The following is a 72089-nucleotide window of genomic DNA, read 5'->3' on the forward strand; positions in this document are numbered from 1 at the left end:
CTTTGTTAATTTTTTTTCATACATTTTGTGTTTCTTTACATAGCAACTGAAATAAAAATTCCCTGCATCTTTTTAAGGGAGTACTTGGTTGTCGAACAAACAAGAGAGTTATAATTCACTCCTGAGCTATGTTTTCATGGATACACAAATTCCACGAGAATATGTGTAGCGTATTTTCTGGGTCAGACATTCGTGGTACTATATGCATTTACCCCATCAAACAATCTTTTATCCTCACTCAGTAGGCCTGATTCTGAGGTCTGTCTCTGGTTTTATTCAGAAAAGTATTCTATTAAGTTAATTTGGTGTTTTGCCTGTAAATATTTTCTTACAACCTCAGGTTGTCACTATCCATTCTTTGAATATTTAGGACAGAAAAAATAATTAGGATTAAAAATGTACCAAAAAAAAACAGAGAAAGAGACAAAGAGAGGGAGAAAGAAGGAAAGAAAAGGGAGAAGGAGAAAGGAAGAAGAAAGAGGGGAAGGAAGGAAGGAAGGAAGGAAGGAAGGAAGGAAGGAAGGAAGGAAGGAAGGAAGGAAGGAAGGAAGGAATTTATTTTCTAAGAAATGAGTTTCGGGAAAACATGGATTGTAATTCATTCCAACTACAATGAAAGTGTTGGTGAAAGGAGGCAAATTGGCTTTGGACCAGTATCTGATCATCTTTATAAGGTTGTACTCTCAGAGCCTGAGACCATGGCTGATTTCGTGTTTTTACAGTAAACCCTGCAGTTCTTTCACAAGTGTGCTTGGCTTTGAATGCAATAGCTAATATTTGACTGCAATATCCATGGCAATACCTTACCTGGCTTACACATGACTCTGAGCTGATAGTAGGTCAAGTCTTGCATGCCTCATACAAGTCAGATTGTGAGTCAAGTGAGAGTGAAAATAATGTATCATAAAAAAAAAACCTTTATAATTTTCCAAAAGAGATAAGAATTTTAGCTTCCTGAGGTACTTCTTTGGATGCATCTGGGGCCTGACTTTCCAATTATTGTTTGCAAGGGTGAAAACCTTGAGCTGATCCTTCACTCTGGGCATTGGAATTAAGGGACTGTAGTCATCCATCTAACCTTTCTTGACAAAGTAAAACATTTGACAAAGGTTGAAAAAGAGTGAAGCAGCTTTACTTTGAAGAGCAAGAATGCCAATGATATCAACACATATCCACTTTAAGCCCCAATGTCTTTGGGCATTAGTGCTACTGAAACTAAGAACATTTAGCAATTCTGATTAACCGTGGCTCAACAAAAACATTGGCAACATTCACAGTCAGCTGCTGCTTTTGAAAACATGACCACTGCTGCATGATGTTGGTGTTCACAAGTGCTGCATGGCTGGTAAGCAGCACCTACCATCATGACTAGCAGCAGAAATGACAGTGATTCATCTTTTTCTGAACAGAGTCCCCACTCTGTGTGTTGTCTTCCATTACCTACAACCAAGAGACCTGAAGTGGAAACTGTCAGGCAATGCAGATATTATGAAGATGACTTTAGCAACCTACCTTCTTTTGTGCTCATGCTAGATGTTAGAAAGAGACCATTTTAGCAATCTGTGAAAGGGCTAAATTTGACATTTGATTCACCCTATTCTAGGATTTTAAACTGTGATGTAAATTAGTCAGAAACCGGTCTTTCTTCCATTTTCTCTTTTCCAAATGTAATACAGTTAAATGACAGAGATTAATTACTAAAGTAATTACTGTTGGAAAGCAAAAGGACAGTTGTATGAGACAGTCTCTCTCGTGATGACCAAGTCTTTCTTGACAATTATGCTTAATTCCAACAATGATTATTCTGTGTGGCAAAATCTATCAGCACAAGGGCACACAAGCGTTGATGCATTCTCACTCACTAGGAAATATGAGAATGAGGTAATTATATTTGACTGAGGCTCAGACATTTTCATTCCCAGGGGCATCTCTAGGACCTTTTTTTGGAGGGACACATATAATCTCTTCCCTTCTTGTACTGAGTACCCCATTTATTCCATTTCTGCTGCTCCTTTAGTCAGAATTGAATAAAATGAGTCCTTTTTTATGTAGGCTACAAATCCTCTCTGTCTTGTGCTTATGCACATGCTGCACACACATACACAGACTCAAACACGTGAAAATTCCTGTCTCCGTGTCTCAGTGTTTATGGAATATGAGACTCGACTGCATTGTTTCTAGCCAAAACAAGACTATGTTTTCGAATCACTAAAGATCTTGCTCTATTCACTAAATAGAGCAAACAATTCAAACAATTATTTAGAAAGAAGGCTAAGAAACTAGGAATTAATTGCTGATTGATGTAACTTTTTCACAGTACTCAAGTACGCAAACTCACTGTAAATGAACTGCAACCACTTCTAAGGGCAAGGTGTTGTATGACATTCATATAGTTGATGATATCTCTTTCAAATAGCTAGGCTAAAATTTGCCAAATGGTCTCTTCCCTATAAAAAACGCACAGCCACATTCTCATTAGTCAGTGCTGAGATCCTTTACCCACAGTACTGGATGCCACCAATATGTCACCAGAGGCAGAGGATGTTATAGTCTTAAAATGAACAGTTCATTCTAAGTACTGATAGAAGGAAAATTAATGTACCCTACCATGCTTTCCTTTATTTCTCCAAGTTTCTGTCCTAACCAGAGACATCTGCACTTTAATAATCTTTGAAGTGTATTGGGAAAAGCTTTTCTACATAAGAGTGTGTGTATCTAATTGTGTGTGTGTATGTGTGTGTGTGAGTGTGTGTGAGAGAGAGGGAGGGAAAGAAGAGGCTTCAGGCTCTAGTGCTTCCTTCCAGGTGTCTTCGTCTGCATGATTTCATCTGTGAACCATAATCAACTTCCTTAATGAAATACGTAATTAACATATTATAATTGTGGTAAAGATGATTTTGACAGAAATCATTTTCCATATCTAATACTATGCTAATTTAATCTGTTCCTCACTCCCCGACATGACCTTTAGTGATTAAGTTTCATGGCAGAATTGGTTTTTTTTTTTTTGTGATGGATTGATTTATCCATAGCAGTTGATACCGCCTTTCCCTCCTTGGATGTCATTTTTCTCTGTGCCTCTGCTACGAAAGGAGAACAAAGTGATAAGTGGACGTATGGGGAAAAGAAGTGAGGATCCGCTATGGGGTTTTGTTCTGCATGGGGTTGTGAAAGCTGATTATGGGAAGATTCAATGCAGGAGGTGATTCGTTTGGCTGCTGACACAAGAAACTTCTCCCTGTGGTAAAAATGTCCCTAACATATCTCAGCAGAGAAAAAAAAAAATAGCTCGGAAAGCAAGAGGGAACCAAGAAAGATACATTAGGCCATGTTTGTATAGAACTAGAATGTTTATAGTCATTTAAATGTTAACTCTCTTTCCACCTCCAGGTACTTTGAGGATTAATCTCCAGGAACCATTTTAAAATGAAAGGAATGTCAGTGGCACTGTTGAGAAGACTTTGGTAGCACATTGCGGCCTCATGTCAAGGAGGCAATTTCCTAGCCAGCTCCTGAGGGCTGACACTGAGTGGATGCTGGAGGAGAGAGCAAGTTTATCAGGCCAAGGTAGAAAGCTGATTCTAGACAGAATATTAGACTCCCAGTTTGCTTCCCTACTGAGATGATTTACTTACGATGACAAGAGGGAGAAAATAAAGAGGACCTCAGTTCGTCATGGGCACCCTCCAATTCTTTTTTCTGTAGAAGGGAAATGAGAGCTTTCCAGTGAAATGCCTCAATCCTTGTGAAAAATCTGGGATTCATTTGTTCTGAGATATGGAGGCTATTTATTTTTTATGGGAAGGAGGCAGGCTGTGGATAATAATACAGAAGGTAAAGCTGGAATACATATTTTCATGCCACCGCAGCATTGTTCCGAAGAATACATATGCTGGTGTTTGGGCTAGTCTGCTTTGTAACTATCACAGGTGATCTGCCTTATGAAAGTATACTACAACTGAATGGATCCTATTACCAAAAAGTCTGTTGATCTAAAATTATTATTTTTCTTCTGGGTGCTAATATCACCTTCATCAATTAGCAAAAGGCTGTCACATTAAACTCCCTTCCACTTCCATTTAGTTGTGTCTCAGCCAACCTTTTTTTTTTTTCTTTATTATTAAAGTTATCTAACTGAATTTTCTCCATGATCCTGGAACCCCTGTGGTAATGAATCATAGAATCATAGGATCATAGAATCATAGAATAGTTTGGGTTGGAAGGGACCTTAAAGACTATCTAGTTCAATATCACTTCTAATGAAGTGCACAAAGCTGAGCAAACTGCTTTAAGTAAGGTTTGCACTAGGGCACACAGAGGAACTTTTGCCTCCATGCATCAGAGGCATGATGCCCCCCATGGAGGCTAGCTAAAATCACACTCATACTATTTCACTGCTGCATGACACCATAAAATATTGTCCATCATCACCCACGTAAATACATTTTGGCACTGTAACCTCTGACACTCCAAATTTCTTGTTCTTGGATATTTGTTTTACTTTTTAGGTTATCTCCTGTAGTCCACCTTGAATTACTTGGACATGATTTTCAAATTTATCTCATTTGCCTAATCCTGAAGATTTGTGGTTTGATTTTTCTTTTGTTTTTTTTTTTTGTTTTTTTGGGTTTTTTTGTAATCCAATCGTAATTTCCAGCAGTTGTCCAGCTACATTACAAATTATAGCATGGTCTGTGCATGATCGATATTCTGCAACCTAATTAGATCTATTCAATTATATAGAATGAAAAAGAATTCAAACAGTTGCTGAATATGATAATGTTTTTCTTAATATAGTATTATTAGAGTAACAGATTCCTAGTGAAGTCTGAGAAAAGATCCTATAAACTACATTTTCTTGTATAAATATATGCATGTATTTTTTAGTAAATCTTGAAATATTTAGCATTCAGAAGAACAATGAAGAGTGTACAAGGGAGAATGAGAAAGGGAATCAAAGACTTCTGTATCTGGAAAGATAGACAAGGACTCTCCAATCCATACAAGAGAAAAGGCAGAAAGATCTTATACAGGTCTCTAAAATCATGGGTGGGACATGAAAGGTGCACAGAAAAGCACAAGTCATTCTGGTTGCTGGCTATGTTTAGATAATTCCCCAATGTGAGTAGGGAAAAAAAATGAAAAAGAAAAAGAAATATCAGGACTATTAGATATGAAGACATAGCTTCTGGTTAAAATGGACTAATTTCAGAAAAGTGTTATGGTAAAATAGAGGAAGCATTATTACATCTTCCTTTTGGTTTTATATCTTTTACCTATGAATGGAAGGTTTTCCTGGCTTTCAATATCATGATTTTATTCCAGATCTTGTACTTGAACGATAGCAAAACAAGGTTTGAAAACATGGCCCTCATAGCATACTGACTAAAAAGCGGTAAAGCAGAAGTTACCCAACTCCTGTATAATCTGAGAGTTGAGGGAATGTCATAATTATTAATTCTTTTGTCTACAGAGTTATCAATGCATATTTTTTAAATGAAGAATAACATGTAGATCAACAACTTCCACTGCTTGCTTATGCTTCATCTGAATTGTGGTCCTTACAATTCTCCTGTGTCCTGGGTCTGGGGTTTGCAAGGGGAAGGTTTAGCCCTTCACTACAGCAGCATCTAGTCTCTGCTTACCTTGCAGAGTGCTAGTACAGCCACAGCTTGACAGTGTGACAGAGTAAGCGTGAACTACATTTAGCAGATCTGTGTAGAAGAGCTTGGATCTCATCTACCCATGCAATATTCCCTATTGCAATTAGTGCATTTAAGTCTCTCTCTTTCATGCGCATAGAAGTCACATATACACTTGGGTGAGGGAACACACTATTTCCATTAACCTAGACCAAAAGCATATTAAACTAAATACCTTAACATAAATATTTCCCCAACAGTTTGCAGAAAAAACATGGTGCTGATAAATGACATGTGATCATCATTTGCATTTTACAGTTCAGTATCAACACATCAAAGAAGCTGAGAATTGTAGGTTTGGGCCCAGTCTTCAACAGGTACCCATTAACTTTTGGTTTCATTCTGGTTTACACAAGTAAATGACCAGTCCCAGGCTGACAGGACAAAAGAAAATTCCCCAAATCTAATTTTGTACACTGCATTGAAGAGTATAAAATAAAAAGAAAAATCTATTTGAAAAGACTGGTGATATGATTCAATGCTGTGAAGCTAAAAGACCCTTTGTTTTCTATCTTTGCAAGTAAAATTGTGACTTTTTAATTAACTTAGTGCCATTTCTTTGGGTTTATTTCAATATAAATTTGTAAGGCTGGTAAAATTCATCTCTGATGAAGATGAAGGTTTGCACGCAAAATTGCAATAGAAGTTCAGTGTATTTTCTGTCCTCAACTAGCTACAGTTTTAGTTGGATTATCTACCTTCTACTTTTCTTTGTTCATACCCTGGGCTTTACTACATGAAACCATTTTCTTTAATTCTAAAGTAACATTTTTAGCAGGAAGGAAAATGTCATTTTGCTGGAGACTACAATACAGTTAACGTAGCTCACAGTAGATAAAAACCTGAATGGCAAGTAAAATAGAGTCTACAGTTGTCTTGTGAATATACATATCTTGTGTCATTTCCAGCTCTGGTTTCTCTGGGAATGTCACTGTGTGTGTTTTGCCCCTTTGTGTACTAACACTTCTTCCCACAGTGCAAATTTCAACATTCATATATTGCCTTGAATGTCTTTGGACCATTTGGCAGGTCCCCAAATGTTCATGTGGGTTGAGAAAGTCTTAGACACTTCAGTCAGGATTCTTTATAGACTTGTGCTGCAAGGCATTTTGTACATTTGGCTTCCCATGGTGTCCATCCAATTACACAGCCCTAGCCAAGAAAATTAAATCTAAAATCAGTAATATGGAACTGTGTTATATATATGAGCACTGTTTCGTGATTTTTCTGCCTTTGAATAGGCACTCTGGTGAGTCACTAATGTTACATGGTGTCTCTAAGTGGCCTTTATGAAACAACGAAGCAGGTTCTGAGGGACTGATGGGTGCTATACAACGGATTTGTAAAGGAAATACAAAAGTGGGAGTTATGGATCAGATTTTAAAAGGTCAGGAATCTAACATCTTTAGAAATCTAGCCCTACGTACCTGTGTTTCTTCTACATTTGTTGAGAGGAGGAGGAAGGGAGTGAGGCAATATTTAAAGATGTCAGCACAGGGAAGTTGCCAAGTTGGTCTGGGTTTGTAATAGGCTGCTTCATACCTCTCTCATCTTAGGGATTTTTTAATAATTTTTTTAAAAAAGATACATTATACTGCTTTGTTTCTTTCTCTCCTCAACTGATGTAACATAACTCACTATAGCAAAACATGACCTTAAGCAGTGACATATTAAACAAACGTAGCAACATTTTATTGTCCTCCACTTCCTCTTCCCTCAAAATAACACAGCTAAGAGGCTGGTGGAAGCTGCTAATCTGAGACTAAATAGGTACCTCCTTAATGAAGTAATGCAAAACAGAGGTTTTAATATGATTTTACACCATTCACTAAAATTGATTTATCAGTTAGAAAGGAGGATTGACTACAATTCTTTTCAGATCTTACCAGGAGATAAAACACAGTTTGTGTCATAATACTCTCTTCTCAAGGTCTTCAGCCTATGCAGAGGCATGAATTCTATAGCCATTATGTGTGCTTGACTGTAGGGTAACATTTAAATATCAGTTCCATATGACTAGAGATGTGTCAATAATTCTAAAGATAGAGATGTGTCAACAAGCAGTTGGCTGAGTCAGCTAACTGCAATATTTGCTGACTCTTACAGCCGCATACAGTCACTGAGCCACTTCCATTCAGCACTTCAATTTTGTTGGTGTACTGATAAATTGACAACACATATGGTACTGCATCTAATTTGGAGATGAATGGTATTCATTTTCATTCCAGCTCAAACTCCATGCAGTATAACAATATCATGCTTAACCAAAGCAGCCCAGTTACACCAAGGAACGTAGACATATTTTCTGCATTCTTCTCAATATTCTTTGTGATTTTTCTACTGGCAGCTGCACCAATATATCTTCAGAAAGAGCTTGTTTTGAATTAAAAATCCCGGAATTAAAACGGTTTTAGCTGAGACCACTGTATGTATATTTGTGGTATTCACATGTAACTTAAGGGATGCGGTCAGGAAAAAAACACAGCTATTCACAGAGTCTTATTTGGATCTACTGTACCTTCAGTTATGAAGTTCAGAATAATTTTAAAGCCTTCATTTACTTTTCCATTGCTACAGAGGCATCTCGGGTTCTGAAAGATGGCCCAGATTCACTGCTTGCTCTGATGAGTTTTTCCTCCTGACTTTCATTCGTGATAACTGTGCATTTCATTGCCATTTTGCATGGTGCGGAAAAGGAAAGGAAAGGGTAAACAAAGTAGAAGATTTCTAGAATTGTCTGAAAATCATCATACTATTGCTGTTCCTTGTGTCCACAGAAAGCACCTTCCTTGCTTCAGTTTTGCGCCCTTCTTACTGTACAGAAAATGTATTTCCATTGGTTTTGTCTCTTTGTATCTTTTCACTTTGACTGACCAACTTACAAATTTAGGTAGTACCAGTCAAAGAAGTCACAAGCATTTTTATCAGCGTAAGTTTAAATCTAGATACAAAACATACAAATGAGATTTATCACTATGTTAGAAGACCCAGATAAGACATTAATGGAATTGTGATGCTTGACGGACAGAACTAAATCTGAATACTCCCTGCCTGCATAAACTGTAGAGTGTGTTTAATTTTACATACAATAACTATTCCGACTTTATAGTGAAAAATAGAACCAGAAAACAAGTTTTGCACATTAGACATCTGTAGAATTAATAATTAATTCTCCCTTTACTAGGTGTGCTTACTGGAAAAATTTGTAAGCAAAGCCATGGCACAGCTCCATATTCTCAGTTAGTGCCAAGTAAATAAGAGAGAAGACCTTAGTGGGGTTTTGAATAAAATGGGAGAAACATCCTCCTCAGAAAAAAAAAAAAACAAAAACCCAAAACAAAAAAAACCAAACCCAAAAGCAAATTAAAAAAAGCAGTATTCTTAAATCTGAACAGTAAATACTGCCAAAACCCCAGAAATCACTGTTAGTTTTCCACTGAAGTGTATTCCCCTTTCCCATATCCTCTAATAGTGACTAGTATTTAGAGAAGATCAGATGCTTAGTATCTCCTGTGTAAGGAGGGGTGATATCCATAGTTTCAGGCTTAGCAGAGGGAAGGCTCTATCAGCATTTCACTTTACAAAATATGACAGTCTGAGATGCTCAAAATATTTTCTCAGTGCAATATTTTTCTGTCTGAGGAAAACTATTTCATCCAAAGTGAACCATCCTGAAGGAAAACAACAAAAGATAATCTAAAAAGCTATGAATAAAATGCTTCACTGATAGTTTGCTTTTTCATTTGAGAAGGTAAAATGATTGTAAGAAATCCTTACCTTTCCTGGTCACTCTTTCTACCTAATCATACATGTCTGCATGTATGGCCTCTCATAAGTATGCGACTCCTCTCCAGTTTTCACAAACAGGGCTCCCATGCAGTGAAGAAACGCCTGAAAAATAGACCTTCAGCTGGAAGTTTCCACCATCTCATCTCAAACTGGAGGAAAAATGCTTAGAAACAGCAGTAACAGCTCTGCTGTAGACTTGAAGGCCTTTGGCTAGTGTTGAATATGTGCATTTTTTTGAAACAAAGCTACAATCTACTTGCTGACTTCACTTTACAAAGACATATTTTCATTTCTGTTTTACTGTATATCAGGGCTAAGAGTTGTATGGATACTTGCTCAGAATGGAATAGTTTTCACATGTAGACCACCTTAAGTATATATATTTTTAGTTCTTTCCTTCTTAAAAATAAAATCAAATAATAATAACAAGGTCTTTTCTTTCATCACGTTGGAAAGCTTATATATTCTTATCCCCTCCTCCACAAGTCCTTCAGGGATTATTTAATTATGGTCTTGTAGAAAACTCTACTGTATGGGATTTGGGTTTATGGGAAGTTCAGTTTTTCCTTTTCTTTTCTTTTATTTCTGCTGAGGGTCTCTTATGCAACATTTGACTGTTTTATTTTTATGATTTAAAGCAATAAATTGTGTTTTAGAGAAAGAAAGGAGACAAGGTCTTTTTTGAATTTGCCTTTGTATTTCCTAGAGTACATAACACAAGCAATAATTTCTGGCTGTAACTTATATATATATTTTTGAGGGGGTGGAGGAAGGAAATTATTACCTACTTTTTATATACATATATATTTTTTAACAAAGCAATAGGGATTTATATGGACACAATTGTTTAGAAAGTCCCAGAAGAATAATTCTGAGATGATGTGAAGTTATACACATATGCAAGTCTTTCAAAAAGCCACATGGTCTACAGTTTTCAGATTTTAAACAGCTTCTGACTGGTATATGCATAAAAAAATGTTTAGAAAAATGACATATTTTTATTACTTTTATTTGACAATCTAATTGAGTCCCAGACCATGTGTATAACAAAAATCCGTTATCAGCAGTGGCTTAATGTAAGGGAAGGGGACCCATCCCTCCCCATCTCTTTTGTTTAGCCCCAGGACTTGGCTTCTTCATGTGAAAGGTGTCTAAAGACAGAGAGGAATCTTTACCACACTGAAAATAAGAAGAAAACAAATGTATTTCCACCCACCACCACAACAAAAATATTCTGTAGTATTCAGCGAAACAATCTAGAATTATGGGTTGCCTTTGACAAACACAGCCCACAAGGGCTTTGTCACATAAATCATGCACTGCGTGACCCTAAGACATTTTTCTATTATTTAACAAAGGATTTGCACAATGGTGACACCATGCCAATCTTAAACCCATTTAAATCTTTAACTGGTAAGTTTTTAATCACAGGGTGAGCAGGTGATAGGGCTTCTGCTGAGCAATACTTATTTTTCACCAAATAGGTGCAATTTTAATGCTTCTCTACTCCGTAAGAATTGTTGACTATCTAATTATGGTAGCAGTAGGCAATTTACATACCAAGCACAACCAAATTATTACAAGCCAAACAGATGAAGTTTTTTTTTCTACTTCCAGAACTAGAGCATAATTCATATTAATGGTTGAATGGGTGCAGATAAAATAAGAGCTGACCTAAGCCTCTGAACAGAAACTGAACAGAGCTAAAGCAAACCTTTTCACATGCAGACTAGTTGCTCTCATAGCAGAGGAGTTCATTTTTGGGTCACATATTGCCCTTAAACAACTGGGTTAGTTAAGGTCAGTCAGTCTATGGCCACTGACTGATAAAAGCATCCTGATTGCTGCAGTAAGGAACATTTCTAGCACCATACATCATGTCACATGTACCCGGAACAATTTGGATGAATCTCCAACTCTGTGTATTCTCCAAAAGCAGGAAAGGTCAAAAGTTTTTTTCTTGCTACAGGATACTCTGCTACTATATGTACATCAAATTAGATTGCACATACAACAAGATGTAGAGAAGACTTGTGAACTCCTTTTATTTGACACATATTAAATAGCATATAGCATGCAGAGAGCTGATAGGTCCTGGGGCCAAAAATGAAGTTTAGATTCAGTTTTTCATTTTAACTCTAGATAAGTTTTATGGTATGGGGCGTTGTTTGTTTTGTTTTTAATGCCATATCAGTTCCATAACGTCAAGGAAAAGATCATTGCTGCATTTGGAAACAAATTTTTTGTCTACTGACAAAGTCAAAAAAAATTTCAAGTTGAACTAAATTATTCCCTTTTACAAATGAAAAGCTTTCAGTGCTTTTTTAGAAAAAGATGTTAACAGTTAACATATTTAAAATACAATTTAAATTCTAAACAACATTGGAGATTTTTTTTAATTATTTTGTAGAAAATAGTTCAGTTATAAAAACACAAATATCTAACTTACCATTTTTCTTTCTAAAATGCTTTCCAAATTCTTAAATGAATAAATTTGCTAGAATTTGCAAAATGTACATAAATTAAAAAGTGTATTTTTTTAAGATATCTTTCATGTAGTATTATTTTAGAACTGTGGGGCAACATCTTTGATGATCTTTCCACATAAGTGTCACAGTAATCTACAGATAAAACTGTATTTGGAGGAGCTACGAAACAGCTGGATTTAACAGTTAGAAAACTCTTTTTATGAAAATGCTAATCGCAGGCTTTGGGTTCGTTTTTTTTTTTTAATTTGACACCATTGTAGTAAGTTGTTATTCGAGATTGGGATTTGATTCTGACTGACTGTATTTCTATCATGTAACACCTTAAACCTGAATTGCCTTGTTATTTTCAAGGGGAATTTTAGTTACCATAAAGCCGGAATAATGAAGAAAAATCCTTAATAAACAATTTTCCGTAGTTTTTAAATAGCTGCTCAATCCTTTTCCAGCTGTTTTATGTTGATATTACATACTAAAACAACTAAAAAACATGGATTAACCTGCTTCTCAAAGATTCTCTGAACACTGAGCTGTCTAAATTAGCACAAAGCCACTTACAAAGTTTTCTTTCCTGCCCATTGACAGGGAAGTTAGGAAGGCATCTATTTTTTTTTTTTTTTTTTTTGCTAAAAACTAAATCCCAAAACATTATGCTTAAAATTGAAATATTCCTGGATGATATCCTCAATTTGCAGCTGGGATTGTTGTGCTATCTGTATATGTTAAGTTTCTCATTACTGACAGTGTTACTGCTGTTGGATGGTAAACTTAATAGAGCATGTTGGTCAGCTAGATCTTAATCAAATTCCTTTTCATTTCTCACAAGATGAAGTTTTGCCATCAAAGAAATCAAAGGCAAAACTCTCCTAGCTTCAGCCAGTTTAGGGTTTTTGACATGCCAGCTTCTGAGTAAACACTAATCAAAATCATAAAGCAAGCTTTACAGACAGGTAACTAGTCTGTTGTTTCTTGTGTTATTCATTCTTCCAGCTCCTACTTTTAAAATGCATTATATATATATATATATATATATATATGTAGAATGTATTTATATATATATGTATAATGTATTTTATATCTTTCTTTCTTTCTTTCTTTCTTTCTTTCTTTCTTTCTTTCTTTCTTTCTTTCTTTCTTTCTTTCTTTTATAGTTTTCAATGTAGTTTCATTATAATTATTCAGAAAATACAATATTTTGTCCTCTTCTGGAATGATTCAACAAACAGGTTTTTCATATCTGTCTGTATAAGTGTGTACATCTATTTGTTCCAGTTATACATGCGATATGTATAAGGATAATCATTAGAAAAACCCAAACCAGTGCCTATGCCTTTCCCAGTGATGTAGGTTCATGTTGGGAACACTAGTCCCTTGTGAACAAAGCTTCTATGAAAATTCAGTTAGTAAGTGTTTAATACAGATATTGATGAAGTTTTATAGGGTCTTGATTCATAAAGGACTAGCTAGCAGTATTGAACACTCTTCATGATTTGCATTCTAAATCACCTTGCAAATTGATGGCACTTATCTGAGAGGAAAGTTAAGTGTTGAGCATTCACTGCTCAGGAAAGTAACTGATTAAGTACCAAACCAAACAGAACTATAAAAGGGATTTATGCTACTCAGAACATCTTGTCTAATTGAAAAAAAATATTTATGCCAAACTGTAGAAATAAATGTGTTTATGCTTTTAATTTATTTTTCAATGGCATGTTTCTCAGCATTCTGGCAGTATCTTGTTATAGAGCTTTGGGATTCTGCAGGTGATGCCCACAGACACTAAGAAATATATATGGATTATAAGTATGACTTAGATAAGTTACCTGCACTGCGTGATGCTCTTTGGGCATTTCATATAATGACTGTAGAATTTATTCAGATTGACTACTGTGGACACCTTACTTAATCACAGGCATTACTGAGAATCCTTTTACCAAGACAGCAATTCGGATTGCTGAGAATCTGGGGTTACCAAAACATGTTCCTGGTCCAGTCCAAGGAGAGAAGGTTTCCATGCTTGCTTGTCAGTATATCTAACTTAAAGTCTAGGGCAGTCCTAAAAATACCCATATATTCAGGAAGGTGGTAAGACTACCTGTACTGATTGTGAACTGCATAGTCTGAGTTGTCATAACACCGATGTGTTGATATTTTACAGAGAGCCAACTGTCAAGTCTTAGAATCATAGAATCATAGAATGGTTTGGATTGGAAGAGACCTTATAGATCCTGCAGTTCCACCTCCCTGCCATGGGTAGGGACATCCCACTAGATCAGGCTGCCCAAGGCCCCATCCAACCTGGCCTTGAACACCTCCAGGGATGGGGCAGCCACAGCTTCCCTGGGCAACCTGTGCCAGTGGCTCACCACCCTCATCGTGAAGAATTTGTTCCTAATGTCTAATCTAAATCTGCCTCCTTCCAATTTAAAGACATCCCCCCTCGTCCTATAACTACATGCCCTTCTAAAAAGTCCCTCCCCATCTTTCTTTGTAGGACCCTTCAGGTACTGTAAAGCTGCTATAAGGTCTCCTCAGAGCCTTCTTTTCTCCAGCCTGAACAAGCCCAATTCTCTCAGCCTGTCCTCGTATGGGAGGTGCTCCAGCCCTCTGATCATCTTTGTAGCCTCCTCTGGATGCATTCCAACAGTTTCATATCCTTCTTATGTTGCAGATTCCAGAACTGGACACAGTATTCCACATGGGGTCTCACAAGAGTGGAATAGGAGGGAGAATCACACAGGCTGGACTGGAAAGCATCTATGTATGTATTTCACACAAGCCTCTCTTCTGTTTTGAAGTTCTTGGTCAAATAATTCAATCTGTGTATTTCATCAGCATTTCCTGTACAACGATATTAAGAATCCTTACCTTAATATAAATTCTTTCCTTTTCTACAGTGAAGGTGGGGGAAGCAGGTGGATTTACAACTGAACTGACTCAGAATACCGGAGTCACTTTTGATACTGGGGTCAAATTCAGGGGCATGCCGTGTTTTTTACACGAAAAATCTGGTCTTTACTAAAAATCAAATGTATTAAACAGAACTGGTAAATTATAATCAGTTCTGTTATGGACAGACTTACATCAACATGCTTATGCTAACTCATGTATAGTTTAAACCAATTTCCATAGCCGATTCTGACAGAGTAGTATTGTATACTACGGTATCAAAATTTACTCCTTACTGCTTATTTTCTTCATCAGTGAGACAATGCTTCCTTCCTCCTGTGGTATCTCTTCTGCCTAGTTTGTGGACAAAAGCTGTTTCGTATTTGTATGCAGCAAAGTGTTTCAAAACAGTTTGGAGGCTCTATGCATCACAGCAACACAGGAATTAAGGAATATCTTAGCACATTTTATTTGTGGTGTTAGATTTCTAGTTATTCATATTACAAGTTAAAGCCTAGATACTACAAATCTTCAGTCACCCAATTAGTCTTTACCTACCGAAGCCAGCGACTCTTTTTGTACGGATAGAGTAAATTTATGTGAATCAAAGTTTGTAATACTAGCTCTTCATTTTTATTAGCTCTTTCAAACATTTACTTCAGCATAGCGATATTTAAGAATTTAATTTCAAGGTTCTGTATGGATTAAAACAGCTGACAACCCTATAAAGGGAAAAGGCTTCATATATTTTGAACACTGCCCTTCATCTAAGGCAGGCAGATCCTGGAGAGCCCGATCATTTCCAGATCCAAAATCTTCCATGTTCTGAACTGGAGTAAGTGGTTGCTGGTCTCCACTCCTCTTTCTTCCAACCTTCCTTCCACATACACACATCATTTTTCTTCCTTAGGCAGAGAGAAGACCCCCCAAAACAGGGCAGAAAATTACCAAGACAGCCCAGACCATTTGTCCATCAGGGACAATCAGGAAGTAGGTCTTTTCAACACATCATTGTCCACAGTCTCTTGGGACCATCCTTTCTGTTCTGCAGACATCAGATGCCTGGAGGTCCCAGTTTTGCTTTCTCTTGTAAATACAATTGCCATAAATTATGTAGGGAATAGGGATACTACCGTCCCACCCGTGCTGCATACAACAAAGGGCAAATCTAGCTAGTCTCTAAAAGGTGGGGAGCAATATGATCCACACTCCTGAACCTCAAGACACCCTCGCTCATGCTGAACTTTGTTGTCCATAAGGGGTTTTTTTGAGCCCTGTGTCTTTGGACAATATTTGGTTAGTGCTTAGAAAACCTATACCGCTTGAAGTCAGCCATCTTCTGTCATACTAAATAGGATCTTCTCATTTGCATTACTAACAGCTGAGCTAACCTCCTAAATGTATCCAAATGTTATTAGCCATTATACAGAGAAATTTAACTTTTGCCACTTAGAGAATCTTTATATTTATGGCTTTGAGAACAGAATTACCTGATTTATCAGTTATTATCCACTACCATATTCTTCACATTCTATCTGGTGCTGCTGGTTTATTATGTTGACCTCATTTCCACTGTCACTGCAATTTAACTTCTGTATTTATATTTCACAGATATTTTCTATAATTTAAAAAATTACAGCTGCAGTATGAGAACAGTAGCAGTCACACAGTAAACTTTGCATTCAGATGATCATCATTGTTCCCAGTTTAAGGACTAAAGAGGAGACAACCTGAATAAAATCTGATTAAAGTGATAAAAATGGTCAGGCAGAAAAACGAGGGGAAAGAACAGAGTTTGTAATATTAAAATCCTGGAAATGGTTTCTTCTGAAATCTCAAGCATCAGAATTTCTTGAACTGTGGTCCACAGAACTCTTGGAATAGTGTGCAGAAAGGGGAATTGCTAAGATATTGGCTTTTCCTCTACTGTAAAGAAACAAAAGGAAAAGGATAGATAAAATTCCTAATATTGTCTTCATCCTACTGGCAGTTACTCTGCAGGCATTCTAAAGTGAGGGAGAACAAAAACTTGTGCATCTACATGGCTCAGTAAAACTATCTCCCCATTGAATACTGGTGTGGAGAGAAAACTACGTAGGAGATATAAACCTACTGCTTCAGTCAACGGCTGGGGCAGGGAAGGGACTGGAAGGTCCCAACTGTGAATACAGACAATCAAGCTGAACAGCTTTGCAAGTATGTAGAAGCATGAGCCAGTGTGTCAGACGTATTAAAACTAAGGATGGGTTAAAAGGCAGTTGCTTCATGTGAAATAATCTTTAGAAATTCAGCAGTGCAGACCTTGGAAAGATTACATTTAGTTTCTGGTGAGAAGGTTTCTATTAGAACATTTTCACAATTTTAACTCTTTTGATTGAAATTCTGTTTCAAAAGAATTAATCAATTACTTTAGGGGGTTGAATTCCTGCATTAATAAATTATCAGATCCAATGAAACAGAAGATTAAAAGGAGGACTAAACCAATCTAAAAGTTTCCACTTAAAGTCTGAAAACTCTGATTGGGTTCAGCTAAGCTGGTATGGTTTGTTGAAAGGCCCCACCAAAGTAAAATGACAGCCCACACTTTCTAGTCTTTCATGCCATTTCAACATTTGCTTTAGTAAATTACTTCTTTATCAGCATATTTACTTCTTCATAGATTCAAGATCTTCCTAAATTCTACAGAATTTGAAATATTATTGTAAATTATACTCCACAAAACCCTGTCTTTCTTCAAAATTCATATCAGTAGCAACATCATCTTTCAAAAGTGGCTATTACTAAAAAATAGAGCCACAACAACTGAACTATCCAGATGTGAAAGAGTCACTCATTTATTTTTGCATGCTAAATTCCATTCACTCTCTATTTTCATATATATTTTCATTTGCCTATTCAATTGATTTGTTTTGGCCCTTACCCAGTAAAGTTCTTTAATACAATTTTGTTTTAAAGTTATTTGGGGGCAAGACCTTACAAGGTACTTTCTATAAAATTCTTACCACAATGATAAGTTGTTGTTGTAGTGATTTCCAGTCAAATTACTTTTTGGCATTTAAGTAAATTAGGATGAAGATCTGATATAGAGTCTAGAGAGGGAAACACAAAGTCTTCTCTCTCCACATGGTCCTACTTATGAATATTTCTAAGATTCAGTTGAATCTTCTTTCTTGAATGCTCCAAGTTCTCATCAGGATTCAGAGAAATTTGAAGAAGGCACCTCTTCTCTTTCTAAGCAGAAATTACAGGATTACTTTTCTCTTTAAAAACATGTGGAACAAAAAACTGTTCTACAAAGTGAAAAATACCACTTCAAAAGAATATGAAAATACATAATCAGTGAAGAATTAGCTTGTGGCAGACTATTTTAGCAAGGCATAGAAAATAGAAACTAAAGAGAAAAGATTTTCAAATCCAAGAGATTTCACAAGTGTTCTGAAAGAATTTTATCATCGACAGCTCAAACCCCAGATCTTTTGAAATTAAATTAATCTAACACATTATACAGAGTTCAGAAGCTCTCTGCGAGGCTGTTGGCTTTTTTTCTTTTTTATTTTTTCACAAGGCTGATTTATAAAAAAATCTTACAGCATGACTTAATATTTTTGGTTTAAATTTTGATAGTGATATGGTAATGACTAATTTTAACTTTGGATTTAATTTTTTAAAAGGTATGCTAATAACTTGGGTCTGACCAAACTGCTTTGCCTGACTTAAAACCTGAGTTTCTTTGTTGGTATTGAAATAGCTGTGATCTAAGGCAATATTACTAGTCAAAGGCAACCAAACATCTGTCCTTCTTCAAGACAACCAACAGATTAAGTCCAAGACTCAGCAGCATTTTCCTTCTAGGCTCAGTCCTACTTTTCTGTGTGTTTTAGAAAGCCAAAGTTTCATCATGCCGCCTAGAAGGAAACTTCTTCTGCAGGCCACTGAAGGAAGACTGTTAGTGACAGGATGCCTTCGCTTTTATCTATGGTGATCTGCTCCATCGGATTACAGCTTTCCAGTCTTTCTTTGGGGTCTTTCTGCTCTTTGATTATCTACAGTTTTGTTTAATCACCTGTCCTAGTGCCCTACCAGATTTGGTTTCTCCCAAAAGTCAATGTGCACTTGGAATTAAAGCTTCTCTCCCTATAGAGATGTCACTTTCTCATAGCCATGACCCATCTGCCTTGCCTCCATTGCACTCCTATTTTTTGAATTCCCAGCCCTTAGTCATCTTAAACACAGCAACGAGCTGATCTAAGCATTTAGAAGCCAACTTATCCCCAAGTAACTTGGATGAAAAACTTTGAAACTGTGATTCGGAATAGAGGCTGTCAAGAAAAGAGAGACGTGATTGAAACATAAAAAAAAATCCTAGAATCAATATGAGAATCTGGCAGGTCTTTATTATCTGAAGCACATACACATTCTGCCAAAATGCAGTGCTTGAGCAGTAAAAGATATCTTATTGCAGCTGCTGAGGCATGAGTCCAAATCACTCTGATTTTTTACCCAATGATGCTCTCAGTCAGCTCAGCTGAGAGTATTTGGCCTTTAAGCATAGAAATGAATACTGCCCACAAGACCCACTTCCGTGGCCTCATTTATGAAACACTGCTGGAGAACCTGTTCTGGTGAGTCATCTACACCATGGAGACCAGCGCATCCACTACAGGCGCAATCATTTAGAATAAAAAGTCTTTGCTGAGAAAACAGAGATTATGAAAATTAACTTGCAAAAATAATGACAAATACACCTGAAACGTACCTATAATTATCCAAAACCAGATTAATTACATGAAATAGCGACCCTGTCTGAGGGCAAAAGGTGAAGGATACAGGCTTAGTACTGCGCTATTGACTCATTTCCCCTGTGTCCTGCCAATCATGACAATACATGACAAACAAAGAAGAAGAATAATTTGCCTTCAGCTGTTAGTATATCCAGCCCTGAGTCTAGTCCAGAGTCAAGCTGTACCCAGCAATTACAGTTTGTATCTAATCCATAAAAGCCTGGTATTGCAATTTTGCTTGAATTTTCTTTCTGTGAAAACTACTCTTGCGTGTCTTTCTGCCTAGTGGCAGAGTTTCGGGAGGAAAGATGATGACTCACAGCAGAGTACAGTCTGCTAAAAAGTGGAGAACACAGGTAAATACTCCCTGAAGCTGAGGAAGGAATTGAAGGTAGGTCTACTGCATCTGCAGTGAGTACCTTAATTACAATTACATTGCAGGAATGTGGAATACGTGCGATCTTTCAATAACACATATTTTTTATTGAATTCAGCTAGATGGTTGCCAAGACAAGCTGAAAATAAATCTACTATACCAGATCTGTTGGAGATTTCAAGCATAGCATGTGGATCCCAGCTAGACTCAGACGTTATAGAAATACCAGACTCAATTCTTCTTTCTGTTAAAACAATGGTAACTATTTTTATGAACAGAAGGCAAACTCTGGACATCAGGGGAATCTTACAAGTGAAAATTTGTCATCTACAAACTTCCCAATAGGTTTTTACTTAAGAACCTAAAATCCACCACCGTAGTCAACAAAAACCTTCGAAGAATACAGTCTAAATGACTTGGACAACATATCACAGGAAGCTCTTGTTGGAGTATGAGATAGGAACAAGTAAACAACTTCTTCACAACTGGATTTTTTCTTCTCCATGTAAAAGGAGGAACTATTTGTAGATGGGTCAAAAGCCCTTTGCAGTCATCAAGCTGCTTATTTATGCAGGACTGAAAGATATACAATACAATGAAGCAGATTCTCAACTGCAGATACATGTATTAGTCCAAGCTAATCAGAGAAGTAGTTAGTATTTCGAAGTCCCCGGTGTTTTTTTCCATGCTAAAAGAGATTAAAATGGCTGAAGAGGTTTTTGAAATTTCATCATCTGAAAACAATTTGTAAAAATTTATCACAGAGTTTCTGAGCTCAATCAAATCCAGCCATACCCTTGAGAATCACCCCTGTTTTATGCTGAAGGAACAGAGGAATAAGTAGAGGATCTAGCTATTTCTGCAACACATGCATTGTGGATGCCACATAGTTCTTCCAAAGGAGAACCAGGAATCTGATATTTTCTATCATTCATGAATAGTCACTGCCAAAAATCTGGACTCATTTATCTCAGTAGACTCATCTCCATCTCATCTCCTCTCCCATGATTAATCTTTCATTCCTTCTAAACTAATTGCTTGATTTTGGATCTGAATTTATCTTAATTCCATTGCTCACAGCAAATCTGAACATAAATGAACCTTGGCTATCTCAATATCTCTGTTATGGTAGAGGGAGAAAGGACAAGACAAGAGAAGTTTAGAGGGGAAGTCGATAAATATGTTGGGTAAAAATACAAGGCAAAAACCTCGAGTTTGCATTTAAAACAAAACAAAAAAAAACCAAACCCAAACCCAAAACCCTCAACCAGCCACCATGGTATTTATATTGGATCTGATCTTGTATTTAAAATAACAGAGACAATCCAGACTTAACAGCAGACCTGGATCTAAGTAGTCAAAAGAAATATGTGTTGTTCTGCTGTGCAGTTTTTGTTCAGGTTCAACGCCAGTTCTGAGCACTAATCTCATTAAGATGAGCATAGCAGCTCATTCTACCAAAGACTTGCTCAATTTTTTCAAAGGCATTTGAGAACAATAGTAAATCCTTGGTATGGATTTTTTGGCAATGCACAGAGGAGGAATTGTCTGAGATTACATTCATGGATTCCTCCGGAAGAAGAACATGGCACTGCTTAATCATGAGTTGTGTTGTTTGGGTTAACAGTCAGTTTCTCTCCTGCTGGAGCTCAAATATCATCTGTAGAGTCTGATTTTCCCCAGAGGATCCTTGACACTGACAGGTTCCAGTGTTGTGCCTCCTGTTTGCAACGTACTCCTGCAAGAGATGAACACTTACTTAGATTCCTTCCTTCCTTCACTCACCACATGAGTCTTTGAAGACTAGTCCATAATATAATGAACATTGTAATGGACATTATAGATGAAAATAAAGTTGAATTAAATAATCACTTCACATTTGTCTTATACACTTAGTGCTATAAAACACTACTTTCCTGAAAAATCAAATATACTTAAACATTCCCTGCCAAATTTGAACAGAGCTTTACTTACTTTCTTCACGTATTCTTAGGTCTGCAGCAATTCCTGCATCTCTGCCTTGTTATAAACGCAAGTGCCTGCTTTGAAGGGCTGAGGCACAGTATTATCAAGTATTAAAAAACATTATTTTCCCCACAGCATTTGCAATCTTAATATATTGCAAAAGGGGAAATGGCAAAATAAATCTGAAAGTACCCCATGAGGAAATGGTGACACTGTAGGAACTGGGAAAGAAAGCACACTGATTTTCTGGCCATTGCTGGGTATTCCACAGCAGAACAGGGGTTGAAGATATTTCTTTACTACAGAAAAGACATTGATCTGCTGGAGCATGTTCAGAAGAGAGCAATGAAGCTGGTGAAGGATCTAGAGAGCAAATCTTATGAGCCACGGCTGAGGGATCTGGAACTCTACAACAACTTGAAAGGAGCCTGTAGTGAGGTGGGTGCTGGTCTCTTCTCCTAAGCAGCAAGGACTAGAGGTGGTGGCCTCAAGTTGCATCAGGGAAGATTGGATTGGATATTAGAAAAAATTTCTTTACTGAAAGAGTGGTGAAGCACTGGAAGAAGCTGCCCATGGAAGTAGTGGAGTATCCGTCTCTGGAGGTGTTAAAAAACCATGTAGACATGGCACTTTGTGACATGGTTTAGTAGGCATGGTGATGTTGGTCCAGCAGTTGCTCTGGATGATCTTGAAGGCCTTTTCCAACCTTAATGATTCTATGATGTACAGTTGGGCATGGCACAGAGAAAAGTACAAGGGGCTGACAGAAAAGCTTACCTTCTAGTGGATAGTGAAGGCCTGCTAAGATTACCTAAGCTGTTGTGGTACAAATTTGGTGAGGCTGTTTACTGCTCAAGAGCTCAGTTTCTGGAAGGACCAGTCATGCAAAACTAATTCCCCATGTTAATGGGGAAATGAAAAAAGGTTAAAGGCATGAAAAGGTAAACTGACTGCTGCACAAACTGTGCATGTTTGTACATTACACTCCTCTCAACACCTTCTCTGCAGTGTTGACTTAACTGAGGAGGATAGGTCTACTTTAGAACCAAGCCAGGGATCAAACGGAGCATTGTTTGTAAAGGTGCCCAGGAAATTCGTTATCTCAGCTCTGCCTAGTCCCCTACAGTTCCCAGTGCTGGCAACTCTGGAGATTTTAATATCACTCTTGCATTATTTCAGTGCAATCAAATCGAAACACTTTAGAAAGCTTCATTTTGTGAAAAATTCTGAGATCTGGACTTGTTTCAACTTGGAGTGAATCCATACGTTAAGTTCTTGGAATTTCCTGTAGGAAATATCATTTTTCAACCAGTTCTACTCCAGAGGGCAAGACGAGGCTCATTGGCAGTAGCAAATGAAGGACCTTCTGTGTCACCATCTTTGTTTTAGTTATTCTGCAGACAAATTGAAGTTTGCCAGGACTGTAAGTAAGAAGACCCATTTATTTCATACAAACCGCAGACTTCCAGTATTGTGGCTTTCAGTCTTTACCAGTCTTTCAATTTGCAAATGCAAGAGGCAATCCCTAGTCTACTTCAATCTATCTCGTGTACAGCTCCACAAAATTCACAAAGATAAACCAGAAAAGGCTGTTTTCTTTCTGGTATTCTTTATTTCTAAAAAGTGGAGTAGTTTTTTTTCAGCTGGGTCAAATCCTAAAACATATTCACAAGTTAGTTGAAATTGTTCCAAGAATGCCAAGTAATCACAAAGGTCATTTGATAGATTCATGAGCAGTTTCTAAGGTGAGTGAGGAAGTCTTTATTGAAGATTAACCTTACCCAGGTTGATGCTGGTGATATGTTGCATTCTTGAGGTCCTTCGGGATGAAGGCACTAAGCGACTGGAACAATTATATGCAGTATGGAAATTTCTGCTTTACACATATATTGGCAGATATTGTACGCTCATGTCTGACTGTATTTCTCCATACTGGTTCAGCAAATAACTTATTATGAACATTTTTTATTCTTTCTTCCTAGCATATGCCTGCTTTTATCTCATCCATTACTGGCACATGTATCCTCACAACATAATACCATAGCAGCCATTTTAGTGTAACAGATGGGCAAGAGGATTATTTGTCCTGATACTTCATTCAGAAACCACATTTTGTTTGTATTGTATATTAACATTAAAAAGCTTTTCAACCAATGGGATTTTTCTTCCAAGTTAGTTTCATTTTATTTTATTTTTTAGTGATCCAAAAAGGCATGCTCTTTTTTTTTTTTCTGCTTCAAGAGCAGAATGATAGCACTGCCTGGGGTTACCCATAGCAGTATGCTAACTTCTAACGCAAATCAAGCACAAAGGCTGATGAAGAAAAGATGCAAAATTGCTACTGTACCATTGGAAATAAAACTTAAACATGAAATTCAAAGGCTGTATGCTTGATAATGCAAGGAACAAAAAAACTGTTAGGAAAAAAAGAAGCTATCAAAAATAATAGAAATCAGAAAATAAAAAAAAAAAAAAAGAGGCAGATTCCTCACAAATCAAAAAGGATTTTGAGATTTATCAGATACATTTTTGGGGTAATTTTTATACTAAAATCAAACAGGCAGGTAGTACTTAACTGCATTGACAAGGAAGGAATAGTCCAGGTTGTCGAGCTTCTAACTGCATATAATAGCATGTGGTTTGTCACTTTTTCTGCCTTTGAAACACTGAAATTTTATGCTTCAGGTGTGGATTACCTGATCATCATGTAAATGCTCTTCATGATGAATAGTCATTGACCCTCTGAACTGAAGGTAGAACCTTAATTGGACTTAAGTTTTTCAGGACTTCAGACTTTTAGCAACCACTGCGTGGTAATAAGGCTAGATGACTGTGCTTAACATGTATCTGTAAAAAGAGATTCATATTCCCAGAGCTTGCAGTCCTCACTGAACACATAAGTCAAAGGAAAGTTTTACTGTCCAAGTAATAGAATGGCTGGAATGTACCACTGGGGGATTGGTATCCCTTAGGTGAAACAACTGACAATAATTGAAAGAACAACATCTGGAGTGAGCTGTACAAGTTTAAAGTCAATACATTGCAAAAACCTCCAATTTGGCATTTAAATTGGCCAAATTTTCCACTTTCTGGATTGGGACCAAAGTCAGAAATTTTATTAGTTCTGATCCTAGAAGATCAGTTATAGCAATTTCTACACAAATATGACTCAAAGCCCCTTTTTGAGTTCATTGAGTTCATGAAAATATTGAGACAGCATTGCTCAGCTAATCATTAATGAGAAGTAGACTATAAAATTTTTGGTGACCGGTATCAGTGACCATTAACAGTGAGATGACAAATATGGGACCAGATCCCCAACAGGAGAATTCTAGGAACATCTAGAACAACTTAAAATCCTTCTTTTACAGATCTTTGGCAAGTTTCTCCATAAACTTGTGTATAAACTAGGACTGGAAAGATGCTAACCCATATTTTATGTAGCACCATTTCTTTGTATTACATACAAGAGGAAAACAGAATGTTTGATTTTGCTCTGTTTTCTTATACAGAGCTACTCGAACAGAGGTATAAAAAGAAAAGCACCTGCATTTATAAATTATACAGAGGTTCTCCTTTGTGGACCACTTCCAACAATCAGCTTACTGAGTTCTACTATGTGAATATCCAGAATACACTGGAATAAAATTTGTTAGCAAAATACAATAAAGCAGTTAAGTAGGCTGCAATTTTATATCTTGATGACATCACTATAACAGATAATAAAAAGAACCTCAATATTTATACTTTTTCCTTCATTTTCCTCCATTTCTTTTGTCTAGTTTTAGGTTTTTGTGAGCATTGAAAAGAATATAAGTGAATATAAGTACTGATACTACTAAACTTTGGAATGTTGCTATTCCCTCAACATGCCAATTACTTCTAGAAAGTTTGGGTTATCTAAAGATGTTTCTGTTTGATTCATCTTCTCCCCCAGCCTTTTCTGATTTTCTGGATTTCCTGGTTATTCAACTGAGCACAAATTGCTGTTCATACAGATGCACTGCCATGATTTCTGATTTGCAGGCTGTCACTCCCATTAATAACCTACTAGGCTGTCACACTGTCATTCCTTGTTGCTGCAACGATTTGTTTCAAACATAGAGGCTGATTCATGAAGAATAAAAAAAGCAGTTGTCCTGTTTTACAGGAACCTCAAAATATTTATGCAGAAAATGTGTGAAAAGCACACACACCACTTTTATCCTGAAGAATGTGATTGCCAGATACCCAACTTGTTTTCCTGAGAGAAAAGAGAAAGAATATAGACTGAATTCTCTGCTCGATATTTTCTATATGAAAACATAACACTTTTAATGAAATCTTCCCCTTGTAAAATATCCCCAATGTTCAGTTCCAGAGTTATGATACGATTACCCCCCGGAAAGAGGCAGTGGCTTAAAAACTGATATCAAAGCTGATTTTATTTTTCACCCTTTCTTTCCTAGAAGTATTGATAGCAGCTATCTTGCAACAAAAGAAAAAAAAAAATGTCAGTGCCCTTCTGGCCTTTGTTTTTCTTTCCTGATTCAGAGGTACTTGCCCAAATTTCACTATCCTTGATACTGGTGCAGCCCCATTGCCTTTTACAGACTAGTACTTTTGGAAAAGGGAAAACAACATGGCCGGATGGATTCATTGTTCAATACCCCTTTATACTGTTGGGCCACTGCATGATCGGGAAAAGTCAGATAATTTTCAGGATGGGCAAAACCTCACTGATGAATAAACCAGCACATGCATCCACACAAACTAGAAAGTGAACTGGGACTGAGTGAAGGTTTTGACCCATCTGGAAGTGTCAAGGGACTTCTCACCCTGTGAATTGAAAGCAGACAGTTTGTTTGGCAGATGTTCTGGTGACAGTGGGAGAGCAGGGCATGTCCCCTCCACTATGCCTGCTCCCCCGAGTGCTTCCCAGCACAGCACGGGCATCATACTGGGACGTCTGTCTTAACGGCAGTGGGGCTGGACAACCCCCTTCTCAAAAAACTCATTCCTCGCATTCACCATTCAGCTCACATACCCACAGTTTTTGAGGAGCTGGAGCTGCCAGGAGCTGAGCTCCCAGACTTTTACTGCCACCAAGGACCAATGGTTGCCATATCTCCCAAAGAAACAGGCAGAAGGTTTCTGAGGAAGGAAAATAAGAGAACAATACAGGATGATAATGTAAATCAAAACTGGGAGAGAAGACAAATGTAAATACTGTTAGGATCTCAGCTGCAGTGCTGGATCCTAGTTTCACATTTTTCCCGTGTCATCCCCAAGCTGCATCTCTCCAGCCAGACTTGTCCTATCTGAGCAGTGTGAAAGTTTCTACTCCCCTTCCCCTCCTCTTTCAGAACTGCTCACTGCCTGCTCCGAGTACTGCCTACAGATGGTTGCTAATGAGCAAACTACTTAAAAGTACCTACTTAAAAATGCTTAAATCATTAAGCTGACTTTGTACGCTGTAATTTAGACCAATATTTTAAAGAGGCAGCCTCCCAATTACAGTGTTATTTTTATCTTCCATAAGGCTCACACATTAACCCACTTGAAAATTTTTCCCTGCCAAACAGTATCAACAGCTAGTCCCAAACCTGTCAATGCCATAGCGTTTTCTAAATTGATGTTTAATTAATGAAGTACTATAGCAACAGGTTCTCTCTCTCCTTTTTTAATTTGATCTCCATGGCATTATTGGAACCTAAAGCTTCCACTAGGCATATATTCCTACCGTTGCCTTGTCACAGGAAATGTATATTCATTTTAGTCTTGCTGAGGCAATTACAGTAGCCACCAGTTGCCTACAGCAGCTAATCAAAGTGATAACCTGCAAGTTCTCAACTCCCCATGAGACAGCCCACTTGCCTCCAGCTGATGAATGCCAAAAGAGCAGCATGGGCCCACCAGTAATGACACAATCATCTAAGAGAAGTTTTTAACTAATCCAAGGTTTTATAAAGACTCTATTAACATCTCATCTAAAGAGAGGTCTAGGTAAAACATGCTGATAAGATTTTTTTAAAAGGGAAATACCAGTGCTGATGTAAATGTTCATTGGAAAATATTAAGCTGATATTTGTCTACTTGTAACCTTTGCACCTCTCAAGTTGTGGAAAATTATGAAGTCTTCCCCAAGTGTTCTCAAGTGTGTGACTGACCTCAGGCTAATACACTATCACGTCCTTGCCTGAGTCCAGCCACATAGTCAAGCGTGTTTCATCTTAAACAAAAGCACAATTCCATCAATTTCAAAAGAATTTGGGGGCTTAAAGGTAAACATATAGGAGCATTGTAGAAAAGTGGTCTATTATGCTCCTGGAAAGTAGTATCCCAGATTATTAGTTTACATATTAATTGATATTGCCTACCACTGTAATAAACCAAGCAAATTTTAGTAGTAGAAGAAAAGAGCACTTATAGATAGTTCACAGTTTTTTTCTAGCAGAAGGAATTCACCACACTGGAAATCTTCAGGCTCTTCTGCATGACCAGTCTCTCACTTTTGCTGAAATTTTATTATTTGGAATAAAGGTGTATTTGGCAATAATCTGGCCCTCGCCAATATCTGCTACTGTATTGGTGACAAAAGCAGCATGAAAGATGTGCACTATATTATTGTGCTATTCCACCAACGTATTTCAGAGTTCAGTGTATAAAAATTTATAAATATAAAATATAAATATTTAAAAAAGTATAAAAAGTGAATGAAAATACTTGAAGGCTGCTTCTGCTGCAAGACCTTAACTTGCATTTGCATTTCAAACTTCACAACACAAATATACACAAAGACTCAGAACTGCAAATTTCAAAATGTTTTGATTTACCTTTTGAGGTAATGGTTAGCTAAATTCTAACTGCAAGACCATACCCTTTTCTTATAAACATTTTACATGAAATATAAGAAGCTTGCAATTTTTGAGCCATGAGTCAAATCTGAAAAAAATTCAGCAGTAAGTGAAACAGAATATACCCTGTATAATCTGTGTTACAAATAATGACCCCAAGTAAGGAATGGCTTTCCTTTCTAGGCCAACATAAACGTCTTTTGTAAATTGCATACATTTGATCAGAAACACTGAGACGATCAAAATAACTCCCACATTTATGGTAGTTATTTATGTGTTTCTACAGATACTTTTCAGAATCAAGATTAAATATTCTTACATTAGAAAGTATGGGATAAATTGTTCATCCTCTGTATTTCAGATATCTGTTGAAATAAGACAGTGTTCTTAAAACCTGATTTCATTTTTCCCTAATAGCACAGAGCAGAGAAATGACACCTAACGGATGATACTATCTGTCAGCTGTATGCAACCATGTCTGTAGACTTCAGACAATTATCTGTAATCAATACATGTAGCATCATGATAATAAAATTCTAGTACTTACATATAATTACACTTATGTTCAAATATACCCAGTTCCATTCAGAGCATATATCAATGGAGTAAATCTTAGCAAGTCAGTAATTTTCAGCAAGAGGAAGGAAGGTCAGATCTGTGTTTTCCAAGAAATTTAGTTCAGAAAAACTTTCTTTTCCAGTTAAACTTCTAATATTTTCATCCTTTTAGATTTTACAAGAAGCTGTTCCAGGCAAAGCATTTGCAGAAGTACCCCTGCTAATCCTGCACACATAACTCTTTATTTTTCTACTAAATAAAATTCTTATCATTATATGTGTGTGAAAGTGAGCGACATAGTTTATCACATGCTGATTCTGTTACTTAAAGTCAGAAATTAGGGGACACTTGTGGATTCACAATTGTTTGTAAATCCACCAAGATGAATTGTTCATGTCAGTACAAAAATAAGCCTGTATTATACTTTTCATTTTGTGCTTTCCCCATTCAGTTTCAATATACTGTCTCCCTGTGCTCCTTTTCTGTTCCTTTTATATTCTTTCATTTCCTGGTCTTCTATTCACTTCAACATTCTCCTTTAATTTTCTCTCCTCTACTACTTTTTGATTCTTAGCATCAAAGTTGAAGGTAGCGTTCTGTGCCAAAAAGTTGTTTGTATCGGTACAAAAGAGTCTTCTGCTCTGTTACTTCCCTCTCCTACAAATACGTTGTCTGTATTACAGACCTTGATTTCAGTAGTTACTTTTCCCCACATAACGAAATCCTGAGTCTTAGTCACCCTGCTGTTATGAAAGGAGAAAAAAAAAGACCCTTAAAAAATTCCTAATATGCAGGTATCTGGCCATCTTTCCCACAGGACACCACTGCTGTTCAAGTACATTAAAGAACAGATCAGTACAAGCAGCAACAGGTAGGAAATGAAGGACATTATAAAAGGACTGACAGGATCAGTCCTTTTTCCTTTATGACCTACATGCACAAGCTCTTGGCCAGAGTTTCTCCTACTTCCAGAAGAAGAATTTCTCTCAAAAAGTGCAAAAATATTATGGTAAGATTTCCAAATTTCTATGGATTTCATTACAAAGAATACTTTTTAATCATGAATTTTACAAGGAAATACATTATTGTTCCTAACCAACACTACTTGCAGCTGAGAAAATTAAAGTGGTGAACATGGACAGAGAAGTTGATTTGCATATCCCTACGAAGAAGTCAGATCTGTTGTTTCTATAGGCACCTCTAAGTCAGTTTTAAACCAGCTACCTTGGTCTTGGTGGCATTATAAAGGCTTCTCTCCTCCTCCTGGGGCTTCTGCAGCCCAGCGGGGTTTGGTACTGGAAATGTGGCACTACTAGCAGGACATAAGGCCGCAGTCAGACTGCACCATGTGTTTGCCTCCTGTGGGTCCCACTGGGAGAGAGGATGTTCTCATTCTGGAAGGACAGATGACAAGGAGACAAAGCTTACCTATGGCATCCATCCAAAAGCCACAGAGAGTGGGGGCCCCTTTTGCAAATTGTCTTGATTCTCACTGAGAAAACTGACCCTGACCCTGAGCAAAGATTACTCCAGTCACCACTGTCAAATCTCTGTTGAATAACATTAAATCTGCAGAGTTTCCTGAAACTGCAACACAGTGCCATTATTGAAGTAGACTTAGGTGTTTAAAGCCTACAAAATGGACACTTACAGCAAACATTTCCTTTTGGAAAAACAGGTTGAGTCCCGAAAGCCTAGGACAGTCAGAAGGTGGTCAGCATCTCTTAGGAAATGGCCTATAATTTCTTAAGTCCTAGATAAAGAGACAACCTGTAGCCAGACAAAAAAATAGAGCTGTCATACCCTGAAAGATCTGATTTATGAGAGATTTTTCATTTTCTTTTTTCTTTTCTCTATTTTTTTCTAACTAGAGTTAAAAACAAGGTAATCACACCATAATTATAGCTTTGATCAGTTCTCTACTGAAGACAAAAATGGTTCTATGTAGGTCACTTGCTGATGCCTGAGTTTATCAAAACAGACTTATATCATGATAATATCAATTTAAGATCATCTGTGGCATGCACACGCAAAGTCTGCAACTGTTTCAGGTATTGTCTCTAACCACACATATTTAATTATAAACTGTTTATAAATCATGTTTATTGTCTTATAATTAGCAGCACTAACAGTGCATAATATCAATAAGATCATTAGATATAAAACCAATAAATAATAATAATATTAGTGCCACCAAGCAGTAATACTTGTCAGTATCATGTATATTCAGTCAGTCTACTACTATATTTGTCTGCACTTCAACAGCCAGACACGAAAGGGTGCCAATCACTAGTTTAATGAAGAACAAGTTGAGTGCAGAAGTAGCAGGGTCTGTTAGCAGCTGGTTTAAATGGTAAAAAGAAAAGCTAACAAAAGAGGAGTATTTGACTCTTACATAATTACAGGAGAAAATGTGGCCTTTTGGGATCCTTTTACCTCTGTAGTTCTACACATCCATCCCCTTTTCCTAGACAAGCAGTGAGACCAAGCTTCCCTGTTGTAACACCCAAGCTGGTGGACATAGTTCATTTGCTGTGAGAGCCAGAGTCATAGATTTGATGGCTAGAATACATAAGAATAAAGCAAAGACAATGAAGGACTAAAAGGAAAGCAGATGGTCCCCTGACATTGTATGCTATAATTCCCAATGTTTTGGAGGGGTTTTTTTCCCGAAGTTCCTTTGGTTTTTGTTTGTTTGTCTAACAGGATTTCTACACTTTACACAGATTTGTTATCTGCTGAATTTTGCTTGCTTTAGGCCAGTTAAGAGTTGAAGGGAAATTATTTCCAAACCAATGGAGACCTCATAGAAGCATTCCATTAGGTGGTATACCAACTTTACCTCTTCAAGTAGAGAGAGTATAAAAACATGCCTTTATACTTATGGATCAGTATAAATGGTTTAAATTTCCTTGTCCTGACATCTTATAAGACTAGAAATTTGTTAAATAATGTAAACAGAAAATAGATGTTGAAGAAAGGGCAACATCACCTTTTTGCCATGAGCGGGTTGATTCATTGAGAAGGACTGTGCACTTACTAATATTTAGCATGTGATTCTGAACTGTCTCTTTTAGAATTGTCTTGATTTGTCCATTTATTCCAGACCTAGAGAGCAAAGACGTGGGATTTTCTTTGTCCAGATTTTTCCTCCCATGTGTCTCAAAAGAATGATCTTTGTCCTTCCGCTGCTTGCTGCTTTCTATACTGGAAGTCCTCCTCTGTTACAGATCAGATCATTCGTAAGAATTAGCCCCACATCGAATGTTGGGAAATCCACCACTGTGGCAGGTGTTAATTTCTTTTTTTTTTTGTCACATGGCAACTAAAGTTCCCAACAATGTAAGTATTTGGGAAGATTTTAGGGCAAATCCAACTGCATTAAATGCAACATTAAACACTTCAACAACAAAGAAAGAACATTCCTTGCCAAAACACATGTGCTTCAGCTGTTCTGCACCCAGGCAACTTCTGATACTCTGTTGGAGACAATAAAACTCAATGTGGCAACATTAACTGCATCCAGAAATTCTTCTGTGTCATCCTGTTCTCCTTAACTGCAATGGCAAGTATACAAATTCTGGTCCATGATGATAGCAACAATGTCATCATATCTGTTAGGTTCAATTAAGATTGTCTTCAGGTGTGTTACTATTCTGGGCAAAGCCATGTATGCTACCTTGTCCTTCAAAAGCTACATGACCATACGGCATAGAAACTGCTGCTTCGAGCAAGTCACCCCAAGCTTCCAGCAAAGGCTTACTGCTGTCATGACCAGACCATGCAATGTGAGACTCCTGTATGATAAGGTGACTGGAGATCTGTGTGGACAACAAGCCGAACATGACCCAGCAAGCACCCTCGCAGGAAAGAAGGCCAACAGCATCCTGGGATACGTTAGGAGTAGCATGCCAGCAGTGGAGAGATATATTTGGATTGCTGTGTCTAGTTCTGTGATCCCTATCACAAGTGAGACGAGGACGTACTGGAACCACCTCAGCAAGAGCCAATAATTTATTGAGGGACTGGAGCATCTCTTGTATGAGGAAAAGCTAAGAGAGAGATGGGACTCTTAATCCTGGAGAAGAGAAGGCTCAGGGGGATCTTATCAAGGTTTATAAATACTGGATGAAAAGTGATGAAGAAGAGGGAGCCAGACTGTTGTCAATAGTACTCAATGACAGAAAAAGAGGCAATGGGCACAAATTAAAATATCAGAAATTCGATGTCACCACAAGAAAACACTTTTCTACTATGAGGACAGTAAAAATTCAGAAGAGAAGTTGTGAAGTATCCATTCTTGAAGACATTCAAAACTCCATTGGACATTATCCTGGACAACTTGCCCTTGCTGACGATAATTGAACAAGGTGGTTGAGCTAGATGATCTCAAGATGTCCTTTCCCACCTAAACAATTCTGTGATTCTATGAAGTAGGCTAGGGAAGAAATTTAACTTGAGGGTGTGTCCATCTGAGTGTGCCAGCTACTAGGCACACTACATTAAGTAAAATGCTGTGCTGCTGTGAAACAGTGTGTATATAAGCTGAAGAGGAAACACCTCCCAGCAGTCCATACATTAAAGTTTAAATCTACTGAGATCTTTAAATTTACTATTGCTTAACTTAGCAAGTAATAGGTGATAGGACAAGAGCGAATGGCCTTAATCTGCGTCAGGGGAAGGTTAGATTGGACATTAGGAAAAATTTCTTAAAAGAAAGGCTTATCAGGTACTGACACAAGCTGCCCAAGGAAGTGGTTGATTCACGATTTCTGGAAGTATTTAACAGACAGGTAGGTGAGGTTCTTAGTGATATGATTTAGTAGTGGAAAAGTATGGTTGGAACTGATGATCTCAAATGTCTTTTCCAACGTAATGACTCTATGATTCTATGAACTTCCCTGTACAGCATGACTAGTATTGTGGATCCCATTCTTAGTCCTTTCCACTTATTGCAGGAGGAAATCTGTATGTCCTTCTCAATGCTATGGATCCTTTATGCAGCTGGACCTCTGAATTATAGGATTTCATTCTGGAAGTTGTTCAGGCTGCTACAATAAGGCCATATGCATCTAGCCATTTTGATGCTTCAAAATGCATGAACATAAAAATACGTCCTGATAATGCAGAATTCAATTACTGCTCTAAGACAAGATGAGGACCAGCTAAATCTTTCACACCAAATAACTTGTATTCTACTCATCAGCATTCACAGGCTCTTGGTATCCAAAGCAAATGAACGCAACAGGGCTCCTTCACGTGATATGGAGTAGCAGTAACAAGTAGCAGACACATCTGAGCCAGCTAAGATTATGGATGAAGCTTCAAATATCTGGGCTCGCTTGATCTTCTCATGAAAGGCATCCTGAAATCAACTTTTCAGTACAGAGCAAAGTCAAAAGATTGTTGGTCTAGAGACTACTTAGAAGCACTACAACTGAAATTGTTTGGAATCATATTTCTGTTCTTCTCACTGCTGTATATTGAACTGGTACAATGCAAGTAAGACCAGTTTTCAGATGCAATCCAAATCCTTTCTGAAGATCTGACTTTATTAATGACTTAATTAAAATTAAATCGGCCTTAACCTTTTCCTTGAGACTCGATGTTAACTCCATACTTTTGTTTAAGAGTGTTTGTTCCTAGATAAGGGCAATTTAACAAATATCATTTATTACCCTATCCCAGAACCTTTTTGATCTGAGGATCCTCATGTCATGACATGTGAGCTCCAAGGTCCATTTCATCTGTTCTTTAATTCCTAACGATAAACTTTGGCAGAGACATTTCTAGGTCCCCAGGAAAGGTAATTTCATTGCTTTTAGATTAATTTTTTCAAGAACATTCTCTTTGTTTTCCTGTTCTAGCAAGCTTTTGTATACAAAACAGACATGAAATAGCCTTCTTTCTTTTCCTTTCTCTTATTTTGCTATTTCGTCATTTTGCTAGTATTCTGTTACTCCGGTTGCACACAGTCTCATCTTTTCTGGTCTTCTATGCTTGTCAGACTCTCACTTTCAATGCAGAGGCTTCCTCTATTCTCTCACTAGAAACATGAATCTAGATGTTTAACATGCAGATCTTTGAAAGTGCTGGACACCCTCTAAGAGATAGTGATAGGTTTTCTTTAGTTTCTACTGGAGTTGAATTTCCTTGGCACCTTCTACTATCATTTCTGCGTACTTAGGGATTTTCCCCTAAGTACAGCCTTCACTACATTTCAACACCTCTCCTGTTTCTGAGGTCTGTCTTTCAAGCAATTCCCTTTGCTCTTTTTCAGCCTGTTTAAATTGCTATCTTTAGCTGTCTTCAATTTTATCAGACTCCAATTTTGTTTGAAAAACTAAATCAGACTTTAGCAGTCAAGGTATACACAAGCATAAACTTCAGAAAGGATAGTCACATCTGATGTTCCAAGCTGCAGCTGGAATGGATCTCAGTTTCTAAGTATGATGATTGCTTTCACCTAACCAGTGGTAAAACAAAGAACAGAGCTGTGTGAAAAGGAAGTAAAGATTCTGCCTTGTAGTGTAGCAAGATCCTAATAATGCTGATTAGAACAGCATTGCTACATTGCTTGCTTTTTCATCCCAGACTCCATGCTCAGTTCTAGAATAGCATCAGCATGAGAGGAGGGCCACAGAAATAAGCTTTTTGATTACAGCTGATCAATAGAGGGTGTAATTAAGGACTGTAGGCCAAATCCTCAACCAAGGTAATTCACAGTGATTTACTCTACCTGCAAATCTGGCTCACAACATGGAATTGTTGTTACAATGTTAAATCACTCCCAACAAAGACGGAAAAACTGTACTCTGTGCTGACTTTCCCATTCATACTTTTTTGAATTTTCCATCATTTGAATGCCTACCCCTCAGGAGACAAAGGCAACCATTTCCTGAAAGAGAGCAAAAGTTAATTTTGATACAGCGTCTGCTTGATCCCTCAAAACAGGTCAAAGTTGGGATAATTATGGGCATCTGACTGATGTTCAGATGCTTACATTCCCTGATGAATCCATAGCTAACTCTATGTGATGGAAATATCTCACATTATTCCTGTGTTTGCCAGCTTGCAGTGTCATTCCAGATGGCAAACACAAAAATAGCACAAAAAAATCTTTCTGAAACTCAGGCTTTAAAAGGGTTTTGTTAATCCTACAACAGATTTTCCAAGATGTTCGAACTGCTCATTCCTTACTAAGATAAAACACCCCAACAGGACCATCTTGTAAAACCATTGTTACAGTAAATTTCAAGCCATTACTAATTTAATTGCTGACTACTTACTAAACGTATATTTTTTTCTTCATCACTCCTCTAAGAAATCTACCTCTGTTACATTTTTTCTTTCCTTGATGCTACTTTCATTAGAGTAGGAGTACCTTCAGAACAATAAAATTGTAAAGGTCTCAGTTGTTAACATGAAAGTGGGACTGCTTAAATTTGATTACTGTGTTTAATGAAGTGTCACATTTGTTTACAAGATGACATGATGAATCATATTACACTTATTATAAATCAGCTTATAAGAATGGACAAATTGTTCAATAAAGCAATGGATTTACAAATCTAAGATGAACATGTTTGGGTTCCTTGTCATATTTCCCTTTTAAAAAAAAAATGGCAGTGCACTATTTACTTTAGCCCAGAAGCTAAACTGGCAATTTGCTTAAAAGAGAGAGAGAGAAGGAGAGAGAGAAGAGAAGGTTGGCATTTCATTTTGCACTATGTTTTCTGTCTCACTGACCAAAAATGTCAGATCATTTACGTGGGCAAATCCAGTCTACCTCAACAAGTTCCCTAACCTCAGAGCCATATGCATGTGTTATTTCCTTCTTCTTCTAATACAGTCATGTTCCACCCCTAGTGGAAGACCTATCTCACATCCATGCCAGACACAATATTTCCCGACAAAAAGTGTTTTGCCTGTCTCCTTCATTTGTCCACATGCTGAGCCTTAAACTGGGGTTCAAATTGCCCCTAAGAACGTCAGTTTTAAGACTAAAATACAATTTTATCTGCCTGCCTTTTGACACGTTCATCACCTTGCCTTGTGTGACAACAGTGACGTGAGTTGCCCATAGCCTGAAGAAAATAAAAAAGTAAATAAGCATCCATCCAGCACCCCGCTCCCCTCCCTCGCCTTGGAGTCTTCATTAAAAAGGTCTTAGTTCACTTCCATATGAAGGAATTTGTCTCATTTGTGTGCTGTGTTCTTTCTCCCTCTCTCTGCCTGACTTGCAAAGGAATTTGTTTGAAACATTTTTTTTCAGCGCATTTCTGTTTATTTGTGTTTGCCCTGCAGAAATGCTAATGCAGGTTCATTGCATTAAACAGGCCTGATAACGTCTGAGTGCACTCACATATGTGTAGGCTGAAAAACAGCCACATCCCGGGGAAGAAGGGGGGCTGAGGAGGACATGTGTGTGTTTTGGGGTGTGCATTGTTAAGGGAGAGGCTTCCAAGTGGTTGAGCTTAGGCTTTCGTGCCACATCTGCATTTCACCCTGTTTGAGTGACAGATGTACATGGATGCCACATCGGCTGCCAATATGTTATGAGACCATGGTAACAATCACTCATCTCTGGGGAGCTATGCTGCCTCGTTCCTCACTATCAGACATGAAAGAAATAATTTCAGGTGCCAGAAAAGGAACTGTGATAAAAGAAAACATTTCGGCTTTCATGGCACTGGAGTTTGCCCTGAGGCAACAGCTTTGATAAAAAAAAAGCGTCTCTTTCTTTACATTCACAATTAATCCATGATTATCTACAAGCAATCCTTTGGCCTATACGATACTGACAGAAAAGTTGTTTTTCTTTTTTTTTTTTTTTTTTTTTTAATTCCTTGTACACCTCACCCCTGTTTTTTTCCTGCTACATGTACCTATTGTATCACACAAATCTTCCAACCCTGCTGAAGCTAGAGACAGCTTCCCACCCCCACTTTGGGAAGTTATGTAGATATCAGACATATCTGTGTAGAATAGCTATTGTTAGCTGAAGTATTAACATATAATGTTTCTTCAGTTGTATATTTAAGAACGATATGAAAGAGGGCTATTATATCACAAGAAAAGGTGAACCAATCCCTCTTTTCTGCAGTGTTCTGTGTCATCAGCCAAAAGAAAATTTTAGTATATTTTTAAGAGCAAAACAATGGGCTTCATTCAGGAGGCGATATTATTCCTCTCTGCATGAGTTCGCTTTCACTTGATATTGGTTGGATACAGCATTTGTCGTGTCCATCTGATATTGATAAGACCATGCTTCACTGTTAAGCTCAGGTCTTGCCCAGGGGACACGTGGGGTCACAGCATATAAAAAATAGCCCTGGAGTTTTGACCCGGGTAACCTCAATTTTTCCTTGGGTCTCCATGAGCCTTGGGAGCATGGAGCCTCCTCCACAAGGAGGTCTTCACTGCCCAACCCTGTAAGGGAGACTTGCAGACCCATCACACAGCAGTCATTTCCCGCCTACCATTCTAGGCACCTTGTACCCACAAAGTGAGAGAAGGTGTCTGGGTCTTTAGGGCACAGCTGCCTCTGTGTGTGTACATGTATACGTATGTATACGTATATATGTATGCCTGTATTTGTAGCTGTGCTGAGCATGGCTCCTCTGCTTGCAGACAACAGCATGGCACACCGTCCCTAGCCCTGCGGAGGGAGCGCCTGGACCTCCAAGACAATGCATATTCTTCAGGCACCATGAGGTGTAGGATGGGCCTCCTTTTTGGTGCCTGATCACACAGGAAACAGCTGACCAGAAATTATTTTTGGCACAAACCCCTGTGGCACAGGTCTGCTGCCTCCTCCTTCCCAGCCCTAGTGTCCTATATTCCATGTCCCAGGCCACCGCTCCTTGGCCATTGCTCCTGACATTAAATGCTACCATCAGCTGGTGCATGACCACATGCCCGGTTATACCACCTCACAACTGAGCTCTCATCCTTCCAGTCAGCAAACTAACATCGGAAATAGAGAGTGTCTTGGGTGACAATATTACTGTTCTCTTTGGGGGTGCACAGAAAATTAATGTTCCTGGAACCAACCATGCTGGCAAAGAGCCTGCAGATGCATGGCATGACACATTGATGTCCTCTTTAGGTGGGGAAGCCTCTATATAGTCCGAACACTCTAGCCAATTTGCCAGTCATTTTACATACAAATCCGATAAATTATATGCTCAAAAATTGTCCCCTTAATGCTTCCACAGAATAAATCCTTTTCTGTTTACCAGGAGATATTATCTTCTCTACGATGACAAGCATAGCAGTCATAAGGTAAAAACAAATACAGCTCAATGGACAAGACAGTACTTGTCCAACAATTTGGGTGACCTGGGACAAAACTATCCACGCAGAAAGTGTGGTGGTTTTTTCCTATGGTGTTTTTATTCTTTTTTTTTTCAACCATACTGCATGGACAGCTTTAAAAAACAGTCCATGGACTTACATTTTTTCATAATTCACAGATTTTGGGTGCTTCAGTTTTCAGTTGAATAGCTGGAGGTGCTGAGCATTAGCAAATCAGACTGATAGATCTGCAGAGATATTTAAGCGCCTGATCAGCTATTCACCCTGATTAGGCACACATCATGGATCTAACTTAATGCACATTCCCTTGGACACCCCAAAGGGATAAAAAAATTTCATATGTATACCTTCACACCTCTTTATCTAAATTTCTTTTCAGAAACATGGCAATATTTTGCCATATCTGAAAACACATATAAAGATCTCTGAGAAAAACACCAGGAATTAATTTAGCAAGAATGTTTAACATGACATAACTGGCGCTAATAATGAGATTTCAGATTTCTGTTTTCATTCATCTCAGACATGGATGACTTCTTGAACCTCTCCCAACCTTCAGATTTTATACTGGTGACTCTAAGATTATAACTAGGTGTGTTTGTTTCATGTTACTTATTTCAGGTCTTCTCAAGGGTTGCAATGACATAGTGTGCTTCCTCCTAGACCAGATTAATTTTAGCAAAAACTATCTACCTACAAGGTCCAATAATTAAGCAGTTTGCAGAAAAAAAATGGAAGAAAAAGCTGGAGAAATTAATGAGTTTGAATTCTTTAGCTACCACAGTTGTAGAAACTCATTTTCCCTATTTTAGTCCATTTAGATCTATCTGTCCATATGGAAAAATGTCTCTTTTTGTTTATCACTTTCTCGTTCCTTCTTTCTTTTTGTTTTGTTGCGTTTTGATTTTGGTTTTGTGTCTTGTTGGGTTCTTTTTCATCTACACACACCATTCTCCAGTTTCATGTTACTGCCTTTCAACTAATCCAATCAGTAATATTTTCAATGACGGGGAAGGAATAAAAACAATAATCTGAAGGATAATAATAAACAGATTAGGGATATGAAGAAATTATCACGGAGCAAAGCCCTAACATAGTATTGCTAAGTTATGTACTCATTGCTCCCTTGCTTTAACAAGCAGCTGCATAAAGCTAGGTAGATTTTCTTCTCAAACAAAGCTAAGGGGGAAAAAAACAAAGCAAGGCTTCTGTGTGTATGTTGGTATGTGTTTCAGGGGAAAAAAAATCAGGACATTGTGAGCAAACTGGCTCTGCAACGGATCGACAAGGGTTTATTATTCTGAGCAGCACTCAATCAAATGTGGCCCCTATGAACAGAGAGTAATGTTGGCGAATCATCCTGGGGGCTTTTTTTCTGTGTGTGAGTGGTATCCATCTGTCAGCTGTCAGTGCCAGTGAGAGATATACAGAGCTGTCACTTCTTGTCAGCCAGCATTTGTGAGGCCTTTTGCAGCTGCTACACAACACATACTGTCCTTATTGAAGGCCAGCAAGGAGTCTTGGAGAAGATTCTGCTGGGCAGGGTGAAAAGGGGAAGAGAGATGTCAGGACCACTCTAGGAGAATAGCCTTGACCCATCAAAGATTTCTAACTTCACTCTCAGAATCCTATTCTTTTCTGAATATTAATGATAATAAAAGGCAGATGGAGAACTGAGGTAGTGGCACAGCTATATGCTTTGCATTTTGAGATTCAAGACAAGTTTTGCACACCCTTTGGTACCTTTGTAACCTGTAATAATAAACATGGTGGGGTGCAGGTGGTAATGCATTCCAAAGAGTCCAGTGCAGTATAGTGAATGAAATGAAAAAGGGGACAAACAATAGTTATTCCTCCAAGGAAAAAAAAAAATCTCCTTCCATCCCTCTCCAGATATACACACACATACAAGAGAGATGTAAGCCTGTGAAAAACTTATATGATTACCCACACATTTTAGAAGTGTTGGGGCTGTGCTGGGCTTGCTCTGTATCTAGGGCTAAACCAAAACTTGGGTTCCAAGGCACTGAAATCTTGCCAATTGTTTTCACAAAATGTTGGCTCCAAATGGTGAAAAACTCATGAGATTAGCTGTTCTCCTGAGCTATTCTCTGTGTTGGGCTCTATCAGAACCAGCTCCAGCAAATAAGAGGCCTTTTTGATTTGTGATCTGTTGCAGATTTCTAGAACTGATAAGGACCAAAAATTTTGTATATAGACTGTTTGATCTCACATCTTAACAATCACGGTGAGAACTGAAATACTGTCTTTAGGTAAAACATCCTGATTTTAGAATATTATTATAGAATTGTAGAGTATTATTATGAACATGTAGGTATGACAATTTGCTCTGCATCATTTAAGAAAGAATCATACTTTAAATCAGTTGAGAACACCTTGTTTTGTTTTATATGTTTACAGCTGCCTTCATTACAATGCTAAATTAGCATGGCCAAAGTGCAAGGTAGTAGGATTAGGAGAAATCAGTATATCTGGAGTTGGGAAATGCTAAATTCTGCTCTTTGCTTTTCCACTGACTCTCCAAGTTGCCTCAAGGTTGCTGTGATAACACTTAATTACCAAGTTGACAAAACTTTCAACTAAACTTTGACCTTCTAAAGATCTCTGCGGGTGCAAAGCTCTCTTTATTATATCACCAAACAAAGGTGCATGATTCTGGTTGTGGGTTCATACTGCAAAGCCCTAGTTCCACACCAATAAATTTTACAAGAGTAAAAGATCAAGTGATGCCAACAATTCTCAGAGTTCAGTGCAGCTTTGGACATGGATAAGCCATCATTTAAGCATAAGATCTCATAAAAGAGAATCTTTTTTTCAGAAGTCATCTTGCTGTCCTGATGAGACCATTTCAAGAAATTTAGAAATCCAGGGTTAAAAAATGCAACCAAAGGTATTGTAGCAAGTTTGTAAAATACATAAATCAAAAAAGTCCTGTTCACTTGCTAGGGTTTGAACATATTACATATCACTGATAACATGATAACAATATCTGTAATGTAATAAGTAGATACTAGTACTGCATAAAATGGAATAGATAAATTTTAATTATTTTATATGCTTCCATTAATTTATACACAAATTAAATTTAAAATCCTGTAGAATACCAAAAAATATTCAGGCTGGTTAATCATACTGCTTAGTATTTTTTACTAGGGTGACTAGGTTTCTCAGGCAGACTGCTTTTGTGAAACTGAAGCAGAAATACTTCACTGATTCATTTATGTGCCTGTAATGTGCTTTTTTTTTATTTAAAAGATGCAAAAAAGATTTATAATTTAGCTTAGGGTTGCTTGAAAGCCTTCTCTGTTTGGTTACCAGTTTCCAACACATATGGTATAACTCATATTGCTGCAAGTAAAACAAGACTGACTGTTGAATGAGCATAACACTGTAACAGCAGAATGTCTGCATTTAGCCCTTTTAACTCAGATCTGCTCACAAGCCAAAATCAAACGCGAAACAATTAGTGTCTGTCAGAAAATGATTTCCCCCTTCCCCCTGAGAAAATCCAAAAATGCAAAAGAAAAAGAAGAAATGTTCAGCTGAAAAGTATTAATTTTGTTGTGGTGGAGATGCTCTTCCAATGGCTCATGGGAACTGGAGTTCATATACCTCATGCCCCAGTTCATTTTCAATTACATTATCCCTTATTAGTCTCTTGCCCTTAGTCTTCCATACACCATTCCATGAATAGTTTTGTCATGTCCCACCATTTGTATCCTGGAAGATATACGAAAGTCCATAAGAACCCCACCCACAGATGATGGGGTGGGTTGTGGCTCTGAACAACAGCTCCCACCAAGCCCTGTGGCAAGGCTGTAAACTTTGGGCAATTTCGTGACTTTGATGAGAAGTCACAGACACAATTCTGCTCTCCGAGTTAAAGTTTAAGACTTATCATGCTGCAAACGGTTAAGGCTCTTTATTTAATTTCCTATTTAGAATAACAGTAGCTAAAATTCTGAGGACTCCCACAGGATAAAAGGCTTAAATAAACTGCATTGAGTGAATGATACAGAAACTTTACTGCCAAAGTGTGGCATACCTGAAAGGTTTCAGCATTTCTTCTGAAAGTTACACAAAAGTGTGCACAAAACCTCTAGGGTCATAGAAGCAAGCCCTTCCTCATGAGTCCCCTGGAAGTTTGTTGTATTATGGCTTTTGTTTACCAAATCACAATTTGCTGGGTTACCACAGGGTACTTTAAAAGTATTAGTCTTTCCTGGAGAACAACAGGAGAAGCATACTGCTTCAGACAGGTGTGGTGAGAGGAACATGATACGTGTTATTGCGATTAGAAAGAATTGCAGGTCTTTATAAATTTAATTTATTCTAGGTTTTGGAAAATAGGAAGCCTGAAGTAAATTTGGATTGAGACAGAGAAGTTTATTTACTTATATATATTTATTAAATTACTTATGTATACTTATTAATTTGAAATTGGGCATTTCCACAGCCTGCTTACATCATCTATATTTAAAGAAGGGATTTTATTTACTGCACAGATTCTACCAGATTCTCAGGTTCGTTTTCTATCATCTCTGCGGATCCTAACTCAGCTTTCTCCCTCCCATTCATTTCAAAAGAAGCAAATAGGCCAGCAGAAAGCACAGGGGGAAAAAAAACCAAAACACTTGTGTAGGGTAGTAGACAGACATGGTGTAGACAAAATACAGTCAAAACCAAGAGAGAGATCTCTCACAAATGTGGCCACGGCTCTAAGTTTAGACCACAGAGGCTCAGCTGTCAGGGCATCAAGCCACCTGAGGCCATCAGCCTTTGTAGGTATGGTTTGGTGTCCCTCCTATTCCAGCGATGTGTAAGGAATGTAAGTAGGTCTGGAGACTTGTACAGTCTTGCACATCTTCTCATTTTCTGCTGGGCAGACCTGTACAGGCTCAGCAAAATCAGACAATGGGGCTCAGCACAGCCAGGAGCAGAACTTCAAGCCTGAAGAGCTTCTCTGTCCTTGGCACTCAGAGCTTCAGAGGATGGTGTGGAAATACTGTCCCCCCTCAGTTCACCATCAAAAAACCTTCCGATAACCTTGATGAAGACAGAATTGGGCAACTGGCAAGAAACCAGCATCAAACAACAATTTCAGGGGGGTATAGAAAACAACAAATGAGCCAGTAAGAACAGAGGTAAAACCAGCAACATTATGTGTTTACAGGATCACAGCAGAAGAAATAAACTGATCGATTTCATCAGGAAGTTAGGACCATCAACATTAGCTTTCTGTCACCCACAGTAGCAGTTTGGGTTTCCAACTTAATCCAGGTAACACAAGTGGAGGAAGAACAACCACAGAAGCTCTGTGAGGATCAGGCCTTGTGAGAAGCTGTAGGATCATCAGGGGATAGTTACAGAACACAGACACAAAGTCAACATACGTGACTCATTGTCAGTGCCAGGAGCTAAAAGAACCACTGTTTCTGGCAGCATTTTCTTGAAGGTAGCACTATCTAGTGAGGACTCTCAGATTTCCACATCACCCTTTTGATAACCTTGGAAAAAACTAAGTGGTCAAGATACACCTTGTGACATTCAGAAGCCTTCAGGAGAGAAAAGGAGAACACGCAATCAGAATTTGTCTCTAAGATGGAGCTGATGTGTGCCAAGTTACACAAGTGCACACACTTTAGTAGGAATGACACAAGGAGTGGGAAAACGGGCAGAGTTCACAAACTGTAAATAAGCAGATTTACTTCAGACATCCAAAACAGGAACAAGCAGGACCATTTGGAGCGTAGTGTCACCTATTATTCAGCAATGCTTAACTCTTGGCTTTGTAGGAGAGTTTCCAGTTGCTCAAAACATTAATAAACTTTATTCACAGTGGCTGACATTTTCCATACCTCAAGCTTAGCGACTGTGGAATATTGCAGCCAAAATGTGGCTCAGCTATTTCTAAGTATTAGGCAGTGATGCTTATGGCTTAAGAATTGCCCCGCTTCATCCTTTGCATTGTGGCCAAAATGGTAGATGAGGCTCAAACACTTGTCAGCTTGAGACTTGGATAAACATCTGTGCCATCTAGAATGTGATACTGATATAGCACTTTATATTTTAAGGCAATTTAAAGACTTTCTTTGGCTTAAGTTTGAGAGTGTCAAAGTCATCAATACTCCTTGAAGGCCACATCAAGTTAGTCATAGGACAACAACTCATCAACAATTTTGTTGATGCAACACTAAAGAAAAAAGCTTAAAAAACAGATTGAGGATTTTTTTAATATACTGTCATATTTATAGTCTTGTATTTCTTTGTTTTTAGAGCCAAATTGAATCACTTGAGATGTTCAGATAGTTGTGGAAAGAAAAAAATATTAGCATAAATTCGAAAATCCCCTCTCAGTCATTGAAGATAGCTCCTCTAAGCAATAAAAATATTTTGTGAAGTGAAGATCAGTAACTGAAAGTTTAAATTTGTTATAAGCACGTTGCAGTTATCAAGAAGCAACTATTAAAACCCAGGAAATTCAGACTTAAGTTTAAAAGGAACTTGAGACAGATGTTAGACCATGACTTCAGGGAAAAAGTGTTAGTAAGATTTATTATGCCAAATTCAACCATTTCAAACCTTGTGTAAGCCAATGGAGTTTTTAACGTTAGTGATAAGAAACCACTGATACGCTGGATAGATAAGAGACTGAATTTTTTTCCTCAGGTTGTCCAAATAGAATAAATTCAGGTGGTTTGTGTATCTTTATCAATATCTTTTATCACCGTACAAATTTAGATTCCTCTTTTTTTTCGTTATTTTTTCTCCCCATTTGATAAAGATGGCTTTTGTCCTTCTTGATCTGAAGCTGAGTACAGCTTCGTTTATCATTTTTTAGGTATTATTCCTTGAATTACTTTTCCTGATTTTCTTCCTTCCGTTTAAAATTACCCCTTTATTATTATCTTTCCCTGCTGTGAATATGATACAATATGAAAGCAGGAGCAATGTTCAGGGATGGCCCAGTCCTTTATGTAGGAACTCTCACTTGTAGATTCTCTCCATTCTGGAGACCCACGTGGTTGTTCAGTTGCAGTAGAAAGTCCCATGGAAGTCATACACACTTTTTTAGGTTCAAATCCATAGTCTGATTTACTTTCTGATTAGTGAATAGGAAATAGTGAATAAGTGATTGCAAATTGACTAAAGGCAAGCGAAATTCTTGCTTACCGAGAACCCATCTGAAGAGCCCATCTGAGTATTTTACAAGATTTTTGTCATTTTTTTTTTCAAGAGTCTGAAGTCAAATGCAGACACACACAAAAAAAAAAAAAAGTGGAATATAATGTATACATATCAACTTAACTTCACTTGGAGCATATCTGAACAGCTGTCTCCCACATGAAGTGTTATTCTTCTTAGTGACTGCCAAAAAGAGAAAGAAGAGCCAATGGTATTAATGTATATAGCACTCTGGGTTTCCCTGGCACTACAGGAGAACAAAGAAATAAAAAAGCGGTGCAAGAAAAGAAAAAGAAAAAGAAAGTTACCCAAAGCAGGTTTTTTGCTTGATAACAGAAGTGTCAGCAGTTTTACCTGACATAGTCACTTTGAACAGTGCAGAAGTACAGTGAAACACAGGACAAAAAGGATCAAAATGTGTCTGTGTCCCCAGGATCTTCCTCGCTTTCCTTTACCAACAACCACAGGATATGAAGCGCATGCACAGGGCTACCAAGCCCTAACAGCTGATCCCTGCTCTGCTTTCATGGGAAAGAAGACACTCTTTGTTTCCACTTTCTCTGTCAATATGTCATGAGGGACAAGAAAGTCATGAAAAAATCAAGTCAAGGCTTTTGCAGTGATGGAGCCTCTTTACAAAAAAATGATTTTTTTTCCTTTGAATTATTTCCATCTGAGTTATTTCCACTTTGCAGCTGAAGGCCAGTAGTGTGCAAGTGCAAATACTTGGGAGAAGGAATAGGGGGAAGAGGGATGGTTTCCATGTTTGCCAGCATGTAAATTTTGGGTTTTGCTGATTGCAGTCACTCTGTTGAACTTGGGCCCAGTGCAGGCCTCACTGTTTCATGACATTAATATGATTTTGAAGTCAATAATGTATATGGGGTTTTTTTTTAGATTCAACACAAGCAAGGCACAAGTCTCATTTACTGTCAAGGTGATGTTTAAAATAGCCTTCAGATATGTACCTACCCAAAGCTCCAAGCCCCCAAAGGACCACCATATGCTTGTCTGCTGCTTAGGTCTTTCCACTGAAAAAGATGAGAACATATGTAATTCACCCTGGAGTCATCAACTGCAATGCTTTGGGCACAGTTCTTCATCATCCCATCATCTTCTGCCTATTTGTTTTTTTTCCATTGTCTTCCCATATCATCTGATCCTGTAAATACATAGAACTGACTAGATTCTGTGATTAAAACCAAGAATATTTTCTCTTGCAGTAAGGTTAATTATGCTCAGAAATGGGATCTTAATGCAGCATCCCAAATATCTTCCTTAAAAATGTCCTATGAGCCCTGATTATCTCTCTCCAAATAAAAAGGATTGAGTCCAGAGTTTTATATATCTACTTAGTTTTCAACTGGATTTTGCTGATGGTTTAAATTAGCATGCTCATTAGCATCTGTCAGCTGCCTAGACTTATTTCATTGCTACGTGTTGATTTGACTTTATTAAGACCTACAAACCTTGATTCTGCCTGAAAGATGGATTCCAGAACAGATCTGCCTCAGTAGTTACGGTCATCTGAACAAGCTAAATTAATTCCCACAGTTGTGTGAAGACCTGCCCTGCCCTGCAGAAGGTTTTCACCTGCAGATATCTTTTTTCTTCCATCAACTGAATCCACAGCTTCTGACTGTTAGAGCACAGTGCCAAAACATTCCCTTTTCTCCACCTTTTGATGGAGGCTGCCAATTTCTTTAGCTTAAAAGGAAGAACAGATTCCTGGAGTACGGAATAGCATATTAATGTCTAAAAATAAGACAAATCAACTAAATGAGCTGCATATTTATCTTTTTTGCTGTTCTCTTCTCTCTTCCCTGCTCAGCCCTTCCTCCCTTCCTTCCCAGTGAGAAATGGTGACATGCTGTAAAACATAGGAACAGTTTAGTATGTTCCTTGCCTGCCCTGGAGCTGATGGTTGTTTGGGACTATGGTATAATTGCTTTTGGAGCTGCTCTCAGTGCAGTGGCTTCAGCTTTGCAGACATTGTTGTGGGAGAATAGGGAGATAATATTCCTACGGCAGCCTGTCCTCTTTTTTCAGCTTAGGGAGGAAATTCTCAAATAGGTTTCTGTCATGGTTTTACAATTCTTAAATAAGTTTCTAAAGCATTGCTTGTGGGAAAGGATGACAGACCAGTGAGTGAAAGATCTACACTTTGGCCTTCCAAGCAATTGTGCAATGGAACACGGCCCTAAGTAAGGCTTGTGGAGTATGAGCACTTTCTTTTCAAGTCATTATAAAACATGCCTTTCTTTCAAATTCTTATAAAACTTCATCAACTCAAACAGCACCAGAGTACCTTCTGTGGACACTGAGTGATACAACCAATCTTTAGCTTATTCAGTTCTTTCTTTTCTAGTATGTCACCCCTCCTTACTTTCTCTGTTCCAGAGGGAGCCCTTCATTTTCCATCCAGGTCCTCTGAAACATTGTTATGACACTTTACAGTCGAGCCCTTGTCTCTCAAGTGCTTTGGGGTCTGCTCATATTCTGAAGAAACAAGATCATCTCAGACTGCCCCCAGGTGATGGAGGCATGCAACAGAACTGAGGGGTACCAGAAAAGGCACGGCCCAAAGGAATGTTCACGGAGCTCAATGCTGTTGGGTAACCAGAGGTACCTGACACTAGGGCCAGTCTGCAGCCTTGCCTTGCCTGCAGCTAGCTCAGAGTTTCCCACGATGGCAACACAGACAAAGCCCTCTTCGGCATTCAGGCAGAAAAAGGTCCAGACAATGTCTTGCACCAAGATCAGGCCAAAGAGGTAAATTCTGTTTCCTCATGAGAAGCAAAAGGAGCTTCCTATCGTCTGGAAAGGGTTAGCTACAACTTAACCCCCCATCTTTCACTGAGTAACAAATACCCGCTAGGACTGACGGGCTAATTCTAGCCTGAGATGAATTAACATCCAGGTAGTTAACAAAGAAATGTTGAAGCAACAACCTGCTGTGCCACTTGGCCTTGGACAATGTGGCATCAATAATCTCTTATTTTAAGTCCTTTCACCTAGCCATGTTTGCAAGCAGTGTCCATTAGCCCTCCTCCAGCCCCCAAGTGCCATCTCCAGAAATGATGAAGTAAAATTCAGTTTGAGGTCACACTTATTCCTGCATCCAAATCCATCACACATTATAGCCTCTCATGTTAGCACAAACATCCTTTAGAATGAAACTTTCCTATTACCATTTCCATTACAGAATCATTTCATCTGTAATAATTTTCCATCAGAGGCTGAAGAGGAGTTTGCTGCAGCTTTACCTGCTGTTCATACCAGGCACGATTGAGAGATACCATTTTTCTTTGTGTTTGCAACCAACAGGAGGAGGAAAAGGGTCTATAAATACTGATGATCAAGAGTATTTTACATCTAGTAGTACGCTGTGAAGCCCACCTGTAACAAAATAGCAAAATAGGAGAGCAGAAGGAGGAGGAGGCGTGAGATTTAGGAAAAAACAGAGCAGAATTAATCCATTAGGCTGAACTGCCTCTGCGGAGAACAGCTATACAGTCCCGCCAACTCAAAGGGCCATTATTCAAGGGTTAAATGTCACTCAAATCAACCTCATTATGAACTGAGGGATGAGGAGGGGCTCGGGGGAGACACTGCTTCCTTATGCATTTCCAATTGAGCCGCTCTGGCCTGGAGATGACCCGCCGCACGATTTTTAAATTATCTCTGTGCGCGCTCTGCTTGTTTTGGAAATGCTCTAAATAAAAATAATGGACTGTCTTTTAATAAGTCTCATTGTGAAGATTCCACATATCAAACAACGCAGCGCAGCTTGGAGGCAAGCGACGGGCATGTGTGATCTAGCTGGAAGAGAGACAAATGGTGATGGGAGCAACTCCATCTAGGGACCGCTGACAAGAAAATGGCATTCGCAAACTGACACATCTGTCAGGGTGGAGAATATTGGCACCTGTCACGCAATTTCAGTCATGACTTTTAATAAAGCTGCTTTCCCTTAGGTAAAATTGGAACTTGACTGTAATATTAGCTGCAAGCACGTCTTGTTTTCCCCTTCTGAGCTCTTTTGTACGTGAGACGTTTCAAATGAATCTTAAAGCTGAAGTAATGATGTTTACTACTTCTTTCCTTCCCCCTTCCCTTCCCTTTCCAAGTCTGGATTTGAAAGAGATGTTGCACTGAGTTTTTTTTTCTTTGCAAAATGTCTCCCCTTCATCTACCAATACCAGATTTTTTGTATGTGAGTGTGTGTGCGCGAGAGTGTGTGTAGCGCTTTTTCTCTATCACTTTTTTTTTTTTCCCCCTTTCCTCCTCCTTTTCATCTGGGCTGTTGTTTGAGTGAATTTAGCCTGGGGAAGCATGTATATCATAAAAACTGGGTTGGGATTTGTTGGCTGTCAGTCAATAAATCAGTCAGAGTTTAATTACCAGGCATGTGATGGGAAGCGGTGACAGGCACTAGGTCTGTTGGATAGCATTACTTATGGGGCAGTCACTACTAAAAAGAAAAAGTTAGGAGTATGTGTGCTTGAGTAGACGCCGGATGGAAAGGAGGGGGAGAGATGGAGGAGAGGAGGGGGAGAAGTAGAGAAGAAGGAAAGGAAAAGTTGAGGAGTTCTGCAGCTGGAATCTCCTGTTACGAGCGGTATATTAATAAAAAAAAAAAAAAAAAAAAAGTTTTGTGTTCTTAAAACAAAGACTATGAGCGTCTGCTTCAGGACAAGAAAATAAGGTTTTTAACTGAAGCATTCCCATGTTTTACTTGAAATATGTCAACATGTTCTGAGTGTCACCTGATGCCTATATTAATTTCTGCTGTACCCCTATGTTTAACACTTGCAAACATTTTGTCAGAAATATTTTTTTAAAAGGAAAGAAAATAACCACAGTTGAGAGAACACATCAGGGAGATGGGGCTGGAAGGAGCTGAAGAACTATTGTATTACAAAATGACATAATGCGTTAAAGGACATTTCACAAAGTGAGAGTTAAGTCTTTTAATAAAATATGAAGGTTATATAACATTCCCAATGAGTAAATCAATAATCTCCTCCTTCCCCCCACATTTGTTTTCTTTTTTCTCCTCCTTCTTCCTCCTTTTTGGAGGTTTTCCAGAATGTCTGACCATGAAAATCATGTACAATTTTTTTTCAAAGGCAATTCATATTTGACATGGTTTTTATTTTTGACTAGTGATGAGAGATGTCATCTTCTTCCTGTCATATGGCATGAAGCATTATGTGGAGATACCGCAGGATGTTTTGACTGAAAAGATGCTCTATTTTCTTTTAAGTATTCTCCTGTGGTGTGTCTCAGTGTGTGTTTCAGAAATCTTTTGTCCACTTTAAGGCATTATGGGTAATGGACACAAAAGTCTCTGGCTTGAGGTAGTGTAGCTGCTCCTTTCCTGGCAAAGCGTTTGTCCATGAACACAAGGAATAACAAGGGATTCGTGAGAAGGAGAAAAATGTTCAGCAGAAGAAGAGCTAGTTACAAGTGGACTTCAGCTGGTGAAAATTTAGTTGAAAAAATGCGGTAGTTCAAATTTCATAGAAACCTCTCCATACAAAATAAGAAATTGTCAGATTGAATAGGGAACTTTGCTTTATTCAGGTGATAAATTTAAAGAATGCCTTTATTCAAAAGTAAGAAAAAAAATGCCCTGTTTTACTTAGTTAGGTGGACTCCCATGACAGTCTGTTTATGTCCTTGTCAGGTTGCTCCACAGCTGCCTCTGTGACTTCATCTACATGAATCTGGATGCCCAGCAAGACCTTCCAGAGCTCACCTGCAGGACCTCTTCCCATCTATACTTTAAATTGTTCCTGTCACGTCCAGCTGATTTATGTAAACTTCTCACCATCTCCCCCCTATCCTCTATCAGTTTTTGTCACTGTTTTTAGATGACAAACTCCTTGGAGCAGAAATCTTCCTTCTTGAATGATCCACAAGTGCCTAGCATACAGTGAGGACTACTATAAATGTGTAACAATAACTCTAGAACTTCCATGGAGTACCTATCAAACCGCATGGAGTACAATATGCAGATTCGGATTGTGGAAGACATTTCAATTGCGTTCACAGAGGGTTGGAAGAGGTTGCAGGTGGGAGGAGATACAGTCCCATGAAAATCTGCACTCAATTAAAACTTTTGTGAATATTCCCTCTTCAATGAGCTTTCCTCCCCCTTTCCTTCTCTTTCTTCTGACTGTTGTCAGTAGATTTTGCAGCAGACAAAAGCAATTTTGAAATCATGCCTTATTCCCACCCTCAGGAGCCACCAGCAGCACTGGGTACATCAGTCTGGTAAGGTCTTGGTCCTAAATATCTTGTGAATCTAAAGAAAAATAAATATACTCATATAAACCATCTCTTCAGATGTTGTTGCTCCTTTCCAACTCTGTCCTGGCTATTTTGTAAGTTACAGAGGAGATTTTCTTACAGTTTAATGGAAGGTATTCCATTACACAAATAAAATTTGTGTAAACAGCACAATGTTCAAACAATTGTTAAACAGATTCCATGACAGCAGCCGCACCTTGCAGCTGGTAGGAATTCAGCCAGACCCTACAAGGCATCCCATAAACTCCTGCCATCAAGGTCCCCTGACCACACTGGATGGCACGCTATTTTATTACAAGTTTGCCCTGCGTGTGACAGACTGTTTAAATCTCAGTACCCTGTCCAGGCCTAAAGAAAAAGTGTCAAAAGGACTCCAGTGCCCAATGGTAATAAGGGCTGGCCAACCTCTGGACCAAATACTCTCCAGCAGCACTACAAGATTGCACTGCTTGATATTAGTGGTGGCTGGGCAACAGGGAAGCAGAGAAAGAGTTTCATAACTCATTTAATCTCCTGCTACACACCAGAGCATGGAAACCCATGGGTGCTGACACCTTAAGGTTCACTTTAACACAGCAATAATAATGGGACACAGAGAAAATTGGCTCTGAAGCTGTAAGTGAGAATCCACCTCCTGAATGAGTCACTCTGGCTATTAATGTCATATTATTCTAAAATTTGTCAGAGGTCAACCTATATCAGAACAGCAGCTCAACAGACTTCGGATAAATACCTCCTAATAATATAGCAAAGCTGTTTTTTCTTCTGCTGCTAATTTACTCTCCAAACACGTGCCTCCTTGGGTGAGCGTCAGTGTCAGGCTCTCCAGCATGGAGTTCAGCTTTATCACAGACCTATGCAGAAGCACTGTTAGCATGTCTGCAGGCTTCCCAGAATCAGTGCCAATAGTTTGGGTTTGTGAGACTTTTTACACCTCCCTTCTTAAGTTTTGTGTTTTGGAATAGAATTCCTTCAAGACAATTGACTTTTTACTAGCTTTAAATCACAATCAGGAGTTTTCCTGGATTCCCACAGAAAAATCTGGATGCCTACAACTACTTAATATAATTTTTGTTTACCAGAAAATCACCCATGCCTCCAAATGTCAGAAAAACTTTAATCACTTTGAGCAGTGCTTTAGCTGCCCAAGTCCATGGAGCAAGTTTTGTCACAAGTGAGAAGGTTTGGATGTAGGAATCTCATCCAAGCCTGCCCTACGAGAAAGAAGAAACTTGCCAAAAGTGGAAGTGAACAAGACACAGACTTTGTATTTGTCGCAGAACTTAGAGCAGCTAAACTTTCCCGATGGCCCTATTTAGCTGAAAATGTTGTTCTATGTTCTACTCAGTAGCCTAAGGGAAATACACACACTCCTGGCCTGCTTTTTTTCCACTTTCCTTTGATATCTACTTATGGCATTCAAAGGTAAAGTAGCATCTGATACAGTCTGTGTATGGCCAAAGACTTCCCTAAAAAAAGGTCCATCCTCAAATTATATCTCGCACAGTTCCGTGAGCTGAAGGACCTGACCAATGAACCGAAGCTGAGAAAGGAAAGTAAGGGGCCCAGGTCTCATTTCCCAGATTTCCCTATAACTGAATGTATTAATTGATTTTTATTTAGGGAAGTGTGTGATGGCCTCTAGTGGTGCACACTGTTGGTAAACATAGCAACATCACAGCTTCTCGTCTCTGTTTTTTGAGTGGCACTGGAAGAAAAGTGTTCTGGATATACTGACACCGGTGTATTGTTACTGTATGAGTAACAAGACAGCCCAGTGACAGACGGATCTGCTCCATTTATAGCATTCTTCTTCCCTTCTCCTCCATGCTCTGAGAAGGAGGGTGCACAGCGCACACTGGAAGCAAGTGCAGAAATGTGTATTTAACCATGACACATTATGTACTACAAATTTCCTGTGAATGCACCACCATGTTCCTGTGTCCAGCATTAGGGAATGACAACAGGCTCATGGTTTTCTTTTCTTGTTACCCACCAGGAACATACTATGCTCAGAAAAAAAAAATCTTTAGTTCTTTTCTGTATGGGGCTTTTCACCCCCTTTATCCCAGTACATTGATTGCATCATTAGATCAAGACTGAGACAAGATAACTAATACTATGGGACATTTCCTCCTAGCAATGAGGCAGACTGAACCTCAACAGCACAAACGCGCTGAGGCTTTTGGCTGTGAGTGCAGCCTCTGCCGTTACTACAGTGAACATGATAGCCATTAACTAATCGTCATCAGAAAAAATATAGTGCTCTCTCCCTCCTTCACTGCACACCGAGGCACATACCATATAAACATCACAAAGGACACAGTGAGAGAGAAAAAACACACTAGAGGCCATACTAAACCACGTATAAAGCTGATTTCAGAAGAGACTCTTATTCAAAGCAGTGAAAGCTTTCATATACTGTATGGCCGGAGAGTTGGATGTTTTCTCAACAGTTTCCTAAGCAATAATACATATATAAAGAGGCTGGAATCTGCCATTCCCTTTATAACATATGCACGTCTATTTATGAAGACACTTAAGCATGGATTTAGTAAGTCTGAGACAAAGCTCTAGAGGCGGCTGTCTCTTTAAATCCGTCTCCTACCAAGTGAAATTTGTGGCCCTGATGAATGGCAGAGCAGAGTCATCCATAAAAGGGCAGAGGAAAATCACACTCATTTGCATACAGTAATTATTCTCTGAATCAGGCCACCTTTATTGCTGCCAGAAAATCTACTGTCAGCATCGTTCTATAGATCATGTTGGAAAAGCCAGCAGCTGAGGAGCTGGGTGGTGGCTTGGGACCTGCTGTCCGGTGCCCTGGCCCTGGCCGCTCTCACCTCTGGGGCAGGCTGCACTTTGCCTCGCTCTCTGCCCCGGGTCCATCCGTCTTATCTCGGGTCATATCCCCAGCATCATCAGCAACGTAACAGGAGGGCAAATGTCTGCAGTCGTGTAATACTGAGGTGGTAGGAGCCATTTGGGGTGGCTGAGAACGTTCCCAGCTGCACTTGGTGAGACAGGATGCTTTTTCATCCTTTTTTATTCCCATTTGGTATCTTCTTTTTAAAAAAAATTAAAAAGCAGTAACATTGTACAGGCAGGGTAGCGTAACATCACCTCATCGGTATGATGCCTTTGCTTATGCTCCTATCTAGCTCTTCATTAGTGAGCACTGATGGACTAAAATGGTGATAACTGACTGGTATTTCAGCCTGCTGGAAGGAGAAGTAACAGGAGAAAGGACACATACAGAAACTGTGCAGGAAAAAAACAATGGGAACCCTGAATTAGAAAATCAGCAAAGATCAATGGGGCCAGATTCTCATCACAGCACAAATGAACCTGGTGCCAATCTGAGAATCCTCTCAGCTCTTCTACTGTGAACCAGCAGGATGGCCACAAGACGCCCTTGAGTAGCTTTAGGAGCAGCACCTTCCCATTCATGTGTGTCTGTCTACCTGCAATACTACCAAGGAACTGAAGTCTCTTAGAAGCTCCAGAGCAAGCAAGTCCTTGGCATCAATCCAGTTGTGATCACACTTCTTGTGATACCAAAACCTGACATGCAGAAAACGTGCACTCCTTGTAATGAATCACAAAGACAAGAGCAGTTTGGAGCCGGAAGTGATAACAGCAGTTTTTGTGCCAGCACTGCAATTTGCCACGCTCTAGAGCAGGGCTCCCAGCTACTGCTCTATACAAGCACTCTCTACCACTGAGACTGTTGGGAACAGAAGATTGATTGTCCTCATTTTGCAGGACCTGTCCACCAGCTTGGGTGTGTTTGCACAGGAGTTTGAGCACAGGACTAAACTCATGATGAAATCTAAATTCACATCTCCTATTCGAGGGGGCTGGAAGTAACATTAGGGAATCAAAGTAGATATGGGCTTCCCATGAAGATGGATCAAAGAACTTCCCAGAAAGGCATTATCCTTATTACACACACCTCAAGGCATCTTCAGTTTACCAGTGTTTGGTGGAATATGGATCCCTTCCTTGAAGGGATGCAGTTTTATGAGCTACAATGATAGACACAACATGAGATTGAACTAAAAATCCGGGAGTCCTAGTTCCAAACACACAGTTTCTGTTGTGTCCCAGGAGTTCTGGGCCTTGAGATGAAAGGCCTGGGGAAAAGGCCTTCTCAAATGTCATTGGGTTAAAATATTTTAAAACATGACCCAAACAAATCTGACCCCAATTCTTCTGTAGACAGAGAATTAGCTGATCAAAATTTGCCTCACCCCACTGATCATAATTTGGAATTGATTGACTGCAAGCACCTTGAAGTTGCACTTTTTCTCTGTACTCCCACCTCTATTAAGAGACAAGCTCAGTACCTTTTATGTTAGCTTAATTTGTGATCTAACTAAACACTCTGGACTTCCAAACAGCCACAAACAGACACACACACACACAAAAAATTCTTCAATTCTTCCACCATTTTTCAGTTAAGCAGTGTTGTAAGCCAAAATGAAAACTGAATGACACAACACAATACCTTGTCAATGTTTCCTGCAGGTATTTTCAGTATTATCATACTATCCAACCATGGAGTTATTGCAGGGCTGTACAAGTAAGTATATTTTTTTAATCTCTTAGAGCTACCAAGCTTTTACAGATTTTATTAGCACAAAGAGTTTTGTGCTTCAGATCTATAGCAAAAGTTTCAATCTAAGCAGGACCTCATGTTTTCCCAATAAGTTAGAGATAATAGAAACCTCTTTTGATCAGACAGTATTTGTTGTGCTCAGGTTTATAAAAATCAGCATAAAAATGACTGCAATCTACCTTGGCTTCATGAATCTTCACTGGCCTATTTAAAACAGACTGTACTTCACAGTCGTCTTTCCAGAGCAGACATCTGTCCACATCGAGTCCACAGTCACCATCAGCACTAATTTGTTCCTTTGTCTCTTCTCTGATTATTCAGGAAGGGAGTAGAGCATGCCAGAAGGAGAGACTTAGTCTAAAGCAAATTTCTTCTGATCAGAACATGTCCTGCCACGTGCATGAGACAGGCTTTTCCTTCTATGAGACTGGAAATAGCGTATTTTGAAAACATTGAATTAACTTAAATAAGAAGCAGCAGACAGAGAAAGAAAAGGAAAAAAAAAAAAAAAAGAGAGAGAGAAAGAAGGGAAGTCAGCATTGCTGAACAGTGATACTTCGCATTGCCTAAAGCTCTGCCAAAGTACCTGACCCCTGAAAGATCTAAAGTCATTTAAATGATGTAAGGGATATAAATTTTTTTTAAGCAAGTGGTACCAAGCTCATGGCTTTGCTGTTTATTAGAAGATGAAGCTGCCAATATTGACTTGCTCAGATGAGCACTTATAAAACCACACCGATATATGTGTTTGCATTCCTCTTCGGGTAAAAATTTGTCAGAGAAGAAAGGCATTAAACCTGTCACCTCAGATAAAGATCATATGTTTGATTTCAAACAGAAGAAAGCAAACACTCCACTACAGGCTCTTTAACTCCTTGAGTACCCTGCAGAAACCACAGGACAGGCCCGGCAGCTGGTGCTGCCCACGATGTTTGCTACTTCCTTGCAGCCACCAAGTTTCCTTGGGGTAACGTGACAGCTGCACACTGATTCTTTCCCTCTTTGCTGTCTTCTCAGCATTTGCAAAGCAGAGTGCACTGGTTGCCTGCAGAAAATGGTGCTGTTCAAAAAGGAAACTAGGTTAGATACTTATTTACGCACCTGGTGCCACTGCTGGGTTTACCTTTTCAAAAATGTACTTTCAGGGTATCTGAAGGGGAGGCAGTGCTCAGACTCTCTCCATTAAAGTGAGAGATGTAGATTAGTTTAGAAATCTCTCTTTTTTATTTCTCTGGCAACAAAAAGGTATAATTCCTGTCTGTATCCTGTTCTCACTTAGCCAGATATCCACACTACAGCTGCCAAAAATATCCACTGGAGTGAGATTACATCCTGAATTAAAAGTCTGGGGCAAATCTACCTATTTTAATATCTGAAAACAATCTGAAATCCTACTATACTAACTGGCTTAGAATGAAGTGAACAAACCTTACTGAAGAAAAGAGAGATATGAAGGAAGAACAGAAATCAGTTTCCTGTTTTTTAACACCTTCATGCTTAAATCAGGGGTTAAACCATACAAGAGAGAAAAGTGTAATTAAGAAGTGCTAACAAATATTTTCATCTGGAAAACTCGAGCCATGCAAGACTGGGAATGTAACTGTAAGGCAAACTTTTATGGTCTCCAGTCAGGGCAGATCATGTGGAACATTTGGAGGCATGTGAGATCATGCCACACAAGTGTTTGCTATATTAATCAAACGGCACAATAGTTGCCTGGATACCCACATCATTTCATCAGCTGTGGTGGCCTGTTACCAGTTTTCAGCAAATGAAATGTGACCCCTGAGGACTGTAATTGGGTGAGTATAGTAATTCAGGAATGTTCAGGGGATCTGGAAAATCTGTCCAGCCAATTCACTTACAGCCAGCCATGGCAGAAGGATATTTCAGCACTGAAGAATCATGCACAGTGCCTGTTACCAGTGCTGATACCCAGTACCTTCCTTTTGCCTGTTTACTGCTCAGTGCCAGTTACAATGAACTCCAGAGTCCTAATGAGGCTAGAGATAATTTTGTTTAATGAAGGATTAAGGCCATGCCTCAGAATACTTGAAAAAGAAAGGAGGGGGGGTTGTGTAGCGAGCACAGGAATAAAAGCCAATTCTGTGCTGGCAGAAACTATAATGATTTGCAATGTAAACTACTGTATCCTCTTACACAGATATTTGTTGTGATACAACTTGAAGCATAAAGGGCAGTGATCTCATATTTTAGCACAGGAGGCAAACGCCCTTCGAGATTCATCCAGGCTTGTGGCATTTAGTTTAACCTAGTGTAACCTGATGCATTTTTGAGGCAGGTAAACTCTGTGTGTGTTTTAATTACATCTGGGCTATGTATGCAGTCCAAAGTTCGGGTCAATAGAGTGATGAATTCTGTAGCTACGCAATCCTTAATACTGGCTGGGCTGGTTATTAGTTTTATTTATTCGTACTGTTAAAGACCTATATAATTTGTAGCTTTGATTGTTTGTTTTTTTGAAAGTTCAGAAATGTTCGCGCAGTTGAATCAATTAATTTTGTTGGGGTAATAAACTCACTGTGTGCTGCTGTTGTAATTTATACAGGATGCAATTGTTTACAAATCTCTTATTTATTCTATTTCTAACAGGTTATCAGACTTCCTGTTTCTGTGGCAGCAGATTGTATCAGACGTATGATACAGGAATACTAAAGGGCAGATGTGCATATGCTCTATCACAGGCTGCCTTTCAATCCCAGAAATACCAAATAATCAACTTAATCCTTTCAGTCTACTCCAGAGTGGTCTGTTATAACCCTGGAACTGGGATGGAGGACAAAAGAAGGCACAGAGCCAGAACTTCTACTAATGCAAATCAGTGCACTACCACTGACTTCAGCAATAACAACTTTGACACCAGCTGAGGTTGTACCCCAGATTGTTTAGCTCAGTGGTGTTGAAAGAAAAGGTGGGCTTCTCAGAGCCTGTTTTCCAGGTCAAACATTGGTAGCACATTGTTCAGAGGTAAACCAAACTATGTGAACTGTTCTGAACACTGCTAGATGTGTATTGTTGTAATAAGATTATAAAAAAATAATGCGCTTTTCTTTACAAACCTCTTCCAAGGTCTTTTCTCCTGAACTGTCAAGCAGAGTACACTCTCCATACTGTATGAAGGTGGAAAAAGTGGCTATATTCCATGTTTAGATTAGTACTTATCTAAGAAGCTTGCTTCAATATGGTTTTGGATTGCTAGTGTTCAGATTGTTAGGAGGCTTTTCAATTGTTCCTTTGAGTGTTGCCACTCAGCTGGCAAACGCTCCAGCAAGCATGGCTGGACATTTTAATTCTGCTGCCAGAAATTTTGTCCTTCTAGGGTAATTCCAGCTGCAGTCGATGTCCTATTGCCATTCCCTTGGCAAATCACCCAGGAAAATTGTAATTGGTCACCTTAAGGGTAGCCGCCTTCTCTGAAGTTTTCAGTGTTCATTGCAGATGTTCATATGTGTTTCTGCAATACACGGTACCATTCCCAATCCCAAGAATCTATCCTGTCACATGTGGTAGCATTTTGAACCACCTTAGGTTGATTCAGAGGGGAGGCTGTGTCTAAGAATATTTCAAAAGAGTCAGAATCAGGCTAAGAGGACACTACAAGTGTAACTTTTCAAAGTGAAAAGTTATTTCTTCTTGTTCAAGGCTCACTGAGAGCATTCGAGTGGGAATTAAGTGATGCTTAATACACTGATACTGTACATGATTAGCCGTGTGGCTGTGGGATGACAACAGTTACATATCGGATGAATTTTAAATGACAAATTTGCATGTAAAGCAAGTTGCTCATGTTAGAAGAAAGAAGTCCATGAAGAACTGTCCATCTGATGGCAGGTTGCCAAACTTATCCATGACTGTAAAAACAACTTTAAATGATATGAGACAACGTATTTTTAAGTTTTTTTTTGTATGAAACACCTTGGTGAGCCTTCTGAGCAACAGCTGCGGAACAGAAATCCTATCTCTTTAACTGATTTTACAATTATTCTCAGCTTCCTTACCATGTGTTATTTTATTGATATACCCTCGCTCCAGAAAGCAGATTTCACTGGAACAAGCTTTTCTTACCCCTAAGAAAAAAAAAAGAAAAAACTGAAACCAGAAGATGGGTACATAATACATGTCTCCTCTGAGGCAGACACTCCTACAGTTATTCAGATGTTTCTGCAAAACAATATTTAGTATTCTCTGTACTGAAGAAGAAAAAGACTAAATTTGAAACATCTCCCTACTCACTTCTGTGCACCAAGAACAGCTCAGCCTCGATGCATGACATTCCACAAGTGAAGAAAATGTTATATGAGCAACAAAAACAAATCTTAAACACTACTGAAAATTACACTGATCACATAAATATTCCTAATAATGTAGTGGCCCCCTTACCCCCCAAAACCCAAGATAATAGAAAAATGATAGTGGAAGAGTGGGGATGGAAGAGAAGATATATTAAAAATTCCTAATGATTTTGTAATTTACTTTTTCTCTTCTTTAGGTATATTTGCAATGAAGAGGCTATGGTTCCTAAAAAAAAATGCTTTTCTGAACAATGTGTTGAACTTATCTATTCATTTTAGCCAATGAATTACTTATGAACTGTTTGCTGAATGTGCTGGATATTTGTGAGTCAATATTTGCACAGATTATTTGATCCCCCCAAGTCATATGGTATATATCAGTGACTTTATGCAAGATTTTCATGGAACAACATAAATTAGAAATTGTTCCCTAAAAATGCTTGTAGGCAGAAAAAAAAAAATCACCAGTTTGTATGTGTGCAAGAAAAAAGTTCATGAATTCACAAATCTTAAGAAAATTTGCAAAGACTTTTTGAAATAGATTTTCCTCTACTTATTCATAATTTAGACATATTTAGACACAGTCCGACACAAAAAAAAATGACACTAACCCTGTAGCTACAGAACCAAAATGAGAGGGGAGAGACAAAAAGCTGATGATAGAACATGTTCTAACCTGTCACAGTAAGACAAGGCTCAACTCAATCACTTCACTCAGTACGAGTGGACGCGTGTTCAAGATTTTTCTTACCTTCATTTGGAAAACTGTCTGCGTGCGAGAGTGAACAGTGAGTTAACATCAAATTGTGAAACTGAAGAAATCTGTGATGGGAACTTTTCCGTTATTGACTGAGGCTTATTGTGAAGAGATCTCAAAGATCAGGTTGATGCTCAAATGAACCCATTTTTTGTCTGTAGAAGATGTGAAAGCACAAACAATGGAGATCCCAAATAGCCATTCAGAAAATGATCCGAGGAATTGCTTTGAAGGTTGGTGGTGGTGTATGCAGCTGTGCGCCAGCTCAGAAGGGAACTATTTTGAAAGCTACCACAGCTGATTTTCTTAATTTGTTAAACAAAAAAACTTAAAGACACAGTCTCTTTTCTTTTTCGTGTGATGGGCCTCATATATAGGTTGTCATTACAGTACTTAAAACTAGCAGTTCTTGTTGAGTTTCTATTGTGGAAACCTATTTCTAAGCCACATAAGTATGTGACTCAAAGCAAATTAAAGCTTCTTCCCACTTAAACTGCGCAGCAGTATAACTTTGCAAATGCTGATTAGAAACTAGACTTCTGGATGCTCAGTGTAAGGCATCCACTGATTTAATAGACCTGATTTTAGAAAATCATTGCACTTTAAAAATCGTTTTTTAAAGCTCTAAGTCAGGTGTTGAAGTGTAATAACACAGAAAAATACTAGCCAATTAGCTTCAATCTTCTGCTGATTCATTAATAGCAGACTCTGTTTGCCATTTGCATAAGTATAGATACATGTTTATGTATGTATGAGTGTGTACATATGTGTATTTTTGTGTTGGCAGTACATATAAAATTAATTTTGTGTTTGATAGAATTTGGTTAGCAGAAAAAGACACTCAACTGGTCGCAGAGCAATTTCCTGTGGTGACAATTTTCCACATTGCCATGTCAACACAAATGCAATATTAAATATAGATAAAACACATATAAAGACAAGAAAAGCTTCCTAAATTACATCAACCAGATCCCTGCTATTCTTGACCAATGCGTCTTAGAGTTCTGTCCATACAGAATTGACCTTCATCTTCAAACCAGATACATTTCTGATTTGCGTCTGTTTAGAACCTCATCTCTCTAATGACTAGTAATCTTCTGAAAGTATCTGAGTTACTTTTATTTATGCCTAGATTTATATTAATTTGTTCCTGTCTCAACAGCTTTAACATATGCATCTTGATCTTTCAAGCATGCATAGCAAATCCATTTTGGGGGAATCTGGGGTAATTTTTATTTTTATGAAACCTCAAAGGTTACAAAAGTGCAAATACAAGAAGCTCACAACTCATCTCTTCTGTGAGTTTTTTCCACATATTCTAATCAACTTTTACAAACAGAAAGTTTCAGGAAAACTGAGCAATACAATGCAATGATATCCTGCCACACATGGTAATGGAGAAACATCTAGATGAATAGAAACGATGAAACTACTAAGGGGCCATTGATAGTTTTAGGGATTTTCTCAAACTAATTTGCTCTTTCCTCTCCCCTCCAAACACTTTTTGTCTGCGAGTCGTGCAAGTAGATAATAAGGTGCCCACCTCATTTTTCCCGTAAGGCTAGGTGAACTTCCCTTAGACAAGTAAGAGAGGTGAAACCTCCACCTTTGCTCCATTCCAGCTGGCCCTTGTTTCTGCAGCACACTGATCCTCCAATGGGCTTCTCAAAGGTCTTATTTCATCTGTCTATCTTAGCCACTGTGGTCTATTCTAATAGTATTTTGCATGGAATTTGCTTAGCATCTTGCCAGACTGTAGGGTTATACATTTTAAAGCATTCCTATTGTGTGCCCTGACAAGTGTCTTTCCAGTTTGCCTGCACCTGGAGCAACATGCCAGAGGCAAGATGATCCTGTCTCCAGCCTTTGTTCTGGCCCATCCAGGAGTTTGGGTAGAGTTTACCATTTTATACAGATGACCCTAATTCTTTCACAGAAATCTGTTGAGTTCAAAGATAGGCCTATCTCTCTGTCACTCAGACGCATCCAGACCAAGCTGAAATGCTTTCTGGCTTTCTTAATATCTCCTCCCAATGTCTACTTTCACCAAAACCTGGATTATCAGTGGACTCTGCAGGATTAACAACAAATAACAAATAAAAATAGTACTTAAAATATAATTGTGGCCAAATCTTTGGACGTCAGAATCTCAGACTTCTTACATTTAGAATTTAAGGAAATATAATTTGAGAAGGGAAGTGCCAAACAATAAGTACTTTGATTGTTTAAGCTCTTGGCAGTAGACAGCTTTTAGTGTGATGCTTTGGCCAGACTAGCGTCATCCAGAGGGTGATCTGAAGTTGTTTGGCTATAACTGGGGGTGGAGTGTGGCAAGATATTTCCTTTCTTTCCCAAATACTGAAAAATTACCCTGCAGTTCAATACACCATAGATCATAAAATATTCCTCTCCCTTCTTTAGCATCACCTCTGATGTGATTGGGCTAACTAATCCACTCTGAACATCCATTATTACACTGATGAAGTCTGACTGGCTGCCCTTACTGATTGACAAGAAAAAATGAGCCTTCTGTATATGGGTCTAATCCACATTCCAGACATAGATAAAAATGCAAGAGGAAATAACGAATTCTGTCTCTTTAAATTTTAGAAATTATGACAATTATACCTCCAGGTTTTTAATTTCCAGTTTACAGATGTGGTGGTGTACACTGAGTCACTTGACCTCTCTAAGAAACAGTCTTGTCCTAGCATCCTTATAGGTATCTGCGTCCATCTGGCAGAGATATTGTAATTCAAATCTCAAACTACGACTGACTGCTGAGCTGTGAGCTGTGCTGCTTTCATGTGCCCTGTCATTTCCACCTCCCTAACTTCAAAAGACTTAAAAAATGCAAAGGGAACAATATCATATGGCGAATTCTGTTTATGTGGCATGGCTTAGTCATCCTTATTTACATCACCCTGGCACCTAAACAGACCTATTCACAATGCATAGCTGTCACTCAGGCTGAACCTTAGATTACTGTTAATGTTTGCAAAGGGATGGTTATGCAACAGTACACAACAGTACATCAAATACAGAGCCCAAGGCCAATAAAACTCAGTCCAAACTGACCTAAGGACTCTGAGACTTCTGTTCTGCATACTGATGTATCTGATTACAATAGATACAAGCGTGCAACTAACATCTTAAAAAAAAAAATTTTAAAGGCCAACTTATTTTTCACCCAGGCTGTCATTTTTGCTCATGTTGTCAAATATACCATGTGTGCAGCCTCTAAGAAAAGCAGTCAAGCCAGGTCTGCTTGCAATTAGAAGAATGTTCCTTCTTTAATTTCTGTATGAAATACAGAAATAGCACCATAGCAATTTGATAGACTGGAATCTTCAAAGCAGTGGAGTGAAGAACAGGAAATTTAATGAGAAAAGAAGCATCAATAGAAGAGCAGATTACCCCACAGATAGGAGAAAAAAATGCAAAGTTTAAAATAAAATTGCTTATTATTTACCTGAAGCCCTAATCATGATGCCATTCAGTTGCACCCCTCTCCTCTCAAAGCCAAGTACAACCATCAACAACAAGGAGATACAACGAATGGCCTGGAGCAAGCTGAGGCAGTTCTTGGACTGAAAAACCCAAAGCTGACACGGAGGCAACATAGCGTGCCAGAAGGAGGAACATGTCCAAAGTTAATTGTCCCTTTATAGTGCCCTGAACTGTCCCTGGAGGCTGCTGCCACCAAGGAGCAGCTGGCAGAGAGCTCTACCTCACAGGTCAGGGCTTGGCTGGTACACCTCCATCCTAAAGCTGTGTGAGAAAAAAACTGCAATTTTTATGGCTATCATTGTGAGAGGATCAAGGGGATGAGTTTTGTTTGTACCTTTACAAATACCCAGGCAAATTGTCTAAACTACTGGCTCATCCAGTCCTGTGATACCCATCACAACAAACTCAGCTAAGTCTGTTGAACCCAGAATTCAAAGAGGAGCCTTTTTCCTTCACACCTATCATCAGCAGCAATAAACGATAAGTGGCGATGTTGAGCACATCTCTGCAGCCTGACTGCTTCCTAAGGGCCCTGCCCAGATTCCGTCTGAGACGAAAATAAGAGGCTTACGTAGAAAGAATCTATTGGAGGGGTTTTCAACAAGATTGTTGCCTATTAGTCAGTACACTTTATTTCAGTTTTGAATGAAACTTTGTACCTGGTGCAGCTCAGGAAAAACACTCTTACAAAACCTCTTAGTCAGTCCTAGCTTAGCTAATCTGTCCTTTCTACTTCAGACTAAGTCCTAGAAGCAATTTCCAGCCAAAAAGGCCGCTGCTGCTTTTCCAAAGCAGATGATTTCTGAAGATGTCGATGCACAGAAGTGATGTGACACACTGATGCATATTCTGAGCACACCAAAGAATTGTGCTGGTGAGGTTAAGTTGATGAAATAAGAGGGGGACACCAGTAAAAATACAAACTCTACCCTACATGTTTTAATAAAAGGTAGGCATGGTATACATCCATAATCCAGCCTATATTCTTGCCAAAATCAGTATGGCATTGGGGTGAGGGTGTTGGAGGGTACATAAATTGTCATAAATTCAAGCGGTGGTAGTTCACCCTAAATGTGGAGCTGGCCCCAAGCAAACCTACTGAACAACAATACGACAGATTTCCAGAAACACAAGTCCAGTGTTAAAAACATAAGTGTGTTGCAGAAGTGGAGAAGGAAGAAGTGACTGGGCAGGGAAGAGAGCAGGATTGCATGGCAGAGCAGAGGACAGCAGAGTAGGTAGTAGGAAATTCTCAGCAGTTTTCACACTGCTGCTGCAAAGAGCTTTCTAGGTGGTTATTTACCAGCCACTCAGAACTGCATTGTTATTAATAAGTTATTACTTGTATCTCAATAAACTGAGACAACCAGGTAATTACTTAATTAGGTGATACCCTTCCCCTCCTTACTCCTTTCTTCCTAGAGATTTTAATGTGAAAGCCATCTTTTATGTCTCTGTGCAGTAATATACACTTCAGCTTTCAAGCCCATGTGTCATAGAATATAAGAAAAAAGCAACCAAATAATAGAGAGCTGTAATTCCACTGATGGTTTCTGGTGATAAGAAAAGCTGCAGTGGCACGACTCAAAAGGGTTTGTCACCATAACTCCAGGATCAAATTTCCTCATATTACAGAAAGATGGCAGAAAGAATCTGCAAAGGAGACTCAAGGAGACATGTAATAAATGTCATGAAAGGAGCAATTCTTTCTGGTAGAAAAGCTTTAACACAGTCACAAAGTGCCTAATCGTGGAAGTGCTGAGTGACTTCACCCCTTCCTTGAACTTCAGCAGGACATGTGGTGCTCAGCATCTCCTCAGCAGAGGCTCAGCACTTTAGAGAATTGGGTCCTTAAGCAGGAGGAAAAAACGCTTTCAGAACTACATGTGGCAAGAAATAAATTCCCACCTAATAAGATAAATCAGGTTTTATTTAAGCATTGGCTTACAGAAGAAAGAGATCCCAGACAGGGTGATATATTTAAAACAATCCATTCATTTTTCTCCTTCAGAATAGGATACAATGTAAGAACCATTTCGAGAGTTTGAGAGGGATTTAACTGGTGCTAGCTTGTACTAGCCTTCCACACAGGGGTGAATCACAACCTTCACAAAATACTTCATACATGTAAAGAGCCACAAATCAGGCAAATTAAAGGTAAATAGAATCAGAGCATGTTAAAAAAAAAACCAAACAGATTTTGCACAATAAAGACTACTTCTTGGCTGTAACATCAGCATCTACCAAATTATTGCATGGCAAGATTTTTCTGCAACAAAAACACAAGTTGTTTTGTTGGGTTTTTTAAACTTTTGTAAAGATCAAACCCAGCCTAAGACAAAGATGACACCCAAAAGAGTAGCCTGTGGATGAGAAGGAGATAGCATATGGAGGAAATGGTCCTAAGGTTGTCAAATGCCTTTTTACTCTCCCCACAGAGAGCATACAAAATATATGCAAAATCCTTTACAGTGAAGTAGGATGCTCCAGGGAAGTACAGCCTGACTAAAGCTTATCTCTTTCCCTGTTGTCTTTGGAGGGTCAGAACAAGTGATATTTGTGCTTCCTTCAGATTTGCAATTTACTTTTCTAGCTGATCTTTAGCTGGGTCAAGCACATCTGCTTATAACTTAGCTGCTGTATCATGAAATTCAAGGCAGGATCCATGAGTGAAAGTTCAAGGCAACAGACTTGGAGTACAAGTACAAGTCCATACCTGGATCTTCCCTTTAAATTGCGATGATATTCAAGATGTCTACAAATATTTCATACTATTTTTGCAACGTTGCATTTCTCCAAGAAGCCATAATTGCAAGGCATCCTAATAGCCAAATCCAAACCCAAGAGGATTTGAAAAGGAAAAAAAAAAAAATCACCAATTCTGTCATGCTGAAATTACAGTTGCAGAATCAAAGTCGTTAAGTATGCCTAAATTGTTTTTGAAGAGCAGTCTTGGAAGCAGCCATAAGCATTGAGATACTCCAGGGTATCATGGATTTCTCTTGGGCAGCCATCACAAATAAAGCAAGGTGATACTCATTACAATTTCCTGACTATGCCATGAAATGATGTGACAAGGTTTCCACACTAACCTGGAAATAGTCTAGACTCACTCAAAATGTGTCCCAAAGAAACTATGTCTAAACAAGGGAATAGCTGAGAAGTTAAAAGCCACGTTGTAACACCATAGCAGAGTAAGAGCCAGGCACATGCTCTGTGTTACCTCCGTTCTCTCCTTTCCCACATCATAAATCTGAATTGAGTCTCAATACTGCTCTGGACAGCCAAACCAGTCTTAGGTCTAAGGTCTCAAAATGATATGAAGAAGTCCAATAACAGAAAAGTTGTATAAGCAACTCTTGATGAGCTTGATTTGGAACACTAAATCAATCCAGAATCCTGTTGAACATTGCAGGAAACTACATCATTCCTCCTGCCCACCTGTACCCAGGGCAGGCATGGGGAACTGCTTGAAGCTGGGATCACACTTCAGGTCCAAGTACCTCCGGTTTCTTTGCCATTCAAACAACATGAATGTTTCTGGACTTTATTATGAGACTCAGGGCATAATTCCGCTTTTTTTCCTCTTTTTCTGAAAGTTCCTTTGTTTCACCCCAGCCCACCCATCATATACCGCATATTTGTCTGACTCATAGCAACTCCACATCATAGCCCTGTTACTTGGGAGAGGACTGTACCTTATGCTAAGTAAAATAGGCTATGGGTCCCCCCTATCTTGAAATACTAGTGTGACTTATGGATACTGGAAATCCATCTTCAGGAGTCACACCTCATTTTCTGGTAATGAGCTGTAGGGTCTATGCACTGGACTGCCTCTCACTGATTGTTAAGGTGCTAACATTAAAAAATCCTGTATGCCCTATAAAATCACACAGTTGTAAATAGAGAACCTTTCCCACTGAGTTATCTTCATAAATGAAGTTGCTGTAGCAAGCTTTTCTGAGAACTCATGGTCCCACATGCTGTAGTTAAACTGGGATAATGATTTACAGTGTATGAAATAACCTCCTAAAGCTGAACTTTTGGGATTGCACAAGGGACTGTTCATCCACATTCCAGGTTTGATTGCTCAGAATTTATCTTAATTATAAGGAGTTCAATTAGAGTGAAGAGAGAGGGACTGAGAGAGTGAGAACAAGCAATATTAGAGCTCTACACTGAATGACTGACAGTGACATAATGCCATCAAGCAACTAACATGTTGTGGCACAGCATTTAAGTAGACCCCATTCTTCAGGCAGATCTGAAAGGTTTGCTTGGTTTGGCTGTCTCTTGCAGGTAGCACAATGGGTAAAGAAGCAGAGATACGCTCTGCAGACACACAGCTTTATTGTTGCTTGAGTAACTACAGCTATTTAAGCAACAAGACTCCACAAGGTAGAGTGACACTGTGCAATAAAAGGTTGCCTGTGGTGCACTGTGAGAGAGGATTAGAAAAATAAAAGCCCCCTTAACTATCCAGCTCAAACAGGTATAAAATACATCCTACCACATTTTTCTCAAGTTCAGAAAATTCCCCTGAAAAGGTCTAATGATGACATGGTCCCATCCAGCCTCTCCATTGACTCATTGTCTCAGTAGTTCTTTTTTGTTTTTTTCATCTTATTGATCTAAAAATATGTGATTCACCCAACATTACAGGCACAAAGCCCAGATGCCAAAGAATCTACCAACATCCTGGACATAAAATAGTGAAGTCACAGCACAGTGGGTAGAGAAAAGGAGGAAAAGACACAGATGCCAGAGTGAGATTATCCAGTTACTCACCACAGGCACACACTCATGAAGTCAGAACATGTAGCTAGGTGAAGCAGAAAAGCAGCTCTTCTACACTGTTGTGGTGATTTTTAAACATATTTTGAGGCTTTCCTTAGTGGTATGAGCACACAGCATTTACACCTTGCCAACAGCAACACCTGAGCAGTGTGTACCAGCTGGCCTTCTGTACCAGTGTACCAAGGATGCCCCCAAAGTGTGTGGGACAGAGTGGGAACAGCTGGTGCCATCCTCATTATTTCCATGGCAGCTGAGGATTCTCCTGCACTCCAAGAATCCTCAGCTGCTGCTTTTACCCTCCCTCCCCTTTTCTGCAAGAGGGTATATATTTCCTTTGAAGAAGTAATGGGGGCTCATAAATTTGACTTTTCCCTGCAACTGTTTCTCCTCCATTTTTCTACATTAATTTACTTTTGTCATATCTTTCAGTAGCAACTCATGAGAACAGCATTGCTGACTAGGGCTGCATTTGTTCATCTATGTAAGAGGAAACTTCTCTTCTCACTGCACTTCTGAATAGTATATCACAGTGGATTTGCCATGGCCATAATGTGGGCCACGGCCACATGCAAGGGCAGGGAATCTTGATGGGATTCCATCCTTGTTTCTAAAACTAAACATGTACAAAAGAACATGTCCACAGTGAAGGAGAGAGGAACATAAGTTGTGACAGAGATTATCTCTTCTCCTCACACTAGCAAATAAAACATTCAAAGCATCTAAACACGATACACTGCCCATGGCTTTGTGGGGGAAGCTGTACAATTGATTCAAGTCCCTCCAGCTAACAAAGCTCAGCCTCACAGAGAAATTTTCTAATAAACATCTGAAATTAAAGCTCCATTGCTGACAGAAAAATTACAAT

This window comes from Cuculus canorus, chromosome 2 (assembly GCF_017976375.1).
Source record: "Cuculus canorus isolate bCucCan1 chromosome 2, bCucCan1.pri, whole genome shotgun sequence".
Lineage (NCBI taxonomy): Eukaryota > Metazoa > Chordata > Aves > Cuculiformes > Cuculidae > Cuculus > Cuculus canorus.